The 72,089-nt window shown below is 48.0% G+C and overlaps 1 protein-coding gene across 1 annotated transcript; it reads left to right on the top strand.

The window, feature by feature from the left end:
- Positions 1–21,592: 21,592 nt before the first annotated feature.
- On the top strand, positions 21,593–33,339 carry LOC138638479 (transcription cofactor HES-6-like). Its single transcript, XM_069727813.1, has 4 exons — positions 21,593–21,761; positions 30,452–30,538; positions 31,403–31,484; positions 31,605–33,339. Exons 1-4 carry the CDS (start codon positions 21,741–21,743, stop codon positions 31,976–31,978), a joined length of 564 nt encoding a protein of 187 aa, XP_069583914.1. The 5' UTR covers positions 21,593–21,740; the 3' UTR covers positions 31,979–33,339.
- The last annotated feature ends 38,750 nt before the right edge of the window (positions 33,340–72,089 follow it).

Genomic DNA, 72,089 nt, shown 5'->3' with positions numbered 1-72,089 from the left:
TGAACCATCTTAGAGAACCGGTCACAAACAACCCAGATAACAGACATCTTCTGGGAGACCGGAAGATCAGAAATAAAATCCATTGAAATATGCGTCCAGGGCCTCTCAGGGACTGGCAATGGCAAAAGCAACCCACTAGCACGGGAACAACAAGGCTTGGCCCGCGCACAAGTCCCACAGGACTGCACAAAAAAACGCACATCACGCGACAAAGAAGGCCACCAAAAGGACCTACCAACCAAGTCTCTGGTACCAAAAATGCCAGGATGACCAGCCAACACGGAACAGTGAACCTCAGAAATCACTCTACTAGTCCATCTGTCAGGAACAAACAGTTTCCCCACAGGACAGCAGTCAGGTTTGTCAGCCTGAAATTCCTGAAGAACCCGTCGTAAATCAGGGGAAATGGCAGAAAGGACCACCCCTTCTTTCAGAATAACGACCGGTTCTAAGACCTCAGGAGAATCAGGCAAAAAACTCCTAGAGAGGGCATCAGCCTTAATATTCTTAGAACCCGGAAGGTACGAGACCACGAAATCAAAACGGGAAAAAAACAAGGACCATCGAGCCTGTCTAGGATTCAGCCATTTCGCAGACTCGAGGTAAATCAGATTCTTATGATCGGTCAAGACCACAATATGGTGCTTAGCTCCCTCAAGCAAATGTCGCCACTCCTCAAACGCCCACTTCATAGCCAACAACTCCCGATTGCCGACATCATAATTGCGTTCAGCAGGCGAAAACTTACGGGAAAAGAAGGCACACGGTTTCATTAAGGAACCAACAGGATCCCTCTGAGACAAAACGGCCCCTGCCCCAATCTCAGAAGCGTCAACCTCAACCTGAAACGAAAGAGAAACATCCGGTTGGCGCAACACCGGAGCAGAAGTAAATCGACGTTTAAGCTCCTGAAAGGCAGAGACAGCCGCAGAGGACCAATTCGCCACATCAGCGCCTTTCTTCGTCAAATCGGTCAAGGATTTAACCACGCTGGAACAATTAGCAATGAAACGGCGATAAAAAGTAGCAAAACCCAAAAATTTCTGAAGGCTCTTCACGGATGTGGGCTGAATCCAATCATGAATGGCCTGAACCTTAACCGGATCCATCTCTATAGACGAGGGAGAAAAAATAAAGCCCAAAAAAGAAACCTTCTGCACCCCAAAGAGACACTTAGACCCTTTCACAAACAAAGCATTGTCACGAAGGATCTGAAATACCATCCTGACCTGTTGCACATGAGACTCCCAATCATCGGAAAAAATCAAAATATCGTCCAAATATACAATCAAGAATTTATCAAGATAAGTCCGGAAGATATCATCCATGAAGGACTGAAAAATAGATGGAGCATTAGAGAGTCCGAATGGCATCACAAGGTATTCAAAATGGCCTTCAGGCGTGTTAAACGCAGTTTTCCATTCATCACCCTGCTTAATACGAACAAGATTATATGCCCCCCGAAGGTCAATCTTCGTAAACCAACTAGCTCCCTTAATCCTAGCAAACAAATCGGAAAGCAAAGGTAAAGGGTATTGAAACTTGACCGTGATCTTATTCAAGAGATGATAATCAATACAGGGTCTCAAGGAACCATCTTTTTTAGCAACAAAAAAGAACCCCGCTCCCAACGGTGAAGAAGATGGTCGAATATGCCCTTTCTCCAAAGACTCCTTAATATAGCTCCGCATGGTGGTATGTTCAGGCACAGACAGGTTGAAAAGTCGACCATTAGGAAACTTACAGCCTGGGATTAAGTCAATAGCACAATCGCAGTCCCTGTGCGGTGGAAGGAAACTGGACTTGGGCTCATCGAATACATCCTGAAAATCAGACAAAAACTCTGGAATTTCAGAAGAGGAAGAAGAGGAGATTGACATCAAAGGAACATCATTATGAACCCCCTGACAACCCCAACTAGTCACAGACATGGACTTCCAATCCAACACAGGATTATGTACCTGCAACCACGTAAAACCCAGCACGATAGTTGGGTCGCCCCAGACACAGGGCCACAGGTTACTTGGTACCGGTCCTTTCTGTCTCAATTCTGGGGTTGTCACGGTGGCTGGACCCGGTCCGTGACCCTGCTAAGGGGCGTCCAATAAAGGGTGATGGTGCGTAGTGCGAGGAATAACGAGGACACAGGGTTCAGTTTCTTTACCTTTTACTGAAGGTTTCTGGATCCTCAATCCAGGGCGCTGTCAACGGGGCTGTCTGAGACCGGCCGGTCCGAAGGCACATCCAGAGTTCCCTTTGCAGGTGGAAATCAGTGTCTAACCACTAGTGCCTGTGTGTTGTAGTGCTTCCCTGCTGAGCATTCAGGATAGTCCTCACAACTTCTGTTCTCGTTCTTTCTAGATCTTTCTCTTCTCCGTCCCCCAGGTATGTTATGGCTAGGACGCACCTTTATGACAGGTAGGCCTGGAGTTATTCTGGAACCCTAGTGTCGCCCCTCTCCCACGATTGCCTCCTATGTCCTTCTTAGGTGTTGTATGGTAGACAGCCAACCTGTAATTAACTGTCCTGCCGCTGTTTGAAGTAATGCGTGGAGACTGTTACTTCTTCGGTGCTCCAGCCACCGGCTATGCGCCTCAGTAAGATGTTGCCGTTCTCGGGGCACGACTCCTACTGGATCTCCTTTGTGCTGATCTCGTTTCTCACTGTTCCACAATATCCTTCGCTTCGTGTCTCTTTCTTAGGATACCGCCGCAAGGTAGTGCAGGCGCGGTTCCGTAACAATCTGTCCTTTCGCTAGGTACCTGCCAGATTTCCCAGTTCTGACAGGTCCTCCCTGGAGCTCTCCCAGGCCTCGTTCTGCCTAACTTCCTGTCCGACCCCTAGTTTTACCAATGTTAAAAGTGGCCCAATAAATAAGCCTTTTGCTCCCCCTAGTGGCCGGAGTGTGAAGTGTAATGTGTGCTGGTGATACCTGGTCAGTAGAATCCCTTCAGTGCCATCAGACGTACCATCACTCCCCTTAGTAGCAGAGCGATGTTACTGCAACGACCAGATCTCAGGGGCGCTGCAGTCTCCCCCGGTTAAATCCAGTACTCCCGGACTGGGAAAAGAAGAACAACAATACAGGGTCTGTTCCGCAGGATTGGCGCATAGCAAATGTGGTGCCAATATTCAAAAAGGGCTCTAAAAGTGAACCTGGAAATTATAGGCCAGTAAGTCTAACCTCTATTGTTGGTAAAATATTTGAAGGGTTTCTGAGGGATGTTATTCTGGATTATCTCAATGGGAATAACTGTTTAACTCCATATCAGCATGGGTTTATGAGAAATCGCTCCTGTCAAACCAATCTAATCAGTTTTTATGAAGAGGTAAGCTATAGGCTGGACCACGGTGAGTCATTGGATGTGGTATATCTCGATTTTTCCAAAGCGTTTGATACCGTGCCGCACAAGAGGTTGGTACACAAAATGAGAATGCTTGGTCTGGGGGAAAATGTGTGTAAATGGGTTAGTAACTGGCTTAGTGATAGAAAGCAGAGGGTGGTTATAAATGGTATAGTCTCTAACTGGGTCGCTGTGACCAGTGGGGTACCGCAGGGGTCAGTATTGGGACCTGTTCTCTTCAACATATTCATTAATGATCTGGTAGAAGGTTTACACAGTAAAATATCGATATTTGCAGATGATACAAAACTATGTAAAGCAGTTAATACAAGAGAAGATAGTATTCTGCTACAGATGGATCTGGATAAGTTGGAAACTTGGGCTGAAAGGTGGCAGATGAGGTTTAACAATGATAAATGTAAGGTTATACACATGGGAAGAAGGAATCAATATCACCATTACACACTGAATGGGAAACCACTGGGTAAATCTGACAGGGAGAAGGACTTGGGGATCCTAGTTAATGATAAACTTACCTGGAGCAGCCAGTGCCAGGCAGCAGCTGCCAAGGCAAACAGGATCATGGGGTGCATTAAAAGAGGTCTGGATACACATGATGAGAGCATTATACTGCCTCTGTACAAATCCCTAGTTAGACTGCACATGGAGTACTGTATCTAGTTTTGGGCACCGGTGCTCAGGAAGGATATAATGGAACTAGAGAGAGTACAAAGGAGGGCAACAAAATTAATAAAGGGGATGGGAGAACTACAATACCCAGATAGATTAGCGAAATTAGGATTATTTAGTCTAGAAAAAAGACGACTGAGGGGCGATATAATAACCATGTATAAGTATATAAGGGGACAATACAAATATCTCGCTGAGGATCTGTTTATACCAAGGAAGGTGACGGGCATAAGGGGGCATTCTTTGCGTCTGGAGGAGAGAAGGTTTTTCCACCAACATAGAAGAGGATTCTTTACTGTTAGGGCAGTGAGAATCTGGAATTGCTTGCCTGAGGAGGTGGTGATGGCGAACTCAGTCGAGGGGTTCAAGAGAGGCCTGGATGTCTTCCTGGAGCAGAACAATATTGTATCATACAATTAGGTTCTGTAGAAGGACGTAGATCTGGGGATTTATTATGATGGAATATAGGCTGAACTGGATGGACAAATGTCTTTTTTCGGCCTTACTAACTATGTTACTATGTTACTATGTTACATGTTAATAGAAAACACACAAAAATTCTTATATATATACTATGAACAAATAAATATAACAGTGCTTTCCGTTATGGAAGGTAAGGACGCTTGAACGTTGCAAAAGATTGGTCATGCACAGTCCATGACTCCCAGTTCTGTAGGTGCAACCATAGAATAGCAGGGACCCCGGGTAAACAAAGGGGCCCCTGTGAAAGTTTTGGAGTGATTCACTGTCCATCACACCATTGTCCATTTTTAACCTATAACACAGATATTTACACAAACATTTTCAACCAAATAACAACTATCGTTAATATCGCCAAGGTCTATAACGAAGTGGAGTCTGATTCTTGGTGCTACGCGTGGACCTCCGCAGCGCAGGGGTTGCTACTGGCCTGACAGGACCCGCTACGCTTGCTATCGCTAGTGTAGTGCACTGTCTTCTAGCTACACTTCTGGTGAGTCTGGGCAGCACTGGCATACTGGCGTTCTCAGTGCTACCACTATTAGTGGTGGGCATGGCAGATTCACCAATGACAGAGGGAGGACCCGCTGGTTCGACCGTTGGCATTGCATCTTCTGGTGGGGTCGGCTGCGCTGGCAGGTCCAGCTGCCCTGGCACCACATTTAGTTCTGGCGGTTTCGGTTGACGGAACGTTAGGACCGGTACCACAATGGCCTGATTTATTTGAGTCCAGGACTGGGGAAAATCGCCAAGAACAGTGTGTATCATCTTCTCTTCTTCCACGGGCGGAGAAGTCCTGGGATCTATTTCCCCATCTTTCAGCTTATCAGGGCACATTTTCAGGTGGTCTCGGGATATGGACGATGAGGTCTCTCCTCCGTCTTTACTGATGAGACCTTTGTATTGTCGAAGTCGGAGGGGAGAATGGTATACGGTTCCGCTTCCCATTGATCATCAAGCTTGTGTAGTCTCCTCTTTCTTTTGAGTACTTGCTCACCAGGTGCCAATGGAGCCGCGGGAGCATGCTGGTTGTAATCCCTCTCTTGCTTCTGTCTGGCCTGAGCGAGACTCTTTTCCACACATTCCTGTACTTTGCGGTACTTCTGCTGCCTCTCGGTATCCCAATCCGCATCTGGTGATATATCTTCGGGGGTCAGAACCCCCATGTCCAGATCGACGGGTAACTTGCTAGACCTTCCTCGCATCAGGTACGCTGGGGTGCAGTTGGTGGAATTCACCGGGATGTGGTTGTACATGTCCACCAAGTCTGGTAACTTTGTAGGCCACAAGTTCCGCTCCTCTACAGGTAAGGTTTTCAGTAAGTCGATCACCACTTGGTTCATCTTCTCACACATCCCGTTGGTCTGTGGATGGTACGGCGTGGTTCTGATCTTCTTACACCCGTACAAATTGCAGAACTCCTGGAACACCTCCGCCTCAAATGCCGGCCCTTGATCGGTCAACACCTTCTCTGGGTACCCATGGGGTCGACAGAAGTACTGCTGGAAGGTTTTGGCAGCCGTCCTAGCTGTCAGATCTTTGACTGGTACGACTACCAGGAATCTGGAATAGTGGTCCACAATGGTGAGAGCGTAGATATACCCTGACCGGCTAGGTGTTAGCTTTACGTGATCCAGCGCGACCAACTCGAGCGGCCGTTTGGTGATGATGGGCTGCAAGGGAGCCCGTTGGCTGTCACGATCCTTCCGGCGTAGGCTACAGGGGCCACATTCTCGACACCACTTCTCTCATGCCGACCCAGTAAAACCTCCCACGTAGTAGCCTCTCCAGCTTCCTCCATCCGAAGTGTCCTTCCCCGTCGTGGTACGCTCCCAGGACCATGGGCACATCTTGTCTGGGGACCACAATCTGCCACACTAATTCATGGGTGCGAGGGTCGATGTTCCTTCGGCACAGCTTGCCATCGTGAAGAAACAGTTTGCCCCTCTCCTTCCACAACTGTAATGTCTCCGATGGATCATCCGGGCCAGGATGCAAACCTGCCTGCGTCAGGAGCTCCTTCACCCGACGGACCGCAGGGTCATCATCCTGGTTCTCTGTCCACCCGTAGTGGGGCAGGGGATTCAACGGGGCACCCTGTTTGTTTCTGCGCCTGTTCTCCACCTGATGGGAACACTGAGTTGCCTTGGGACGATGGAAGGCGGGCAGCTCCACTTCTTCAAATGCTTCTGGGTCTTCCTCCGTTTCGGGTAGGTGAGGCATTCGGGACAATGCATCGGCATTCGCATTCTTGTGCCCTGCCCTGTACTTGATGGTAAAATCGTAATTAGACAACCGGGCCATCCACCGCTGCTCCAAGGCGCCGAGTTTCGCTGTGTCCAAGTGTGTAAGTGGATTATTATCCGTGAAGAGGGTGAATTTCGCTGAGGCCAGATAGTGCTTGAACCTCTCCGTCACGGCCCAAACGACTGCGAGGAACTCCAGCTTGAAGGAACTGTAGTTGTCTGGGTTCCTTTCAGTGGGGCAAAGCTTCCTGCTGGCATAAGCGATTACTCGTTCCTTTCCCTTCGGGACCTGAGACAGCACCGCTCCCAGTCCCACGTTGCTGGTGTCCGTGTACAATACAAATGGTTGGTCGTATTCCGGGTAGGCTAGTACTTCCTCTCCCGTTAATGCCGATTTTAAGCAAGTGAACGATCCTTCCAGTCCGTCGTTCCAATCCAACGGGGTATTCTTACCCCTGGGTTTCTTGGGCTGGCCCACCAACAGGTCTTGCAACGGCGCGGCCTTCTTGGTGAAGTCCTTGATAAACCTCCGGTAGTAACCCACCAACCCGAGGAACTGCCGGACCTCATGAATGTTACTGGGCTGCGGCCAGTCCTTGATCACCGTGACCTTGTCGGGTTCTGGGGCCACTCCTTCGGCACTCACCACATGGCCCAGGTACTGTACTTTGGGTTTGAGCAGATGGCACTTGGACGGTTTCACCTTTAAGCCAAAGCTGGACAGCGCTTCAAAGGCCTCGGCCAGGTGCTTCAGATGGTCTTCATAGGTCTTAGAGAAGACAATGACATCGTCCAGATACAGCAGTACGGTCTCAAAGTTCTTGTGTCCCAAACAGCACTCCATCATCCTCTGGAACGTCCCCGGGGCGTTACACAATCCGAAGGGCATGTAGTTGAACTCGCAGAGACCCATCGGCGTCGTGAAGGCTGTCTTTTCTTTGTCCGCCTCTGCCACGGGAACCTGCCAATACCCACTGGTGAGATCTAAAGTAGAGAAGTAATTAGCAGACTTTAACGCAGCCAAGGACTCCTCTATCCTAGGCAGGGGGTATGTGTCCTTATGTGTAATGCGGTTTAATTGCCTATAATCCACACACATCCTCATGGTGCCATCTTTCTTTCTAACGAGGACTAATGGAGCTGCCCAGGGGCTACAGCTGTCTCTCACTACCCCAGCCTCCTTCATCTCTCGCAACATGTCTTTGGCACACTGATAATGAGCTGGGGGTACAGGACGGTATCTTTCTTTTACGGGCGGGTGATCTGCTGTGGGGATGTGATGTTGAATCCCTTTTACCCGCCCGAAATCAAGGGGGTGTTTGCTGAATACCCGCTCATACTCGTGAACCACCCTGTAATCCCCCTGTATCTGGTGAGATGGAGTAGCATCAGTGCCCACATGTAATTCTTGGCACCAATCTTTTGATTGCTCTGCAGAGCCGTTGTCCTCCGCCGACTTGGATGGAGCCAAGGGCCCGGGTGCCTGTATCACACTATTATTAACAGTAAACAGCTTGGCAAGTGTGACATATTTAGTTAGGTGGACTTCCTCCTCCCCGCAGTTAAGAACACGTACCGGCACCCTCCCCTTGCGGACGTCAACCACCCCTCTGGCTGTCAGGAGGGAAGGCCTATTCTCCGAATACACAGGTTTTACCAGAGCCTGATAGTCTTTACACCCGAGACCTATGGCTGCCCGACACCATATTAACATTTCACTCCTGGGGGGTATTGCAATGGGGTTCGAATCACTCACTGTGACCCAACCAATTTCACCACCAGTCAGCTCCACTTGCTGTCTCTGCATTAGGGCTCTGATCTCTTTCTGCAAGGCACGTTGTTCACTGTGACCAGCTGTCTCTGCTACTTGCTGCAACAAAACAATAACTTCTGCAAGACAATTTTCTATGACATTAGTACCGATGGTCATCATGGGGTTACGTTCACGCCGGTCAATATCAACAATGACAATTCCTTGGGCATCCAATTCTACCCGCCCCACCTTAATAGTGACCTCTTTATATCCCACTTGCGGCAGTGGCTAATCATTGCTAGCTATTATGGTGAAATCATCATCAGGGGCATGGGTGATGTCAGTGTCCTCTGTTGTGAATTCTGTGATCAAGCTCCCTCCTGTGGTCACGAGTGGTACTGCGGCTTCTGAGTTTCCTTCCTCAGGTGATGAGGTTAAGTCGTTAGGTTCTGCTCTATTTAACTCCACCTAGTGCTTTGATCCTGGCCTCCAGTCAATGTTCTAGTATTGGTCTTGTTTCCTCCTGGATCGTTCCTGTGGCCTGTCTGCTCAGCATAAGCTAAGTTCTGCTTGTGTTCTTTTGTTGCTATATTTTCTGTCCAGCTTGCTTTTTTGGTTCTGCTTGCTTGCTGGAAGCTCTGAGACGCAGAGGGAGCACCTCCGTACCGTTAGTCGGTGCGGAGGGTCTTTTTGCCCCTCTGCGTGGTTGTTTGTAGGTTTTTGTGTTGACCGCAAAGCTATCTTTCCTATCCTCGGTCTATTCAGTAAGTCGGGCCTCACTTTGCTAAATCTATTTCATCTTTGTGTTTGTATTTTCATCTTAACTCACAGTCATTATATGTGGGGGGCTGCCTTTTCCTTTGGGGAATTTCTCTGAGGCAAGGTAGGCTTATTTTTCTATCTTCAGGACTAGTTAGTTTCTCAGGCTGTGCCGAGTTGCATAGGGAGCGTTAGGCGCAATCCACGGCTACCTCTAGTGTGGTTTGATAGGTTTAGGGATTGCGGTCAGCAGAGTTTCCACGTCTCAGAGCTCGTCCCATGTTTTGTGGTTTTTGTCAGGTCACTTGTGTGCTCTGAACTTCAAGGTCCATTGTGGTTCTGAATTACCTATTCATAACAGTACTGGAGACCCAAAGTACTATGCTTCTCAATAGAGGGAAAAAAGAAGTTCTGAGACCATTTTTTTTTCTTTGCACTGTGTTTTGCCTTTTTTTTCCCCTAGACATTTGGGTGGTTCAGGACACAGGTGTGGTGATGGACATTAAAGGTTTGTCTTCATGTGTGGATCTTCTCACTGCAAGAGTACAAAATATTCAAGACTTTGTGGCTCAGAATTCTATGTTAGAACCAAGAATTCCTATTCCTGATTTGTTTTCTGGAGATAGAGCTAAATTTCTGAGTTTCAAAAATAATTGCAAACTGTTTCTGGCGTTGAAACCTCGCTCCTCTGGTGACCCAGTTCAACAAGTTAAGATTATTATTTCTTTATTACGTGGCGACCCTCAAGACTGGGCATTTTCCCTTGCGCCAGGAGATCCTGCATTATGTATTATTGATGCGTTTTTTCTGGCGCTCGGATTACTGTACGATGAACCTAATTCAGTGGATCAGGCAGAGAAAAATTTGCTGGCTCTGTGTCAGGGTCAGGATGAGATAGAGATTTATTGTCAGAAGTTTAGAAAGTGGTCTGTGCTCACTCAATGGAATGAATGTGCTTTGGCAGCAATCTTCAGAAAGGGTCTCTCTGAAGCCCTTAAGGATTTCATGGTGGGATTTCCTATGCCTGCTGGTCTGAATGAGTCTAAGTCTTTGGCCATTCAGATCGGTCGACGCTTGCGTGAGCGTAAATCTGTGCACCATTTGGCGGTATTATCTGAGCATAAACCTGAGCCTATGCAGTGCGATAGGACTTTGACCAGAGCTGAAAGGCAGGAACACAGACGTCAGAATGGGCTGTGTTTCTACTGTGGTGATTCCACTCATGCTATCTCCGATTGTCCTAAGCGCACTAAGCGGTTCGCTAAGTCTGCCACCGTTGGTACGGTACAGTCGAAATTTCTTTTGTCCATTACTTTGATCTGCTCTTTGTCTTCCTATTCTGTCATGGCATTTGTGGATTCAGGCCCTGCCCTGAATTTGATGGACTTGGAGTTTGCTAGGCGCTGTGGGTTTGTCTTGGAGCCCTTGCAGTGTCTTATTCCATTGAGAGGAATTGATGCTACGCCTTTGGCCAAGAATAAGCCTCAGTATTGGACCCAGCTGACCATGTGCATGGCTCCTGCGCACCAGGAGGATATTCGCTTTCTGGTGTTGCAAAATCTGCATGATGTGGTCGTGTTGGGGTTGCCATGGCTACAAGTCCATAACCCAGTATTAGATTGGAAATCAATGTCTGTGTCCAGCTGGGGTTGTCAGGGGGTACATGGTGATGTTCCATTTCTGTCTATCTCATCATCCACGCCTTCTGAGGTCCCAGAGTTCTTGTTTGATTACCGGGATGTATTCGATGAGCCCAAGTCCAATGCCCTACCTCCGCATAGGGATTGTGATTGTGCTATCGAGTTGATTCCTGGTAGTAAGTTTCCTAAGGGTCGACTGTTTAATTTATCTGTACCTGAGCACGCCGCTATGAGGAGTTACGTAAAAGAATCCTTGGAGAAGGGTCATATTCGGCCGTCGTCGTCGCCATTGGGAGCAGGGTTCTTTTTTGTGGCCAAGAAGGATGGTTCGCTGAGACCTTGTATTGATTACCGCCTTCTAAATAAAATCACGGTCAAATTTCAGTACCCCTTGCCACTGCTATCTGATTTGTTTGCTCGGATTAAGGGGGCTAGTTGGTTCACCAAGATAGATCTTCGTGGTGCATATAATCTTGTGCGTATTAAACGGGGCGATGAATGGAAAACTGCGTTTAATACGCCCGAGGGCCATTTTGAGTACCTAGTTATGCCATTCGGACTTGCCAATGCTCCATCAGTATTTCAGTCCTTTATGCATGACATCTTCCGAGAGTACCTGGATAAATTCCTGATTATATACTTGGATGATATTTTGGTCTTCTCGGATGATTGGGAGTCTCATGTGAAGCAGGTCAGAATGGTGTTCCAGGTCCTGTGTGCTAATTCTTTGTTTGTGAAGGGATCAAAGTGTCTCTTTGGTGTTCAGAAGGTTTCATTTTTGGGGTTCATTTTTTCCCCTTCTACCATCGAGATGGACCCTGTTAAGGTCCAGGCCATTTATGATTGGACTCAGCCAACATCTCTGAAGAGTCTGCAAAAGTTCCTTGGCTTTGCTAATTTTTATCGTCGCTTCATCTGTAATTTTTCTAGTATTGCTAAACCATTGACCGATTTGACCAAGAAGGGTGCTGATGTGGTCAATTGGTCTTCTGCTGCTGTGGAAGCTTTTCAAGAGTTAAAGCGTCGTTTTTCTTCTGCCCCTGTGTTGTGTCAACCAGATGTTTCGCTTCCGTTCCAGGTTGAGGTTGATGCTTCTGAAATTGGAGCGGGGGCTGTTTTGTCGCAAAGAGGTGCTGATTGCTCGGTGATGAAGCCATGCGCCTTCTTTTCCAGGAAGTTTTCGCCTGCTGAGCGAAATTATGATGTTGGCAATCGAGAGTTGCTGGCCATGAAGTGGGCATTCGAGGAGTGGCGTCATTGGCTTGAAGGAGCTAAGCATCGCGTGGTGGTCTTGACTGATCACAAGAACTTGACTTATCTCGAGTCTGCCAAACGGTTGAATCCTAGACAGGCTCGTTGGTCGCTGTTTTTCTCCCATTTTGACTTTGTGGTTTCGTACCTTCCGGGCTCTAAAAATGTGAAGGCGGATGCCCTGTCTAGGAGTTTTGTGCCCGACTCTCCGGGTTTGCCTGAGCCGGCGGGTATTCTCAAAGAGGGAGTAATTGTGTCTGCCATCTCCCCTGATTTGCGGCGGGTGCTGCAAAAATTTCAGGCTAATAGACCTGATCGTTGCCCAGCAGAGAAACTGCTTGTCCCTGATAGGTGGACGAATAAAGTTATCTCTGAGGTTCATTGTTCGGTGTTGGCTGGTCATCCTGGAATCTTTGGTACCAGAGATTTGGTGGCTAGATCCTTTTGGTGGCCGTCTCTGTCGCGGGATGTGCGTTCTTTTGTGCAGTCCTGTGGGATTTGTGCTCGGGCTAAGCCCTGCTGTTCTCGTGCCAGTGGGTTGCTTTTGCCCTTGCCGATCCCGAAGAGGCCTTGGACACATATCTCTATGGATTTTATTTCGGATCTCCCCGTCTCTCAAAAAATGTCGGTCATTTGGGTAGTTTGTGATCGCTTCTCTAAGATGATCCATTTGGTACCCTTGTCTAAATTACCTTCCTCCTCTGATTTGGTGCCATTGTTCTTCCAGCATGTGGTTCGTTTACATGGCATTCCAGAGAACATCGTTTCTGACAGAGGTTCCCAGTTTGTTTCGAGGCTTTGGCGATCTTTTTGTGCTAGGATGGGCATTGATTTGTCTTTTTCCTCGGCTTTCCATCCTCAGACAAATGGCCAGACTGAACGAACCAATCAGACCTTGGAAACATATCTGAGATGTTTTGTTTCTGCTGATCAGGATGATTGGGTGTCCTTTTTGCCGTTGGCTGAGTTCGCTCTTAATAATCGGGCCAGCTCGGCTACCTTGGTTTCACCGTTTTTCTGCAATTCTGGGTTCCATCCTCGTTTCTCTTCAGGGCAGGTTGAGTCTTCGGACTGTCCTGGTATGGATACTGTGGTGGACAGGTTGCAGCGGATTTGGACTGATGTAGTGGACAATTTGACCTTGTCCCAGGAGAAGGCTCAACGTTTCGCTAATCGCAGACGCTGTGTGGGTCCCCGACTTCGTGTTGGGGATTTGGTTTGGTTGTCATCTCGTTATATTCCTATGAAGGTTTTCTCTCCTAAGTTTAAGCCTCGTTTCATTGGCCCGTATAGGATTTCTGAGGTTCTTAATCCTGTGTCTTTTCGTTTGACCCTTCCAGATTCTTTTTCCATCCATAACGTATTCCATAGGTCATTGTTGCAGAGATACGTGGCGCCTGTGGTTCCATCTGTTGATCCTCCTGCCCCGGTTTTGGTGGAGGGGGAGTTGGAGTATATAGTGGAGAAGATTTTGGATTCTCGTGTTTCGAGACGGAAACTCCAGTATCTGGTTAAGTGGAAGGGTTATGGTCAGGAAGATAATTCCTGGGTCTTTGCCCCTGATGTCCATGCTGCCGATCTTGTTCGTGCCTTTCATATGGCTCATCCTAGTCGGCCTGGGGGCTCTGGTGAGGGTTCGGTGACCCCTCCTCAAGGGGGGGTACTGTTGTGAATTCTGTGATCAAGCTCCCTCCTGTGGTCACGAGTGGTACTGCGGCTTCTGAGTTTCCTTCCTCAGGTGATGAGGTTAAGTCGTTAGGTGCTGCTCTATTTAACTCCACCTAGTGCTTTGATCCTGGCCTCCAGTCAATGTTCTAGTATTGGTCTTGTTTCCTCCTGGATCGTTCCTGTGGCCTGTCTGCTCAGCATAAGCTAAGTTCTGCTTGTGTTCTTTTGTTGCTATATTTTCTGTCCAGCTTGATTTTTTGGTTCTGCTTGCTTGCTGGAGGCTCTGAGACGCAGAGGGAGCACCTCCGTACCGTTAGTCGGTGCGGAGGGTCTTTTTGCCCCTCTGCGTGGTTGTTTGTAGGTTTTTGTGTTGACCGCAAAGCTATCTTTCCTATCCTCGGTCTATTCAGTAAGTCGGGCCTCACTTTGCTAAATCTATTTCATCTCTGTGTTTGTATTTTCATCTTAACTCACAGTCATTATATGTGGGGGGCTGCCTTTTCCTTTGGGGAATTTCTCTGAGGCAAGGTAGGCTTATTTTTCTATCTTCAGGATTAGTTAGTTTCTCAGGCTGTGCCGAGTTGCATAGGGAGCGTTAGACGCAATCCACGGCTACCTCTAGTGTGGTTTGATAGGTTTAGGGATTGCGGTCAGCAGAGTTTCCACGTCTCAGAGCTCGTCCTATGTTTTGTGGTTTTTGTCAGGTCACTTGTGTGCTCTGAACTTCAAGGTCCATTGTGGTTCTGAATTACCTATTCATAACAGTCCTCCCAATAACGCCTATAAAGAATGTAGGGCATAGTTCTCACCTGGGAACCGGTGTCCAGCAAAGCGTTCATGGGGATACCGTCGATCACGATGGGGAGAACAGGACGCCCCCGACGTTTTTGGCTCTCCAATTTTGCGGGTCTGGGCGTTCTACTCCTGGGGGTTGGCCCTTGGCCCCAGGGGTCGCTCGTTTAACTGACAGTACCTTGCAAGATGGCCCACCTGATGGCAGCGGCGGCAGATAGGTCGTCCATCCTGATGAAAACGATCGTCGTCTCTGCCTCTGGTCGATGGAACCCTCCTTGGTCGTTGCCAGGGGACATCCTCCGGTCTGGAAGCCAGCTGGAACTTCTCCTTGGGGGCCTCCTGTAGGGACTGGACGGTCCGGGCTAGGGCAGCAACGCTCCTGGTCAGTTCCTGTACCTGGAGGCGCAGTCCTGCAGGGGAGTCGTCGTCCAGGATCTGGGCATCGGCCTCGGCAGAGACAGGTGCGTCCGGCGTCACCTCCTGGTGGTATGTGAGGGCTTGCCGCCTGGGAAGTGTGGCCCGGCTGGGCTGCCGCTCCGGTAGTGCCTGGATAGCTTTGTCTTTGAATTGCGCGAAAGTCAGATCTGGATTTTGCATGGCCAGAAAGTGTAGCTGGGCCCTCTGGTTACTGCTCAGGAGCCCCTCGATGAACCGCTCTTTCAGGAGTTTATCTTCATCTTGCATACTGTTTGGGTCACTTTGCTTGATGGCCCGCAGCGCCTCCTGCAGATTAAGGGCATAGTCCCGTAAGCTATCCTGCGGCCGCTGCTTGCGCCCATAGAACGTCAATTTAATTTCCGTAGCGGTGCGGGTGTCAAGGGTGGCTTTAAGCTTGGCAAATAATTGTTGCGCAGTTTTCTTGTCCGCAGCGGGCCAGGACTTTACTTCCCTAAATGCCGCTCCAAAGAGTTATTATCATATGAACCTTCTGAGGCACCGTCAAGGGATAAAACTCGAGCAGGCTACAAATCCCTTCTTTAAAGTCTTAACGTATGAGCTTCTCCAAAGTATCGCGGGAGCCAGGCGGCCCCTGGTAGGTACGGCATAGAGAAGGGCATTATGGCTGCTGTAGCGTCGGCACTATCCGGCTGGTTGTGGGAGCGGTAAGCCCCGCGGCCTCTAGCGGTGATACCGGGTTTGTGGCTGCGCTTACCGCGGAATCTGGAAGTACTCCCGAGTCTGCAGCTGTGGCCGCCGCCTCCGCTCCTCCGGGGTCCGACATGGCCGTTCCTCCCCCTTGCTAATCTGTCGGGGTTCTCCTTCCGGGGTCGGCGCCTCACCGCGTCTTCCGCTCCGCGTGCTTTTCCAGCCGGCTCCACCCATGAAGCAATGGCTCCTCCCTTCGCGCTCCACACGGCGCTGCAATGGCGGATTTTTGGCGGCAAATAGCGGTACACAGTCTTTGCAATAAGTCACAGTTCAATCACAGTTCCAAGGCACACATGACCTGATTCTTCAGGCTTAAGTACAATCCTGTTCGTGACGCCAAGTTGGATCGCCCCCAGACACAGGGCCACAGGTTACTTGGTACCGGTCCTTTCTGTCTCAGTTCTGGGGTTGTCACAGTGGCTGGACCCGGTCCGTGACCCTGCTAAGGGGCGTCCAATAAAGGGTGATGGTGCGTAGTGCGAGGAATAACGAGGACACAGGGTTCAGTTTCTTTACCTTTTACTGAAGGTTTCAGGATCCTCAATCCAGGGCACTGTCAACGGGGCTGTCTGAGACCGGCCGGTCCGAAGGCACATCCAGAGTTCCCTTTGCAGGTGGAAATCAGTGTCTACCCACTAGCGCCTGTGTGTTGTAGTGCTTCCCTGCTGAGCATTCAGGATAGTCCTCACAACTTCTGTTCTCGTTCTTTCTAGATCTTTCTCTTCTCCATCCCCCAGGTATGTTATGGCTAGGACGCACCTTTATGACAGGTAGGCCTGGAGTTATTCTGGAACCCTAGTGTTGCCCCTCTCCCACGATTGCCTCCTATGTCCTTCTTAGGTGTTGTATGGTAGACAGCCAACCTGTAATTAACTGTCCTGCCACTGTTTGAAGTAATGCGTGGAGACTGTTACTTCTTCGGTGCTCCGGCCACCGGCTATGCGCCTCAGTAAGATGTTGCCGTTCTCAGGGCACGACTCCTACTGGATCTCTTTTGTGCTGATCTCGTTTCTCACTGTTCCACAATATCCTTCGCTTCGTGTCTCTTTCTTAGGATACCGCCGCAAGGTAGTGCAGGCGCGGTTCCGTAACAATCTGTCCTTTCGCTAGGTACCTGCCAGATTTCCCAGTTCTGACAGGTCCTCCCTGGAGCTCTCCCAGGCCTTGTTCTGCGTAACTTCCTGTCCGACCCCTAGTTTTACCGATGTGAGAAGTGGCCCAATAAATAAGCCTTTTGCTCCCCCTAGTGGCCGGAGTGTGAAGTGTAATGTGTGCTGGTGATACCTGGTCAGTAGAATCCCTTCAGTGCCATCAGACGTACCATCACTCCCCTTAGTAGCAGAGCGATGTTACTGCAACGACCAGATCTCTGGGGCGCTGCAATAGCATCATGCAAATTATGCAACACCAGAAATCGACAATCTTCCTGATGGGCTGGTGCCATGCGCATGGTCACCTGTGTCCAAAACTGGGGCTTATTTTTAGCTAAGGGTGTAGCATCAATGCTCCTTAAAGGAATAGGGTTCCGCAAAGGCTGCAAGGGAAAACCACAACGCCTGGCACACTCAAAGTCCATTAAGTTCAAGGAGGCGCCTGAATCCACAAACGCCATGACAGAAAATGATGACAATGAGCAGATCAAGGACACAGATAACAGAAATTTAGGTTGTACAGTACTGATGGTAAATGAACTAGCGATCCTCTTTGTCCGCTTAGGGCAAACTGAAATGACATGAGAAGCGTCGCCACAATAATGACACAACCTATTCTGACGTCTGAATCCTTGTCGTTCCGTTCTAGACAGAATCCTATCACACTGCATTGGCTCAGGAATCTGCTCTGAGGACAACGCCACAGCGTGCACAGTTCTGCGCTCCCGCAAGCGCCGGTCAATCTGAATGGCCAGAGACATAGAATCACTCAGACCGGAAGGCGTGGGAAACGCCACCATAACATCTTTAACGGATTCAGAAAGACCCTTTCTGAAAATTGCCTCCAAAGCATCATTATTCCATTTAGTCAACACCGACCATTTTCTGAATTTCTGACAATACAATTCTGCCGCCTCTTGACCCTGAGACAGGGCCAACAAGGTCTTCTCAGCTTTATCCACAGAATTAGGTTAATCATATAACAATCCCAAAGCCTGAAAAAAGGAGTCTACATCAAGCAAAGCCGGATTCCCAGATTCCAGGGAAAACGCCCAATCCTGCGGGTCGCCACGCAGCAGGGAGATGACGATTTTAACCCGCTGAATGGAATCACCGGAGGATCGAGGTCTCAAAGCAAAAATCAGTTTACAGTTGTTTTTAAAACTCAAAAATGTGGACCTGTCACCAAAAAACAAATCAGGAGTAGGAATCTTCGGTTCTAAAACAGGAGTCTGAACAATATAATCAGAAATACCCTGTACCCTAGCAGCAAGGTGGTCTACACGAGAAGCTAATTCCTGAACATTCATGCTAGCACAAGGCTCCTCAGCCACCCAAAGATAAATAGGGAAGAGAAGATAAAAAAATGGTTCAACACCTTTCTTCCCTTCTTTTGAGATGCATTTAACTCATTATGGGCCAGTTGTACTGTTATGATCCGATGACCTTGGAGCAGCATGAAAACTTTCACTGGAGTAGGTGGTAACTATACTGACCGCAAATCCTGATCTTAACACCGCAACTAGAAGTAGCCGTGGGGTGTACTTAACAAACCCTAGACACCTCGTCACAGCCGGAGGACTAAATACCCCTATAGATGGAAATAGGAATTCTACTTTGCCTCAGAGCAGAACCCCAAAGGATAGGCAGCCCCCCACAAATATTGGCTGTGAGTAGGAGAGGAAAGACACACACAGGCAGAAAACAGGATTTAGCACAAGAGGCCACTCTAGCTAAAATAGGAAAGGATAGGACAGAGTACTGTGCGGTCAGTATTAAAACCCTTCCAAAAATATCCACAGCAGATTATACAAAAAATTCCTCCATCTAACTAAAGACGTGGAACGTATATCTGCAACTCCAGAGAATCCTACACTCAGAGCAGAACTACAATCAAAAAACAAGCACACAGCTTGTGTGCCATAGAAAAAGAAACAGACATTTATCTTTGCTGAATTGGCAGCTAAGCAGGAGAAGCCAGACAGCGGTCCAACACTTCCCAAGAAACATTGACAATTGGCAAGGACTAATGAGTCCTGCAAACCTAAATACCGCAATGCGTCGGCCCGACATACCGACGCACGTTGTGAAAATTGTGCACAATGTGGGCAGCGGATGCAGCTTTTCAACGCATCCGCTGCCCAATGTATGTCCTGGGGAGGAGGGGGCGGAGTTACAGCCACGCATGCGCGGTCGGAAATGGCGGACGCAACGTACAAAAGAAACGTTACATTGAACAATTTTTTGTGCCGACGGTCCGCCAAAACACAACTGATCCAGTGCACGTCGCAATCCGTCGGCAATACAAGTCTATGGGCAAAAAACGCATCCTGCGGGCACATTTGCACGATCCGTTTTTTGTCCAAAACGACGGATTGCGACGGATCCCAAACGACGCAAGTGTGAAAGTAGCCTTAGGGCTAGGGTTAGGGTTGGGGCTAAAGTTAGGGCTAGGGTTGGGGCTAAATTTAGGGTTAGAGTTAGGGCTAGGGTAGGGGCTAAAGTTAGGGCTAGGGTTGGGGCTAAATTTAGGGTTAGAGTTAGGGCTAGGGTAGGGGCTAAAGTTAGGGCTAGGGTTGCGGCTAAAGTTAGGGTTAGAGTTGGGATTAGGGTTAGGATTAGGGTTGGCATTAGGGTTACGCTTGGGATTAGGGATAGGTTTGGGATTAGGGTTAAGGTTAGTGTTGGGATTAAGGGTGTATTGGGATTAGGGTTAGGTTTGAGGTTAGGGTTGAGATTAGGAATAGGGGTGTGTTGGATTTAGGGTTTTGATTAGGGTTATGGTTAGGGTTGACATTAGGGTTGTTTTGGGGTAAGGGTTGTGATTATCGTTAGGGTTGTGATTAGGATTATGGATTGGGTTGGGATTAGGGTTATTATTATTATTATTTATTATTATAGCGTTATTTATTCCATGGCGCTTTACATGTGAGGAGGGGTATACATAATAGGGTTAGGGATGTTTTGGGGTTAGGGTTGGAGTTAGAATTGGGGGTTTCCACTGTTTAGGTACATCAGGGGGTCTCCAAACACGACAACCAATTTTGCGCTCAAAAAGTCAAATGGTGCTCCCTCCCTTCTGAGTTCTGCCGTGCGCCCAAACAGTGGGTTACCCCCACATATGGGGCATCAGCGTACTCAGGATAAATTGGACAACAACTTTTGGGGTCCAATTTCTCCTGTTACCCTTCTAAAAATAAAAACTTGGGGGCTACAAAATCTTTTTTGTGGAAAAAAAAATATTTTTTATTTTCATGACTCTGCACTATAAACTTCTGTGAAGCACTTGGGCATTCAAAGTTCTCACCACACATCTATATAAGTTCCTTGGGGGTCTAGTTTCCAAAATGGGGTCACTTGTGGAGGTTTTCTACTGTTTAGGCACATCAGGGGCTCTCCAAACGCGACATGGCGTCCGATCTCAATTCCAGCCAATTCTACATTGAAAAAGTAAAACGGCACTCCTTCTCTTCCAAGCGCTGCAGTGCGCCCAAACAGTGGTTTACCCCCACATATGGGGTATTGGCGTGTTCAGGAGAAATTGCATAACAAAATTTATGGTTACATTTCTGTTTTTACACATGTGAAAATAAAAAAAAAATGGTTCTGAATTAAAATGTTTGCAAAAAAAAGTTAAATGTTCATTTTTTCCTTCCACATTGTTTCAGTTCCTGTGAAGCACGTAAAGGGTTAATAAACTTCTTGAATGTGGTTTTGAGAACCTTGAGGGGTGCAGTTTTTAGAATGGTGTCACACTTCATTATTTTCTATCATATAGACCCCTCAAAATGACTTCAAATGTGATGTGGTCCCTAAAAAAAATGGTGTTGTAAAAATGAGAAATTGCTGGTCAACTTTTAACCCTTAGAACTCCCTAACAAAAAAAAATTTTGTTTCCAAAATTGTGTTGATGTAAAGTAGACATGTGGGAAATGTTATTTATTAACTATTGTTCATGACATATCTCTCTGATTTAAGGGCATAAAAAAAACAAAGTTTGAAAATTGCAAAATTTTAAAAATTTTCGCCATATTTCCATTTTTTTTCATAAATAATCGCAAGTAATATCGAAGAAATGTTACCACTAACATGAAGTACAATATGTCACGAAAAAACAATCTCAGAATCAGCGGGATCCGTTGAAGCGTTCCAGAGTTATAACCTCATAAAGTGACAGTGGTCAGAATTGCAAAAATTGGCCCGGTCATTAAGTACCAAATTGGCTCTGTCACTAAGGGGTTAAAGATAGAAAACCCATATACGCAACTTTTTTTTGCTTATTTTATAAACACAGAAAAGTAAAAAAAAAAAAATCACTGACCCCAAAAAGGAAACAAAACGAAATGCAACAAAGTGGGATAAAATTGCACAAAATTTAGTGTTTTAATACTAATAAAAAAAACTGTGAAAAAGGCGACGTCATTTATTGTACGCCTCAAAATAATTCTGCCAGAAGCAAACAAAAGCAGCTATGATACGAGCCTGCCCCGTCCTGTCACACGAGCCCTCACTCTGAGCACCGAACTAAATCCCTGCGGGCGGCGACACCAAGCCAAATATTGCCGCCCCGTCTCCACGACATTCTCCTTGCGCTACACAGCAGCTGCCGCTTGGGACAATAGCGCGGCCGGTGATTGGGCCGTGCACCACGTGACGTCAGCGGCGCCCTCTCATTCACATGCAAATAAGGCAGGGTATATGGCGAGGGCGAGCAGCCGCATTGTGACGTCACAAAGAGAACCATAGAGCGTTGTGTACAGTCACATGGATCCGGGGGAGAGGCAGGTGTGAGCCTCATAGCTGTGCACAGCAGCATGGACCGGGGGGACAGGCAGGTGAGCGGCCGGAGCCGGGTGTACACAGCGGGTAGGCCTGGGGTGGAGGGGAGGCTGAGGCGCTGCTGCTGCTACTACTGGGCTCTGTCATCCGTGGGCATAGTGTGTGTATGTATGTATGTATCTATATATATATATATTGTGTGTGTGTGTCTGTCTATCTATATCTCAAAATTGGAACAGCATCTAATATTACCACAATTGTCGTGCAGCTCTTCTCAAACCAATGGTCCAATGCCTTCCAATAGAGTGTGTGTGTGTGTGTGTGTGTGTGTGTGTGTGTGTGTGTCACACACGTATCTTCATAATCACACAAAACGTATTTATAAGCACATAATCACAGTGTGTGTATGTGTACACACACACACACACACACACACACACACACACACACACACACACACACACACACACACACACACACACACTCTGATTATGTACTTATAAATACGTTTTGTGTGATTATGAAGATACGTGTGACATATATACATACACACACACACACACACACACACACACACACACACACACACACACACACACACACACACACACACACACTTTGTGCGTTCTTATAAACACTAATCTGTGACTCTGTGCGTATGTCCATATATAATTAGAACAAATATCTACATTGCCTTTCTGCCATATCCGGGCCTTGCTCGTGTGTGATATCCCGCAGTCTATGGCTGACGTCTCTCCTTCCGCCCGGTGTGCAGACATGTTGGCGTTCCGTGCTGTCATACACTATATGGAGCGTGCTCTTGGTGTGTGTTGTACCTGTGACCGGGCCGGTGGGATTGTTTTTTTTCTGTGTATTTTGGAGGGGTCTTGTCTTTCTGCACATGATTGTGTAGGATGCAGGCAGTGTTGTGATGCAGGACTCGGATCCATCCATCGGCCAGGTCTATGACTCTCTCCTAACCTCCGTTATCTGGGCTGGAGCGATGTCTTGTGTGTCAGGCCGGTTGTAAGCGGATTCTCCAGCCTCCCCTCCCGTCCATCACTTACACGGTACTGACCTGGCCGACGGATCGGAGTCCTGTGGATCGATTCTCCCCATCTTTGTTCGCATGCAGTAGATTATTTTTCCAAATTTCTGAATTTGTCCCATTCATCCAAATTGGAGACTCCATGCACATTTTGCAGATTAAGGCCCCTTTCACACATCAGTTTTTTCCATCAGTCGCAATCCGTCAAATTTTGAAGGAAAAAAAAAAACCCTGGATCCGTTGCAGATTGTGAGACTAGCTGATCTGGCTAATTGGATCCTTAAAGCATGCTCAATTTAATAAATCGGAATCCGTTTCCGGATTCCTTCATTTGACAGATACTGCGCTATAGGCTTCCATTTTGGCAAACGACGGACGGCGACGGATCTGCCGTTGTCCATTTTTTCGATTAACACAAAAAAAGTGACGCTGTAAAAACAATTTTCAACGGATCCAGCGAACGACGGATGAAACGTGAGGCCATCCATTGCAATACATCACTAATAGTCTATGAGAACAAAATGGATCTGGCGGCATCAGTCGCCGGATCTGGTTTTTTTCAAACTTCGACGGATTGCGAAAGACTGATGTGTGAAAGGGACCTAAGGCTGTGTGTTTTCTGCAGGTGTCCGCACCAAGTACATTAACAGTTTTCTGACTGTCACCTTTTTGCTGCGTTTTTCCCTTTTATTGGATGCAGATTTCAAGCAGTGTCTTTTTTTATTTTTTTTATTTTTATCAGTGTTTGGTCAGTATGTGAGTTTTTAATAAATCATTATTTGTATACAAAAATACTAATTTGAAAAGCTTCTACCGGTTGCAATATTAAAAATTCTGATCCACCTGAAAAAGATGTGTGAACATAACAATCACACACACAAACCAGTGTGCAGCAATATACGCCTGGTTTTGTCTATATCAGAAGCTATCTAGTCTATATGTACCAAACAGGTTGGTTTGTAGTTCTGTTCTCCATTGCATAGCCTATGATGGGCTTTTGGTGCATACATGTATTGCATTAAGTCGGGACTAACTGTTGTAGATACACTGTAGGTCAGCGAACAACTGTATCTTTATTTATTTCTCCACTTTTTCGTAGTATTTTTGTCTTCAGCTGTCTCCTGCCTTGGTATCCTTACCCATATATACACGTTTTCCTTTTATGTGCCAAATGCTGTATATATCCATCTAGCGCAGTGTCAGGTATTTTATATTGTCTGGTTTTTACCTCTCTACAACACAGGGTTTTTTTTTGTTTTTGTTTTTTGTAGTCACTTTGCTGCTTTTAGTAACACCTCCTTGGAGTTTGGACAAGCGTGGTTGTGTGAAGATAACCTAAGACGTGACGCTACACTGAAATCCGGGTCTCTGACCCTATATCATGTTGCTTTAAGATGAGCTAGCAAAAACCTTCAAAAACACAATTTCCATGCAGATATAGGGCTCAATTCATTAACTTCCTTTTTTTTTTTTTTTAAATGTTTTTATGTTTTCACTTTTCTATTGCTTTTCACTTTTTGTGTACCAAATTCTTCAAAATGGTTCATGAGTTTTGCACAATAAACAAAATGTTTTTTTTTTATACTTGATACACTTCCATTCAAATGCTGCAAAATTCGCTCCACAAATTTCAGACATGCATAAGTCGACGGATTAGACTGGGGTGGAAAGAGATGATTTGCACAGCTCCGCCTACTGCAAAGGATTCTGGGTAAACCTGCTATTCTTTGTATTATGCTGCTTGCAAATACTTTCCGTTTCAGGAAAGCATCCACTATGTATTTCCTTTTAAGTAGAGGGCTTTTCGGTCTCTTTCGTCCCGCTACATTTAGCCCAACTTGGGTCTCTCCCTAAGGTGGCTAGCATGTATGTATAGACATGCATAAGATCACTCCACATCATGACTTGGGTGCGTTTACTCAAAAAAAAATTTGCCTCTTTAGATGGTTGTAACTGTTGAATCCATCAAAATATCTGTAAACTCCAAACCCTGCCCACAGTGATTACTATAAAAAAAAAAAAACAAATAAAAAAAAAAAAAACAGGCTTACCCATATAAAATGGACTTTGAAAAGGCCAAATTGAAAGATTAATTCACAAATTTAAGAACCGTAGGAAAAACTAAACATTAAGAGGTGCAAATGCAATATATATATATATATATATATATATATATATATATATATATATATATATATATATATATATATATATATATATATATATATATTTATATATATTTTTTCTCTTAGCCATGAATTTGTTTTTTTTAATTAATCTGATGCATACCCGTCTACAAATCCTCCTCCACAGATGCGTTGCAGGCTGCTTCGGTGGTTTCCGCCAACTTTACAATCTGTGTCTACCATGTTTGGAAGTCCCATCACTGCTTTTTTAACTGTAGGAAAACGTTTTTGTTTTTTCTGCACAAACCCACTGCGGGCACACATGCTGATGAGCAGGCTGCCAGTCAAGGTGCTGGGGAGCTGGTAACCGTGCACTCTCCTTCCTGTGCTGCCCTGATGACTAGAAGCAAGCGGCTGCAGGGAGAATGTAATAACTTGCTTTTTTTCCCTGTAGCTGCCAAATATGGCTAACGCTATTTACCTGCAGATTACCACTACATCTGCAGACAAATAGCCTTTTTTTAATTTTGTAGATGACCCATTCCCATTAGACCTCATTCAAATGCCAGTGACATTTATTGTATGTACACAGGTCAAAATCGCTGAACAATGGCCCGAGTCTCTGCAGTGTTTGGTCAGTGTTGGCTTTTACCATTAGTGATTTTTCACTTACCAGAAATAAATGACAAAGCTTCTCCTGTCATTACAATGTTAAAGAAGCCCTCCCATCTATTTTGTGTATTACTATACTGACCTACCGCTTCTCTCCGGTGTCAGCGCCATTCTTCTTCTCACCCAAGTGACATCACTGCAGTTGCGACTAGCCGGCTCACTCTATCCTCTGTGCATGAGTGCAATGAGAGCCTATGGGGTCTCGCTCTATAAGCCACCTTTACAGGGTCACACCGCAGAATGGAGCTTGATACCAGAGAGAGCAGTAGGTGAGCATATAAACATAACTTGCACTATATTAACAGTAAATATACAGATTTAACAATAAAATACATGGGAGGTCTTCTTTTATATCAAACTGTGCACCAAGTGCATCAATGCCACCCAAGATCTTCACAGACCATAGACTTGTATGGCAATTTCTATTCATGACTCAGATGAAAATGAGATGTCTCCTGTGATTTTTCTTTCTTTTCTTTTTTTTTTTTTTTTTTTTTTTACATAGTTCAGTAAAAAAGACAAAAAAAAACGCACTGAAGTGAAGAGATCATACATTATAAAAGGGTACATACATTATAAAAGGGTACATTCATTAACACCACAGACAGAATAAGCATTTGATACACTGCTGATTTTGCAAGTTTTCCCTCCTACAAAGAATGAAGGTCTGTAAATTTTTATCACAGGTAAATTTCGACTGAGAGACAGAATCTAAAAATAAAACCTCACATTGTATGACTTTTACTTACCGTTTATACGCGAGTATAAGCAGAGTTTTTCAGCACTTTTGTTTTGTGCTGGAAAAGCCCTCCTCAGCTTATACTCAAGTGAGGTTCCCAGAAGACGGAGGGGGAGCGGCATCGGCGGGTCACAGAGGGCTGGGGCCGACCTCTGCGGCTAAAGAGAAATGAATATTCACTGTGCTGGCAGTGAATATTAATTTCTCTTTAATAGCGGGCACAGTGGTTGCACCCGCTGGCTTGCTGCAGTGGCCAGGCGATCACGTGTGCCCGCTACTTAAGGGAATGAATATTCACTGCCCTCCACACCCCACAGTTGCTCTCACCGGAGCAAGACGCTGCGAGGGAGTGCAGGGACATAGATAGGATGGTTTACTCTTTTTATTTATTCATATATTTTTTTTTTTTTTTGTAATGTTTTCCTGATTGGGGGGGAGGGGAGCATGCAGACCAGGGTGGGGATGAGGGGGCCTGTGCAGACCAGGCTTAAACTCTAGTCAATAAGTTTTCCAAGGGTTTTTTTTTTTTTTTTGTGGTAAAAATAGGTAACTCTGCTTATACTCAAATATATATACGGTAATTTTTTTTTTTTTTTCCAAATGAAATGGGTATGATAGTGAAGCAGAACTTAATGTTTGGTACAGAAACCGTTGTTTGCAATCAGAGGTCAGACGTTTGTTGTAGTTCTTGACCAAGTTTGTACACAATGCGGCAGGGATTTTGGCCCCCTCCTCCATACAGATCTTCTCCAGATGTTTTAGGTTTCGAGGCTGTCACGGAGAAACATGGAGTTTAAGCTCCCTCCAAATATTTCCATTGGGTCCAGGTCTGGAGACTGGTTAAGTGACTCCAGGACCTTGACATGCTTCTTACGGAGCCACTCTTTAGTTGCCCTGGCTGTGTGTTTCAGGTCATTGTCATGCTGGAGAACCAATCTTCAGTGCTCTTACCGAGGGTAGGGGTTTCTTGGCCAAAATCTTGCAATGCATAACCCATCCTCCCTTCAGTATGGTGCAGGCGTCCTGTCCCCTTTGCAAAACATCACCTCAAAGAATGATCTCTTCCCCCTCCCCCCCCCCCCCCCCCCCCACCAAAAGCTTCACGTTTGGGACATTGTTCTTGGGGTTGTACTCCTCCAAACACGGCAAGTGTAGTTGATAACAAATAGTTCTATTTTGGTCTCATCTGACGACAGGATCTTCTCCCATGCTTCCTCTGGATCATCCAGATGGTCATTGATGAACTTCAAAAGGGCCAGTAGTGAGCAGGGAGATCTTGTGCCCTGCAGGATTTTGATAAATGACGGTGTAGTGTGTTGCTAATGGTAATGTTTGAGGGTGTGGTCCTAGCTCTCTTCAGGTCATTGCTCTGCTCCTGCCGTGTAGTTTTGAGCTGATTCCTCGCCTTTCTCACAGTCATCCTTGCACCTTGAGGCGAGATCTTGCATGGAGCCCCAGACCGAGGAAGATTGACTGTCATCTTGTGTGTGTTCCATTTTTTAATTATTGTGCCAACAGTTGTTGGCTGCTTGCCTATTGTTCTGTTGATCATGAGATGACATTGCTGGTTATTGTTGTATGGCTTGTAGTTCTATGTGTCTCAGTGAGACTTTCATGACTTGCACCATATTTAGTATGCACTAGATGGTGGCCCGATTCTAACGCATCGGGTATTCTAGAATATGTTTGTAGTTTATTTATGAAGATTTTAGAATAATATATTAAATACACAGGATTTGGCCGGCCGCGACCAATTAGCGAAGCGTGGTTCAAATCCCGCGCCAATTCACAGCCGGACTGCGCCTGTTGCTGATTGTTCGCGGCCGGCCACGTAGTATATAGCACGGCCACGCAGTATATAGCAATGTGGGCATCATATCCCTGTTTAAAAAAAAATAGTTAAATACTCGCCTTCCGTCGGCCCCCAGATCCAAGCAAAGCGTTTACCGATGCTCCTCGTGCGCTCTGGTCTCGAGTGCATTGCGGTCTCGCGAGATGACGTTGCAGTCTCGTGAGACCGCTATGTCTTCATCTCGCAAGACCGCAATGCATGGACCGGCCACCAGAGCGTCGCGAGGAGCGGGAAAGGCCTGGGCTGGATCCGGAAGGTGAGCATATAATTTATTATTTTTAGTTTATAGGGTAGCGGCGCTCGTGAGGTGGACGGGGATAGCTGCGCGTAATACTCCTTACCACACAAAGGAGAAGAGGGAACTATAAACAATAAAAAAATATTTTTACCTGTGCTAAACTTTGAAGTACATTAGTCAACTTTCACGGTAGATGGTTGCCTGTTTGGTGGGAGGGTTGTTCAAAATTCTCTTATAAACGTATGTGACAAATCAGGGATTGATCGTAGGAAAGGACTGGAATGGGAAACAGTAAAAAAATAAAATCACAATTGCTGAATAACTTGTGTCACTTAATTACTACGTCTAAAAATAGGATAATACCATATAAAAGTGATTAGTATGCTGAGATTATCAGTAAAATGTGTAGTAAATCACTTATATAGTGTTTAAAAACTAACACCCCGCAAGTGCATTGCCTAGGATTAGGAGTTTGTGCTTCTCCGGATAAATGAACTAAATGCACAATAGGTGAAGTCCAATACCTGTAGTACCAATGCTTACAGGGAAAAAGATGAGGTTATATTTAAGAATGTCCATAAATCTTTGGCGATAGTAGTAAAGCAGGTAAGACAGGTTTACTTAGCTGAATAGACGCTGTCCTTGAAGGAAACCGCAGCATTTCCGAAACGCGTTGGTTTGTGGCTCCCACAGCGCTCCGTAGCACCACTAGAGGCACCACGTGATTGACAATCACGTGACCCGAACGTCACCGCAGGTCCTGCACAGCATCGTATAAGGATTACCAAGTACAGGCCGCGTGGGCGTCCATCACCGGCCGGGATGGCGCTTGCACAAGCCGCCTGAAAGTCGACAAGGACCGCGTCTATTCAGCTAAGTAAACCTGTCTTACCTGCTTTACTACTATCGCCAAGGATTTATGGACATTCTTAAATATAACCTCATCTTTTTCCCTGTAAGCATTGGTACTACAGGTATTGGACTTCACCTATTGTGCATTTAGTTTATTTATCCGGAGAAGCACAAACTCCTAATCCTAGGCAATGCACTTGCTGGGTGTTAGTTTTTAAACACTAAGTGATTTACTACACATTTTACTGATAATCTCGGCATACTAATCACTTTTATATGGTATTATCCTATTTTTAGACGTAGTAATTAAGTGACACGAGTTATTCAGCAATTGTGACTTTATTTTTTTACCGTTTCCCATTACAGTCCTTTCCTACGATCAATCCCTGATTTGTCACATACGTTTATAAGAGAATTTTGAACAACCCTCCCACCAAACAGGCAACCATCTACCGTGAAAGTTGACTAATGTACTTTAGCCGCAAGGTATAACACAGGGCCCTATGTGTGGTGTGCGATGATTCCGGATGTGTGCAATGAACACATCCGGTATCATCGTGTCCCCAGAAGGGGGGCGGAGCGATTTTGCCGCTCCGTCCAAACCGCCGGCCATCCTGAACGTGGACACGTACCCTGATAGATCTGTTTACACCACCTAACAAAAATTAAGAGACCACTGCAAAATGTTCACTTTGTCTGATTTTTGTCTTTATAGGTATGGTATATGTTTGAGTAAAATGTAAATTGGAGATATGTTGTCAGAAGTTTAGACTAAATGAACAAACATATTTTTTTTTTTTTTTTTTTTTTTCCTGAAATGGAGAAATGGTCAATTTATCAAACACGAACCACTTGGTTGAATTTGGCTCATTTTTATGACTGTGTAGTCTAAGTTTGCAATGTCAAAAAAAAAAATTAAGACTGTTTTGAAAAATGACTCCATATACGGTATTTAATATGCCCCACAAAAATGTAAGAGGAACATAAAATATTCTTGCATTTGGAGTTGTAGAGAAGACTTATTGCTCAGGATTACTCATTGACTCTATGATTATTTAGGACAATTTTTGTACTGCATTGCTAAAAGTTATTACATTAAGTTACTGATTTATTTTATTTTTTTGTATTCGAGGTAAACTAATCATTGTAGTTCCTTCTGTGTTTCTTTACTTCATGATCCTGGCTTTATTTTCACCACTATTTTCTATTTTCCTTGCAGACAAGGAAACCTCTTGTGGAGAAAAGAAGGCGAGCCAGGATTAATGAAAGTCTGCAGGAGCTTCGCGGCATCCTCGCCGACAATGAGGTGAACTATTAATGACTGAACAGGTGTTGCGTTAAAATAAGAAAATTAGAATTATACAAAGTATAAGGCTAGGTTCACATTGCGTTAATGCTAGCGGACTCTCTTACATGGCGAAATTGTCACAATTAACGCCATGCAACGGATCCGTTAGCGCACCCATTGACGGCAATGTGCTAACGGATCTCTAGCGCATGCCATTTGGCTAGGTTCACATTGCGTTAGGGCAGTCCGTTTAGCGCATAGCGCTACGGACTGCGCTAACGCAATGTCCCAAAAGGGATCGCGTTTGGAGATCCCGCTAGCGCAGATACCCAATCTGCGCTAGCGAGGAACGGACCTCGGATGCTGCAAGCAGCGTCCGCGGTCCGTCCGAAACTAACGGGACATCGCTAGCGTGTGCCGAAAATGGCATGCGTAGAGATCCGTTAGCACACTGCCGTCAATGGGTGTGCTAACAGATCCGTTGCATGGCGTTAATTGCGACAGTTTTGCCATGTAACTGAGTCCGCTAGCGTTAACGCAATGTGAACCTAGCCCTTTCGGCACGCGCTAGCGATGTCCCGTTAGTTTCGGATGGACCGCGGACGCTGCTTGCAGCGTCCGAGGTCCGTTCCCGATCTGCGCTAGCGAGGTATCTGCGCTAGCGGGATCGCCAAACGCGATCCCTTCTGGGACATTGCGTTAGCGCGGTCCGTAGCGCTATGCACTAAACGGACTGCCCTAACGCAATGTGAACCTAGCCTAAGAGTCAACAAAAAAAATCTTGCTGCAAATAAATTGCTGTCTACAGTCCTTGCGCTCTTGAGTTGGAGAGGCTCTCGTGGGTTTTACTGATGCCTTACTTTTGTATCTTGTCTTATTTAGTTTCAATCCAAGATGGAGAATGCAGAAGTTCTTGAGCTCACCGTGAAGCGCGTCCAGCGAATACTTCAGTCGAGATCAGCAGGTGGGTAATTATACAGCCAGACCTTAAGTTCACAGCTAACAGTGTTTTTGCTGTATGAAGTGTTGAGGTCCCTTTGCCCAATGTGTTTTGCATCATCCCAGTGTTAATTTTGTTTTCCAGAATCGGACCGGTTACAGCGCGAGGCTAGTGAACGATTCGCAGCAGGTTACATCCAGTGCATGCATGAAGTGCACACATTTGTGTCCAGCTGTCCAGGCATTGATTCTGGCTTGGCTGCTGACTTGCTCAACCATTTACTGGAGTCTATGCCTTTGAATGAGGGAAGCCTTCAGGATCTTGTTCTGGATGTGCTCCTGGATTCCCCGACTTCTGATCCTTCATGTGCTCTTAGCTTGTTGGGATCGTCCTCTGATGACAGCTGCTCTGACGTGGATGAAGCAGAGACTGGGAAAAGTGGAATGGAAACTGTGCAGGACAATGATCGGACCCCAGAGATCCAACCTCCAACCCCTTCCATGTGGAGACCATGGTGATGTGATCCACAATATTGGGACTTGTCGTGACCAGAACACTCAGGTCATTGATACCAGTCCCATAAGACAGCATACTGCATCTATATATTTGGATGTTTCGCTCTCTAGATCTTTTGCAATACGATTGGACACGGGTGTGACTGCATTGGTCCAGCGACATGAGCGTCTGTGACTTGCCTAAACGATTCCTCATGGGCAGAGCTCCTCCTCAGTTGAGGGGGCTGGTGAGATCACAGGATTAGCAATGCAGCATATGCCTTTATAAAGACTTTCTGTAAACCATCTTGATGTATGTCATGCAACTGTTATATTGTGCAGCACATTCATTGTCCTTGTACAGATACTATTCATTATACTGCGCAGCATCATCTTGTGAAATTCCGATCCCTGGTCTGTCTCCGACTGCAGGAGAGACCGTCCATCCTCTGAGTGTTCAGGCCAGACATCCTTAGAGGACCTACCTCTTGCCGTAAATATATAATTGGTGTAAATGCTGCTGTACGGCTGAATTTGTTGATTTGTTACTGTGCCTCTGTCGGCGTTCCTGAGATATGGCCTCTGTTTGTAAATATAGTCTTATTGCCAAGTGGGTGTGTACTCGAATCTTCACCATGCTGGTCTTTTTGAAGAACATGTGTACTTGGTTAACAAAGATAGATTTCTATACAGGAGGGCCATTTCTCAGAGAGGCACTAGAAAAACATCACCAAATTTGGGAGAACAGTAGCATTTACACCAGGTAAGAAAATTTATTTATGGCAAACAACGGGACCTCTTTAAATAATTCCAAGCCCCCAACCAGTTTTTGGGTGCAAGACTCTCGAGGTATGAGGATGTATGTTCTGGAGAAGCTACATAGGGGTGATTTAGGTAGTGTTCCCTCTGCTGCGTAGGCATGGTGGTAGTGCATTTATCGAATCCCTAGGAGGGATGTCTAGTGTTTAGGAAACTTGAGGTTCTACCTTCAGTGAAGGAGACTAGAGGAATATATGGATACCGATTTTGAAGGGTGCTATAGGAAACTTTTTTTTTTTTTTTTTTTTTTTTAACTTTGCAGGAGTATGTGTATATTAGGATGTTCTTGTTTAATCTTTGCCTTTCTTTGTATATAGATGCCTTTCTAATGCTTTAGGGAAGCAGGTGCCTGAATCTGTGCGATGCACTTGAACCAAGTCGCAAGTCCATGGTCTCCATTGTGTGTATCCATCTGGCAAGCACTTATTGTGGTTTTCCTTTAAATGTCTCATCCCACAACTTTATTTTTATTTTTTTTTTTTATACTAAAAGTACTAGTGTTGTGTGAGTAGTGATACCGTGCATTAATTATTCATGAATAAATTAATGAGCTTTTGATGGAATAACTTTTGGAATTTGACTTTTCGATGTCCTGTATCACATCTGTTGCTAATTTGGAATTTCTCAATCACTTATGGCATCGTTCAATTCAATATCTGTATAGGTCAAAAGATATGATTTCTAGATTTATTCATAAACCTGCAAATACAGCCATTAATCCATTCAGCTTACTCCATAGGTAATATCATATAATAAGATATTATGTGCCGGATACTGGCAGAGGCCACACAGCATTGTGAAACGATACGGTTGGCCACCTAGTAGACAATGGGATTAAAGGGATTATCCAACAATAATTCATGTCTTAATACAAAAATAATAAAAATAATAATCTGCATACTAGCCTTGGAGTGCCCCTGAAAGCCTAGCAGGGGCCGCAACAAAGGTCCATACCCAAATCGGAGGTCACTGCGAGACTGCAGCCTGTAATTGGCACTCTTCTAATCATCTGACTGCTACAACCTCTGAACAGACAGAAACCTCTTACGCCCTGCGATTAATCAAATGTTGCTGGAAAGTGACTATTCCTCTGCATATTACATTTATATATAATTTATTTTCCTGTTAGACCTCCTCTTTTATCTAGGTCCTCTTTTAAAGGGAATCTGTGACCAATTTTTGAGCCTATGAACAAATGTTACCACCTTTAACTGCATCTCACAAATGTCTTATCAGCTCCCAACTCCCCCATATATATTCAATAAATACCATTTGATATGTTCCTGCGCGGTTTGTAAATAAGGGTGGTCCGGTCCAATGGGCGGCGTCTGTCCCTCCTATTTGCTCCTAATCGCACCCTCCTGCTTTTGATGTGGGCGCTGAGCAGAGCATAAAACGGCACTGTGCCAACGCCTGGCTTTAATTCATGTGAATGACGTTGCTATGTGACAGTTTTAGGCAGCAGGTTGTTCTGGGCACTGCGATACCAAATTTTATTTTATTTTTTTTAACTCTTTTATGGGCCTTTCACTTACATGTGCCTGATCGCTTTCAGTTTTGCTCTGACACAAGCCCCTTAGACCATTCTCTGTGCAGGGTCTAAGGGCATTGCCGTAGCCCGGTGACTCGGATGTCGTCATGACATCAGGTCACCATGGCAACGATCAGGCCCCCAAATGTTCCATTTGGTATTACCCCTTTCCCCGGTTTTAAACATCTGCCCCACACTGTCTGCTTTCCCTCTGCTGGCACTAATAACTTTATATTTATCTATCAGTCACAGAATAGAGATATATGTATATATATCTATTCTATTCTGTAGGGTAACGCTGTGATTTTGAGCGCGGCAGATGAGTTGCCAGCTTGTCAAAGAACGTCAGTGTGTTTTAAAGGGAACCGGTCACCCCCAAAATCGATAGAGAGCGAAGTCCACCGGCATCAGGGGCTTATTTACAACATTCTGGAATGCTGTAGATAAGCCCTCGATGTAACCTGAAAGATGATAGAGATTAGATTATACTCACCTGGGGGCAGAGGCGTAGCTAGTGGTTCAGCTCAGGGGGGGGCGAGACATCTGAGTGGGCCCCTAACCCCTGATTACAACTACGGTGTGGCACTGTAATTGTGTGTGTAAGAACCTCAGCCAATGATCCTCCTGTAACTAAAAAAAATCTCCACAAAGATCAGCACTAATATTACCGCCATATTGTGACCATACAGTGGTAGATATCAGTCCAACAGAACATAGATCACTGCACAGTTACAGATGGTGACTTACCACTGACGTTCTTTCTGATGGGAGTCGTCACTTTTCCATCTGGCCCAGACTGACATGACAACTTCTTCCAGCAAAGACTCGGCTGCAGAGAAGACAACAAAGACACATTTCACTTCTCATATTCCAGCCCCATCACCATCTATTCCCAACCTGCACAAACTCCTCATCCTGCTGATACCCCAATACTGAGCCGCTGCTGCCGTATGTGTCCTTATTACTGCACCTGATACCCCAATACTGAGTCACTGCTGCCGTATGTGTCCTTATTACTGCCCCTGATACCCCAATACTGAGCCACTGCTGCCGTATGTGTCCCTATTACTGCACCTGATACCCCAATACTGAGCCGCTGCTGCCGTATGTGTTCCTATTACTGCCCCTGATACCCCAATACTGAGCCACTGCTGCCGTATGTGTCCCTATTACTGCACCTGATACCCCAATACTGAGCCGCTGCTGCCGTATGTGTTCCTATTACTGCCCCTGATACCCCAATACTGAGCCGCTGCTGCCATGTGTCCCTATTACTGCACCTGATACCCCAATACTGAGCCACTGCTGCCGTATGTGTCCCTATTACTGCACCTGATACCCCAACACTGAGCCACTGCTGCCGTATGTGTCCCTATTACTGCACCTGATACCCCAACACTGAGCCACTGCTGCCGTATGTGTCCCTATTACTGCACCTGATACCCCAACACTGAGCCACTGCTGCCGTATGTGTCCCTATTACTGCACCTGATACCCCAACACTGAGCCACTGCTGCCGTATGTGTCCCTATTACTGCACCTGATGCTCCAATACTGAGACGCTGCTGCCGTATGTGTCCCTATTACTGCACCTGATGCTCCAATACTGAGCCACTGCTGCCGTATGTGTCCCTAATACTGCATCTGTTGTGTGGTACAAAAGCATTGTTCCTCATACTGCTTCACATAGTAATGCCACCATTGTGCCCTTACATAGACATTTTACTATGTGCCTTCACAGTAGCCCCAAACTCTTTACAGCCCCCACAGTGGTCCCAACACTGTATAGTGACCCCCACAGTAGCTCCCACACTGTATATACACACCTACACTGTATGATGGCCCGACAGCAGCCTCCAAACTGCATAACGGCCCTTGCATTATCTCTCACACTGTATAATGACCCGCAGTAGCTCCCATGCTGTATAATGGAACTTGCAATAGCTCCCACTCTTTAGAATCTGGTCACTGTCTGTCCCTGTGTGTGGGCTGCTACTTGTACAGCCCTGATATACTTAACAAAGAGCTAAATAGAAGAAAATAGAAACAGCCAGTTGGTGTGTGTATAGAGGCCTGTGTATGGGTATAGGTCCCTGAATATATCCAGGTAACCCTAAAAAAATACTTTTGTCTGGACAAGACTCCAAAGATGGAAAAGGAAAAGAGGCAACCAGAAGAAAGAGGGGAAGGTAGAATATTACCAATCTAAAGAAGAAAGTACACCCCCTGGCTCGTCTGCTCCTCTTTTTCCCTTCTCCCCCTTTGGGGTCTTGTTGTCTAGACTGAGTATATGTTCAGGGGCCCGCAACCATATGTGATTTTCTATACACACTTACTTGTGATGCTTTTTTCTTCTGTCTGGCTATTTATCATACTGTATAAACTCACCCATAACTTTTTTTTTTTTAATAAAAGGTTTTATAGTGGGAGTTTTGTGTTTACAACCTTGGATTTACTGATATGAGATCATACAGACACTGGACTGAGATCCTGATCCCGGCTATAGGACTGCATTACTTTATATTTACAGATATCTCCTTTAGCAGGGATTAGGATCCTACCAGTACAATGTCTGTATGATCTCGTATAAGTAAGGCTACCTTCACACTAGCGTCGGTACGGGCCCGTCGCAGTGCGTCGGGCCGACATACCAACGCATGATGTGAAGTAAAAGCACAACGGGGGCAGCGGATGCCGTTTTACAATGCATCCACTGCCGCAAGCAACGTTTTTTTGTCCCGATGGACTGCAAAAACACGTTGCATCCGTTGCACGACGGATGCAACGTGTGGCAATCCGTCGCAATGCGTCGCTAATGAAAGTCTATGGAGAAAAAACGCATCCTGCAGGCAACTTTGCAGGATGCGCTTTTTCTTCAAAACGACGCATTGTGACGTACGTCGAACGACGCTAGTGTGAAAGTAGCCTAAATGAAAGGTATATATATACTGACGAGACTGGTCAGTAATGTGCACTGATAGACGTGACCCCGGCTGCAGGACCCCACAGATGAGGATATGTTTCTTTCCTATGTATAAAAAGGAGATATGTGTGTGTGTATATAGGAAAGAGACCTATATCCTCATCTGTGGGGTCCTGCAGCTGGGGTCACATGGATCAGAGCACATTACTGACCAGTCTTATCTATCTGAGGAACCATTAGATTTATATCAGCTGCTCTGAAGGTTTTTTTACAGATCGGGTGATGCTTGGGCGATTTGCACTCAAAGTGACCATAAATCTACGGTGTCTCAGAGAGTGCAGATACAGTATGTGGCTGGGTCTGATCTGGAGAGAAGCAGTGTCCTGTCACCTCCTCCCTGCACAGTGCAGACACCTCCGGCTGTACAGGCAGAAGTGTGAGCTGTTACTTACAGCACTGTCCCCTGTCCTGCTCCTCTCTGGAGGGAAGACCCAGCGCCATGGTCCTGACTGCTCTGCCGCAGTCACACGTTCACTGAGCGTGCAATGTGAGCGTGTGTGCTGGACACAGGTACAGTGTCAGCACTGGGGGGAGGGGGCATAGCTTCACCGCCTTTCTCCAGCCCCTGCCCGAGGTAGAGCAGGGAGATCTGCTCTACCACAGAGCTAATTAGTGTAGCTCCGGGTGGGCCCCTGTGAGCTGTGGGCTCGGGGCGGCCGCACCCTCTGCCCCCCTGGTAGCTACGCTACTGCCTGGGGGGGTGGTCCGGGGCCTCCCATCTTCTTACGATGACATCCTCTTCTTGTCTTCCTGCCACGGCTCCGGCGCAGGCGTACTTTGTCTGCCCTGTTGAGGGCAGAGCAAAGTACTGCAGTGCGCAGGCGCTGAGCCTCTGACCTTTCCAGGCGCCTACGCTCTGCAGTACTTTGCTCTGCCCTCAACAGGGCAGGCAAAGTATGCCAGAGCCGCAGCGTGAAGAGGACGTAGTCTTATGAAGATAGGAGGTGCTGGACCCGGACCGCGATGCCCATCGGACCAGACTGCCCCTGGGTGAGTATGGTCTAACCTCGTTTTCTCATCTTTCAGGATACATTGGGGGCTTATCTACAGCATTACAAAATGCTGTAAATAAGCCCCTGATGCCGGTGGGCTTAGCTCACCTTCGATTTTGGGGGTAACAGGTTCCCTTTAAAAAAAAAAAAAAAAAAAATGCCACTTGCTACCCCCCCCCCCCCCACCCCCTTCCCCCCTCACACCCATTGACTTGCATTGGCGCATCTTGTCCAAGATACAAGGTCATTCGCAGTGTGCTGCTGTTTATTTTTATTCCCCTCCCCTCAGACCAATTTCGGCTGAGAACAAAATCACAGATGACCAGGGACTCGTAGATTAACATTGGTCAGAGTGCAATCTGGTTTTCTGTATTTAACTGCACTCTTCCATTTTCCTCGCAGATTAACCTGAGCCCTTACTAAGGATCTCATCGTTAACATAATTAAGACTTGCATCAGATCATAACCAGTGGAGACTGGCATTTTTGGATGCAGAAATAATTAAGAACTATCAGGGTCAACTTACCACCAGGATATTTAGAAAACCAACAGCTACAAATGCCCTTCTTTGGTGGGACAACTATCATCCTGTCCCTCTGAAGAAGGGCATACCAAAGAGCCAGTATTTAAAGGGACTCTGTCACCTGAATTTGGCGGGACTGGTTTTGGGTCATATGGGCGGAGTTTTCGGGTGTTTGATTCACCCTTTCCTTACCCGCTGGCTGCATGCTGGCTGCAATATTGGATTGAAGTTCATTCTCTGTCCTCCATAGTACACGCCTGCGCAAAGCAATCTTGCCTTGTGCAGGTGTGTACTATGGAGGACAGAGAATGAACTTCAATCCAATATTGCAGCCAGCATGCAGCCAGCGGGTAAGGAAAGGGTGAATCAAACACCCGAAAACTCTGCCCATATGACCCAAAACCAGTCCCGCCAAATTCAGGTGACAGGTTCCCTTTAAGAGGAAGAAGAAACTGCTCAGAAGTTGAGATTTTTAGAACACAAGCCTTTGATTTGAGGGAGAGATTTTGACAGAGGAGCTACCCTGATGACCTTCAATGTGGCCTACAAACAGGCTCGGTCGAGAGACAATCGCTCCTTCAACCAAAGAACACCTGATGTTAAGGATGCTATCATTCATAGGCACATATGACAGTCAAGCCAATCAAATCTTTAGAATCTTTAAACACTGGGGCATCATTAGAGGTGATGGTGATGATCTAGTGGATGTTATTACAGGACACGCACCCCATTGTAACTTTAAGAAAACGTTCATTAAAAGATTGCATAGTCACTATAATAGACTTAAACGAGAGGGTACCTGATTAGACAGGAGGACTTGTGGAATTTTCAGTTGTGGAGGTGGAGAGATAGCATTAGGGAAAGGCGTGTTTTCAAGGTGCCCCGTGATGTGGCATGGATTTTTTTTTTGTGCCCTATAAACTGCAGGCAATTATAGGTATTGACTAATTGATGACATACCCTGCAGTTCTTGTTTTCTCTCCTTTTGATCCCTATATTTGGTTGCATACTTTTTGGTCAAACAACTATCTATCCCTGGATTAGACGAATGACTTATACGACATATTAGGGTATGTTTCCACGTTCCGTAAGTCCAAAGCGCTGCTGGCTTTTGTTCGCGCGGCGATTCCGCATGTGTTCATTAAACACATGTGGAATCACAGCATCCTGTACATTGGACGGTGCTATTTATCTTGCAGAGACTGAGCATGTCCGCAAGATAGACATGCTGTGGTCTATAAAGACGTGCCGCATGTGCATATACGCAGATCTGCCACCTGCGTCTTTGAATGCATAGTGGAGATGGGATTTCATAATATCACCTCCACTATGCTGTAACATCTGGCCGCTGCGGCTGTACGCAGCGTCCAATCCGCAACAAATATGCCACGTGGAAACATATCCTTAGGTTCAGCCAAAAGTAAGCGGGGGCACCACTTGTGTATATTTTAGGGTGCAACCTCTGCAGCCAGGTAGAGCTTTCATTATAGAGAGAGCACGGTGGCGCAGTGGTTAGCACTGCAGCCTTGCAGCGCTGGAGTCCTGGGTTCTAGTCCCACCCAGGACAACATCTGCAGAGAGTTTGTATGTTCTCTCTGTGTTTGCGTGGGTTTCCTCCGGGCACTCCGGTTTCCTCCCACATTCCAAAGACATACTGATAGGGAATTTAGATTGTGAGCCCCATCGGGGACAGTGAAGATAATGTGTGCAAACTGTAAAGCGCTGCGGAATATGTTAGCGCTATATAAAAATAAAGATTATTATTATTAATCATTTATCATCTTTTTTTCTTTTTAGGCACAGACTTTTATCTGCTTTGATAGCCATAAGCCGCAGCCATTACTTTTGAGGGGCAACCTGTGTATTTTCGTATGCTCTATTTTTGATGTCTTTGCCCCATAAATCCCGTATAATGTGTGATTTATATCCATTTGGGTAATTTATTCAGCCCTTGCTCTATTTTTGGCTACTATTCTGGTTAGTTGACTCTTGTGTTTTGAGGTCCCAATGGGGTCTTATTCTGGATTGATAGAATTTGATTCTATCATATTGGATCTGGATAGACCGGACCAGATGGGGTCAGTCGATGTTAAGCAGGGCCACAATTTGTGTTTATCAATAGGGTACCAACCTCCGCTGCAAGGTAACTGTATCAGGACATTATAGGGAGAGATGGCATCACAATATACACCCAACTGTGCCTTTGGTGTGGGTCAACTGTTTTTTGTGGATACCTACCTACCTCTAAATTGAGGCTATTTTGTCTTTCAAATATACAGTACATAATTCCTTAAAATAAGTTAATTTTTAAAGGGTATTCTTGTTAAACTCACCATTTATGTTTGTAATTAGTGTTGAGCATTCCGATACCGCAAGTATCGGGTATCGGCCGATATTTGCGGTATCGGAATTCCGATACTTCCCGCGTATCGGATACCGGAATCGGAAGTTCCCAGAATTCAAACTGAACGCAGCAGCCAATGAGGAATGATTGGAAGTGTGGGCACATCCTGTTTAGCATGGTGGGCATGTAAGTACTGGCAAGGCTTGGATTGGCTGCTGAAATGATGTCACTCTGCACTATAAAAAACGCTGCCGCCATTTTGCGCTCACTCTGCTGTGATTTCAGTTAGGGACAGGACGCTGTGTTCTAACTGAGGGCCAGTCGAGCTAGCTAATTGCTTTATTTTCCTTTCCAAAGGCTAATTTAGCAAAACGCTGTGTGTTCTTCACTGTTCACCTTGCTCTTGCCTTGCAGCGCTGTTTTAACAGCGTTCTGCAAGGTCTCTGTGTGTGTGTGTGTGTGCAGCTCACTCTGTAGTCTGTGTGCAGCCATATACCCGGTTGTATTCAGCTCAGGGGGGGTTCACACTGCCTCACACAGTTGTCCTTTTTTGCTCTTAGTGCAGCCTGCTGCACATTTTTTCTCAAATTTCCTATTAGTGTTTTTCCACCAGTCTCCAGCTCTATTGTGGAAAAACACTACATAGGATAACCTAGAGGGGGGTTTTTGGGCCTTGCAGCGCCGTTTACGGCTGTCTGCACGGTCTCCGTGTGAGCCCAGCTCGCCCTGTAGTCTGTGTGCAGCCATAGTCGGTTGGATTCAGCTCAGGGTTCGTTACTGGCTCATACCTTGAGAAAAATTTTACTTTTTTTCAAATAGTGCAGCCTGTTTAAAATTTGAAAAAAAAAAATTCCTATTAGTGTCTTTCCACTCGTATCCAGCTAAATAGTGGAAAAACACTATATAGGATAACCTAGAGGAGGGTTTTTTGGCCTTGCAGCGCTGTTTACGGCTGTCTGCACGGTCTCTGTGTGAGCGCAGCTCGCCCTGTAGTCTGTGTGCAGCCATAGCCGGTTGGATTCAGCTCAGGGTGCGTTACTGCCTCATACCTTGAAAAACAATTTCCTTTTTTTCAAATAGTGCAGCCAGTTTAAAATTTGAAAAAAAAAATTCCTATTAGTGTCTTTCCACTCGTATCCAGCTAAATAGTGGAAAAACACTATATAGGATAACCTAGAGGAGGTTTTTTTGGCCTTGCAGCGCCGTTTACGGCTGTCTGCACGGTCTCCGTGTGAGCCCAGCTCGCCCTGTAGTCTGTGTGCAGCCATAGCCGGTTGGATTCAGCTCAGGGTTCATTACTGCCTCATACCTTGAGAAAAATGTTACTTTTTTTCAAATAGTGCAGCCTGTTTAAAATTTGAAATAAAAAATTCCTATTAGTGTCTTTCCACTCGTATCCAGCTAAATAGTGGAAAAACACTATATAGGATAACCTAGAGGAGGGTTTGTTGGCCTTGCAGCGCCGTTTACGGCTGTCTGCACGGTCTCTGTGTGAGCGCAGCTCGCCCTGTAGTCTGTGTGCAGCCATAGCCGGTTGGATTCAGCTCAGGGTGCGTTACTGCCTCATACCTTGAAAAACAATTTCCTTTTTTTCAAATAGTGCAGCCAGTTTAAATTTTGAAAAAAAAAATTCCTATTAGTGTCTTTCCACTCGTATCCAGCTAAATAGTGGAAAAACACTATATAGGATAACCGAGAGGAGGGTTTTTTGGCCTTGCAGCGCCGTTTACGGCTGTCTACACGGTCTCCATGTGATTTAAACTAGCTCTGTAGCCCGATCTGCACCCAAAAAAAAAGTTAAGTTCACCAAACACAACTTAACACTTGTGTAGGCCACATTTGAAAAATAATAAAGTTTAGTCCACAATTTACAACATTAGTGTTTCTTACACCTGTTAGGAGGAGCATTTCAGGAATAAGCACACTAAGGCCTTAGTACTTTTCTGCTTATCTTTATCTGTCAACCAAGATGAAGAGGGCAGGGAGTAAGGCACGTGGGCGTGGGCGCGGAGCAGGGAGAGGACGTGGTGATTTTGTGCCTGCTGCGGGCGCCGGTGACTCGTCGTCACTCAGTTTCAGCAGGGAACAGTCCTTCATGCGCAGCTTTGTCGGAGAGCGCCGTGCACCGCTGCTACGTGAAGACCAAATTAAAGCCGTTGTCGGGTGGATGGCACCTAACGCCTCGGCATCGACTTCAGTTAGTGCCACATCCTCTCAGGCACAGAGCACTGGAGAGCAGCCATCTGTCTCTTCACCACCTGCCAAATTGGCCAGGCAGTCAGAGAGCCCAGGACAGGAGCCGTCTCTACTTCTGTTCTCTGAATCTCTTGGCTTGGAAACAGGGGTCCAGCCAAGCAGCATTGGAGAAATGGAAGAAGAGGCAGTGTGCAGTGATGCCCAAAAGCTTTATCTCTCTGACTCTGAAGAGGCAGGTGGGCCAGTGCCTCCGGTGACCACAGCGCAGTACGCATCTGATGATGAAACTCAGGTGCCGCTTTCTGATGCGTACTGTGCTGCCGAGACTACCCAGGAGGAGCAGTTGGTGGCAGAGGGTAGTGGAGATGATGAGGTCCTTGACCCATCGTGGCGTGAGGAACAGGAAGGTGGTGGGAGCAGCTCTGAGGAAGAGCTTCCCCTTACGGGCCAAAGAGGGAGAGGGAGGGGGAAGACTGCGGAGCCTGTAGCCTCCACTTTGGCACCCGTTAGGAGCCTGTCTCTTTCCAAAGCCAAAAAGGGCACTCCCAAGACGTGCAGTGCCTGGTCCTTTTTTGACACAGTTGCAGATGACATTTGTTTTGTCAAATGCAAGCTGTGTCATCAGAAAGTAAAAAGAGGTAAAAGTGTCAGCAACCTCAATACCACAAATATGTGGAAACGTGCGGAACAGGCACGCGGTGGAGTTACAGAAACACAGTGAAGACGTAGGCCAACCAACAGCGGCAGCTACCACCTCTTCATCTCGTGTTGCCTCTTCCTCCACTGTTGTCCAGAGACCTAGTGTAATTCCACCCACAGCACCACCTTCCCAGTCATCCTCACACTCCCAGTCTACTCTACAGCCATCGGTAGTCCAGGCATGGGAGAAAAGGCGGGCATTCTTGGCCAACCACCCCCGAGCACAGGCTCTGAATGCAGGCATTGCCAAACTGTTGTCCCTGGAAATGCTCTCGTTCAGGCTGGTGGAGACTGACAGCTTCCGTGACTTGATGGCATTGGCAGTCCCACAGTACAAGGTGCCCAGCCGCTTTTACTTCAGCAGGCAGGCTGTCCCTGCCCTGCACAGGCATGTTGAGGCAAACATAAAACATGCGCTACTGAACGCCGTCAGTAGCAAGGTCCACCTCACCACCGATGCGTGGACCAGTTAGCATGGACAGGGGCGATATGTTTCCCTCACTGCCCATTGGGTTAATGTTGTTGAGCCAGGTACAGATCGTGCGAGTGGTGCAGGACGTGTCCTGCCCACTCCAAGGATTGCAGGAATCCAGTCTGTACGCATCGACTCCTCCTCTTACACCAGTTCCTCTGATTCCTCTCTGCAGGATCCGTCACAGTCCACCTCCACATGGACCCGTGAACGTTTACCTATGACCGACATGAGCACAGCCGTGGCCAAACGTCAGCAGGCCGTCTTGAAACTAGTTTCATTGGGGCATCGAAGCCACACAGCGCAGGAGCTCTGGAATGCCATCAAGCAGGAGAGCGATGTGTGGTTACTGCCAGCGAATCTCCAGCCAGGCATGGTAGTGTGTGACAATGGCCGAAATCTGGTGGCAGCTTTGGCCCTTGGCAACCTCACTTACATCCCATGTCTGGCACATGTGCTCAATTTGGTTGTGCAGAGTTTTCTGAGGGACTATCCGGATCTTGATGCCCTGCTGCACAAGGTCTGCCTAGAGTGTGCTCACTTGCGGCGTTCCAGCTTGGCCAGATCCCGCATTGCTGCTCTGCAGCGCCGATTCCGCCTTCCGGAACACCGCATCATATGTGACCTACCTACCCGGTGGAATTCCACGTTACATATGTTGGAGCGGTTGTGTGAGCAGCAGCAAGCAGTTATGGAGTACCAGCTGCATCAGGCGCAAAGAAGTCGCAGTCAGCGCCGATCAGACTTCACAACCACAGAGTGGGCCACTATGAAGGACGTCTGCCAGGTTTTGCGTCCTTTTGATTATTCCACGCGGATGGCAAGTGCAGATGATGCACTAGTCAGCATGACTGTCCCCCTTATCTGCCTGCTTCAGCAAACTTTGCAAGGGTTAAGGGATGATGTGGTGGAAGAGGTGGAGGATGAGGAGTCACCTTTTCCATCAGCTTCTGGAGAGTCAGCGCCACGTGGTTCCTCACAAAGGGGTACGCAGGGGCCAATTTGTGAGGAGGATGAGGAGGAGTCAATGGAGGAGGAAGAGCTCCGTCCAGAGGAGGGAGCGACACAATTGTCCAGTGGTCAGTGTGTACAGCGAGGGTGGGGTGATGACGAGCGGGCAGAGATCATGTCTCAAGCAGGGGACAGCGTTTCTGGGCCAGTTGGCACTCTGCAGCACATGGTGGATTTCATGCTGCAGTGCCTGAGAAACGACCGCCGCATCGACCACATTCTCAACATGCCTGATTATTGGGTGTTCACCCTCCTCGATCCTCGCTACCGGGACAACGTCCAAAACCTCATCCCTGCGTTGACCCGGGAGCGTAAATTGCGGGAGTACCACGACACACTGGTGAATTCCATCATCTTCTCCTGTCCAACTGAGAGGAGTGCTGCTAGTGCTTTACAAAGCAGCTCAGTGCGTCGAGGCAGTGGGGGAGGCTCTGCCCAAAGAGGGAGCAGAAGCAGTGCCTCTGCCCAAGGCAAGCCCAGTATGGCACAACTCTGGCACACTTTTGTGTGCCCGCCCCAAATGTCTACACCATCACCGGCGGCTCCAGTCAGCAGGAGGCAACGGTTCCGTCAGATGGTGACAGACTACATGGCTTGCCCTCTTACTGTACTCCCAGACGGCTCTTCCCCATTCAAGTTTTGGGTCTCTAAGCTGGATACATGGCCAGAGCTAAGCCAGTATGCATTGGAGGTGCTGGCTTGCCCTGCGGCTAGTGTCTTATCGGAACGTGTCTTTAGTGCCGCAGGTGGTGTACTAACAGACCGTCGCATGCGACTATCCTCCGATAACGTTGACCGGCTTACTTTCCTGAAAATGAACCAGGCCTGGATCTCGCAGGAATTTGCCACTCCTCTGCCTGATTAAGTAATTGGGTGTCATCCAGGTCTCCTGCTGTGTTCATCTTTCTACCACCTGAACTGCTATTCCTGGGCTCCAACACCGCCAGTTGCGGCTCAGAAGTGCAGGCTGCACAGTAAAAACATACGACCCAGTGTTATTGGGTTTCAGTAACGTCAGCTGATCCCCAGCTGTGTAGCCGGCAATGTGTCCTGCGACCGCCACGCTGGCACAACAACCTAAATGTAAGGGAACTTGGTCCCCCCCCCCCCGTCGTTTGTTACTGAAAGAGCCATCTTGTGCAGCAGTAATGCTGCACAAGGAAAAGGTAGCTCTTTTTTTTTAGCTCTTTGCACACGCAGAACTTAACACTTATAAAATGTGTTCACTGATACCGTTATACCGTCCCGGAGCTGGGACTTTCCTTCGTAATGTGACGCAGCACAGCCGTCATTCCTACCCCCTTGGTGCCATGCGCTGCCTCCTCAGCGTTGTTTTAAGCTGTCACGGAGCCTGCGCTGTTCTGTTATCCCTTGGGCATGCCCTATTTGCGCTGCCTGTCTTCTGACATAATTTGGTGTCAGGCTGGCTGCGCCTGTGCGGCCGCGCTGCCCGAGATCCCGCCTCGCAGTGTCTTCTGATTGAGTCACACTGCGGGCCTGGGATCCATGGGCATGCGCAGTGCATATCTTCCCCTCGGGCTCTCGCTCATTTCCCTCCGCCTTCTTTAGACTGTGCGCCGTCAGCTGATCCCTAGCATGCCACGGCCGTGACACCGCACAGTCTGAAGAAGAGGGAAGGAGGGGAGTGAGAGTCGAGGTTATGCACTGTGCATGCCCATGGTTCCAAGGCCCGCAGTGGGATTACGTTAGACGAGACTGCGAGGTGGGATCTGGAGCAGCGTGGACGCACAGGCACTGACAGCCTGACACCAAATTATGTCAGAAGACAGGCAGCGCTAATTGGGCATGGCCAAGGGCTAACAGAACAGCGCAGGCTCCGTGACAGCTTAAAACAACGCTGAGGAGGCAGCGCACGGCATCAAGGGGATAGGAATGACAGCTGTGCTGTGTCCCATTACGAAGGAAATTCGCACCTCCGGAACGGTTTAACGGTATAAAGGGACACATTTTTAGTGTTTACTTCGGTGTTTGCAAGGAGCATAATTAAAAGAGCAACCTTTTCCTTTTGCATCCTTAGTGCTGCACAAGATGGCTCTTTCAGCTACAAACGTCTTGGGGGGGGAAGGTTAAAGGTTTCCTTTCAACTTGCTCCAATCAGGCTTCGGCCTACACTCTGTTCCTCTGCTCCTCCTGCTGTCCCTGGGCTCTAACACCGCCAGTTGGTGCCTGGAAGTGCTGTGTGCACAGTCAACAGTCGCTCCTCTGTTATTGGGGTTCAGTAACGTCAGCTGATCCCCAGCTGTGTGTGCGGCAATACCTCCAATCTGCTCCTCCTGCTGTCCCTGGGCTCTAACACCGCCAGTTGGTGCCTGGAAGTGCTGTGTGCACAGTCAACAGTCGCTCCTCTGTTATTGGGGTTCAGTAACGTCAGCTGATCCCCAGCTGTGTGTGCGGCAATACCTCCAATCTGCTCCTCCTGCTGTCCCTGGGCTCTAACACCGCCAGTTGGTGCCTGGAAGTGCTGTGTGCACAGTCAACAGTCGCTCCTCTGTTATTGGGGTTCAGTAACGTCAGCTGATCCCCAGCTGTGTGTGCGGCAATACCTCCAATCTGCTCCTCCTGCTGTCCCTGGGCTCTAACACCGCCAGTTGGTGCCTGGAAGTGCTGTGTGCACAGTCAACAGTCGCTCCTCTGTTATTGGGGTTCAGTAACGTCAGCTGATCCCCAGCTGTGTATCCGGCAACGTGTCATGCGACCGCCACGCTGGCACAACTAAAATGTAAGGGGACCTGTCCCCCCCCCTAGGCGTTTGTTACTGAAAGAGCCACCATGTGCAGCACTAATACTGCACAAGGGAAAGGTCGCTCTTGAAATTATGCTCCTTGCAAACGCTGAACTACACACTCATGTAATGTGTCCCCTCACACCGTCCAACCGTCCCGGAGGTGGGACTTTCCTTTGTAATGTGACGCAGCACAGCCGTCATTGCTACCCCCTTGGCACCGTGCGCTGCCTCCTTAGCGTTGTTTGATTCCGTCATGGACCCTGCGCTGTTATGTTATCCCTTGGCCATGCACAGTTTGCGCTGCCCGTCCTCTGACATCATTTGTTGTCGTCCTGGCTGCGCCTGTGCGTCCACGCTGCCCGAAATCACACCTCGCAGTGTCGTCTAATGTGATCCCACAGTGGGCCTGGTATCCATGGCCATGCGCAGTGCATATACTAGCCTCTCACTCCCCTTCTTCACGCTTCTTCAGACTAGGCGGCGTCAGCTGATCCCTAATAGCATGCCACGGCCATGACGCCGCACAGTCTGAAGAAGCAGGAAGGAGGTGAGTGAGAGGCGATGATATGCACTGCGCATGCCCATGGATCCCTGGCCCGCAGTGGGACTACATTAGATGACACTGCAAGGTTGGATCTCGGGCAGCTTGGACGCACAGGCACTGCCAGCCTGACACCTACATGATGTCAGAAGACGGGCACCGCTAACTGTGCATGGCCAAGGGATAACATTACAGCGCGGGCTCCGTGACAGAACCACACAACGTTGAGGAGGTGGCGCCCGGCACCAAGGGGGTTGGAATGACGGCTGTGCTGTGTCACATTACAAAGGAAAGTCCCACTTCCGGGATGGTTTGACGGTGTGAGGGGACACATTATATGAGTGTGTACTTCAGCGTTTGCAAGGAGCATAATTTTCGGAGCCACCATTTTCCATGTGCAGTATTACTGCTGTACAAGATGGCTCTTTCAGCAACAAATGCCTGGGGGGGGGGGGGGGGGTTAAAGGTTCCCTTTCAACTTGCTCCACTGCAGGCTTCGGCCTACACTCTGCTCCTCTTTGATTCCCTGGGTTTCAACACTGTCAGTTGCCACCTGGAAGTGTTGTCTACACAGAAAAAACACTAGGTGATGTGTCAGTGGGGTTCAGCACCGCCAGCTGTTCCCCTGCTGTGTAGTCGGCAACGTGTCCAGCACAAGCCACGCTGGCACAACAGAACAAAAGCTGCCACCAGTGCAGGCTTCGGCCTACACTCTGCTCCTCTTCTCCTCCTGCTGACCCTGGGCTCAAACACCGCTAGTTTTTGCCCGGAAGTGCTAGCTGCACAGAGAAAAACACCAGCCAATGTGTTAGTGGGGTTCAGCAACGCCAGCTGTTCCCCTGCTGTGTAGCCGGCAACGTGACCTGCAAACGCCACGCAGGCACATGAACTGAAATTAAAGGGAACCTGGCCCCACCCCCCCAGGTGTTTCTATGTATAACAGCCACCTAGTACAGCAGTACTGCTGCATTTGTACAAGGTGGCTGACTTTTTCTCCTTGCCCACGTGGAACTCAACACATACAAAATGTGTCTCATTGAGACCATTCCACTGTTCCTGAGGTGTGACTTTCCTTTTTAATGATACGCAGCACCCCCCTTGGTAGCGTTTCCCGTCTTTTGTCATCATGGTTAGCTGGCTGCGCCTGTGCATCCGCCCTGCTAGAAACAACGCCCCTCGTTGTCATATTTATTTTGTCAGCGAGGGTGTGGTTTATGGGCACGAGCAGTGCATATGTTCGCCTGTCTTAACTCATCTCCTTCCGCCTTCTTCAGACTGTGCGGCCTCCTGGCCGTGGTAGGCGATAAGGGATCAGCTGAGGCCGCCCAGTCTGGAGCAGGTGTAAGGACATGTGTAAGCGGCAAACCTATTTACTGCACAAGGCCACGAATCCCAGCCACGCAGTGTGATTTTTTGAAAACACACTGTGGGTCTGGGATTCATGTCCATCGCTAACCGTAACGGCCGACATTAAATGAGGTCAGAAGACAGGAAGCGCTCACAGCGCATGGCCAAGGGATCCCAATAGCGCAGACTCCTGAACAGCAAATAACAACGCTCAGGAATCTGCGCACAGCAGCTAGGTGTAAATTTTGACACCTGTGCTGCATCTCCTTAAAAAGACTAGTAGTCACGCCTCCACTACTGTTTGACAGTATAATGGGCTAAATAGTGTACGTGTTTTATTCAGCGTGTGCAAGGAGCAAAATTAAATAGAGCAACCTTTGACTTGTGCATCATTAATGCTGTTCAAGGTGTGGCTCTTGTACCTTGCAACACCTGAGGGGGGGGTTAAAGGTAACCTTTGAAATTGGTTAAACTAGGCTTCGGCCTACACTCTGCTCCTCTCCTCCTCCTGCTGACCCTGGGCTCAAACAACGCCAGTTTCTGCCCGGACATGCTAGCTGCACAGAGAAAAACACCAGCCAATGTGTTAGTGAGGTTCAGCACCGCCAGCTGTTCCCCTGCTGTGTAGTCGGCATCGTGTCCAGCACAAGCCACGCTGGCACAACTGACCAAAAGCTGCCACCAGTGCAGGCTTCGGCCTACACTTTGCTCCTCTCCTCCTCCTGCTGACCCTGGGCTCAAACAACGCCAGTTTCTGCCCGGACATGCTGGCTGCACAGAGAAAAACACCAGCCAATGTGTTAGTGGGGTTCAGCACCGCCAGCTGTTCCCCTGCTGTGTAGCTGGCAACGTGTCCTGCAAACGCCACGCAGGCACATGAACTGAAATTGAAGGGAGCCTGCCCCCCACCCCCCCAGGTGTTTCTATGTATAACAGCCACCTTGTACAGCAGTACTGCTGCATTTGTACAAGGTGGCTGACTTTTTCTCCTTGCACACGTGGAACTCAACAAGTACAAAATGTGTCTCATTACAGACCATTACAATGTCCCTGAGGTGTGACTTTCCTTTTTAATGACACGCAGCACCCCCATTGTTAGCGCTGCCCGTCTCCTGACATCATTGGTTGGCTGGCTGTGCCTGTGCGTCCCCCCTGCCCGACACAACGCCCCCCGTTGTCTCATATATTTTGACTGCGAGGGTGTGATTGATGGGCACGAGCAGTGCATATGTTCCCCTGTCTTCACTCCCCTCCTTCCGCCTTCTTCTGACTGTGCGGCCTCATGGCCGCGGCATGCGATAAGGGATCAGCTGAGGCCGCCCAGTCTGAAGCAGGTGTAAGGACATGTGTGAGCGGCGAACATATTTACTGCACAAGGCCACGAATCCCAGCACCGCAGTGTGACTTTAGGAAAAGCCACTGTGGGTCTGGGATTTATGGCCATCGTTAACCGCAACGGCCAACATGAAATGAGGTCATGAGACGGCCTGCACTAACAGGGTATTGCCAAGGGATAACACAAGAGCGCAGTTTCCTGTACTGCAAATAACAACGGTAAGGAATCTGCGCACAGCACCTAGGTGTAAATTTGTACACCTGTGCTGCGTCTCCTTAAAAAGACTAGTAGTCACGCCTCCACTACTGTTTGACAGTATAATGGGCTAAATAGTGTACGTGTTTAATTCAGCGTGTGCAAGGAGCAAAATTAAATAGAGCAACCTTTGACTTGTGCATCATTAATGCTGTTCAAGGTGTGGCTCTTGTACCTTGCAACACCTGAGGGGGGGGGGTTAAAGGTAACCTTTGAAATTGGTTCAACTAGGCTTCGGCCTACACTCTGCTCCTCTACTCCTCCTGCTGACCCTGGGCTCAAACACCGCTAGTTTCTGCCCGGAACTGCTAGCTGCACAGACAAAAACACCAGTCAATGTGTTCGTGGGGTTCAGCACCGCCAGCTGTTCCCCTGCTGTGTAGTTGGCATCGTGTCCAGCACAAGCCACGCTGGCACAACCGACCAAAAGCTGCCACCAGTGCAGGCTTCGGCCTACACTCTGCTCCTCTCCTCCTCCTGCTGACCCCGGGCTCAAACACCGCCAGTTTCTGCCCGGACATGCTAGGTGCACAGAGAAAAACACCAGTCAATGTGTTAGTGGGGTTCAGCACCGCCAGCTGTTCCCCTGCTGTGTAGTCGGCATCGTGTCCAGCACAAGCCACGCTGGCACAACTGACCAAAAGCTGCCACCAGTGCAGGCTTCGGCCTACACTTTGCTCCTCTCCTCCTCCTGCTGACCCTGGGCTCAAACAACGCCAGTTTCTGCCCGGACATGCTGGCTGCACAGAGAAAAACACCAGCCAATGTGTTAGTGGGGTTCAGCACCGCCAGCTGTTCCCCTGCTGTGTAGCTGGCAACGTGTCCTCCAAACGCCACGCAGGCACATGAACTGAAATTGAAGGGAGCCTGCCCCCCACCCCCCCAGGTGTTTCTATGTATAACAGCCACCTTGTACAGCAGTACTGCTGCATTTGTACAAGGTGGCTGACTTTTTCTCCTTGCACACGTGGAACTCAACAAGTACAAAATGTGTCTCATTACAGACCATTACAATGTCCCTGAGGTGTGACTTTCCTTTTTAATGACACGCAGCACCCCCATTGTTAGCGCTGCCCGTCTCCTGACATCATTGGTTGGCTGGCTGTGCCTGTGCGTCCCCCCTGCCCGACACAACGCCCCCCGTTGTCTCATATATTTTGACTGCGAGGGTGTGATTGATGGGCACGAGCAGTGCATATGTTCCCCTGTCTTCACTCCCCTCCTTCCGCCTTCTTCTGACTGTGCGGCCTCATGGCCGCGGCATGCGATAAGGGATCAGCTGAGGCCGCCCAGTCTGAAGCAGGTGTAAGGACATGTGTGAGCGGCGAACATATTTACTGCACAAGGCCACGAATCCCAGCACCACAGTGTGACTTTAGGAAAAGCCACTGTGGGTCTGGGATTTATGGCCATCGTTAACCGCAACGGCCAACATGAAATGAGGTCATGAGACGGCCTGCACTAACAGGGTATTGCCAAGGGATAACACAAGAGCGCAGTTTCCTGTACTGCAAATAACAACGGTAAGGAATCTGCGCACAGCACCTAGGTGTAAATTTGTACACCTGTGCTGCGTCTACTTAAAAAGACTAGTAGACTAGTCACGCCTCCACTACTGTTTGACAGTATAATGGGCTAAATAGTGTACGTGTTTAATTCAGCGTGTGCAAGGAGCAAAATTAAATAGAGCAACCTTTGACTTGTGCATCATTAATGCTGTTCAAGGTGTGGCTCTTGTACCTTGCAACACCTGAGGGGGGGGTTAAAGGTAACCTTTGAAATTGGTTCAACTAGGCTTCGGCCTACACTCTGCTCCTCTACTCCTCCTGCTGACCCTGGGCTCAAACACCGCTAGTTTTTGCCCGGAACTGCTAGCTGCATAGAGAAAAACACCAGTCAATGTGTTAGTGGGGTTCAGCAACGCCAGCTGTTCCCCTGCTGTGTAGTCGGCAACGTGTCCAGCACAAGCCACGCTGGCACAACAGAACAAAAGCTGCCACCAGTGCAGGCTTCGGCCTACACTTTGCTCCTCTCCTCCTCCTGCTGACCCTGGGCTCAAACAACGCCAGTTTCTGCCCGGACATGCTAGCTGCACAGAGAAAAACACCAGCCAATGTGTTAGTGGGGTTCAGCACCGCCAGCTGTTCCCCTGCTGTGTAGTCGGCATCGTGTCCAGCACAAGCCACGCTGGCACAACTGACCAAAAGCTGCCACCAGTGCAGGCTTCGGCCTACACTTTGCTCCTCTCCTCCTCCTGCTGACCCTGGGCTCAAACAACGCCAGTTTCTGCCCGGACATGCTAGCTGCACAGAGAAAAACACCAGCCAATGTGTTAGTGGGGTTCAGCACCGCCAGCTGTTCCCCTGCTGTGTAGCTGGCAACGTGTCCTGCAAACGCCACGCAGGCACATGAACTAAAATTGAAGGGAGCCTGCCCCCCACCCCCAGGTGTTTCTATGTATAACAGCCACCTTGTACAGCAGTACTGCTGCATTTGTACAAGGTGGCTGACTTTTTGTCCTTGCCCACGTGGAACTCAAAACGTACAAAATGTGTCTCATTGAGATCATTCCACTGTCCCTGAGGTGTGACTTTCCTTTCTAATGATACGCAGCACCCCCCTTGGTAGCGCTTCCCGTCTTCTGACATCATTGGTTGGCTGGCTGTGCCTGTGCGTCCGCCATGCCCGACACAACGCCCCTCGTTGTCTTACTTATTTTGACTGCGAGGGTGTGATTGATGGGCACAAGCAGTGCATATCTTCGCCTGTCTTAACTCATCTCCTTCCGCCTTCTTCAGACTGTGCAGCCTCATGGCCGCGGCATGCGAGAAGGGATCAGCAGAGGCCGCCCAGTCTTAAGCAGGTGTAAGGACGTGTGTGAGCGGCCAAAATATTTACTGCTCAAGGCCACGAATCACAGCACCGCAGTGTGACTTTATGAAAAGGCACTGTGGGTCTGGGATTTATGGCCATCGTTAACCGCACCGGCCAACATGAAATGAGGTCATAAGACGGGCAGCTCTAACAGGGCATTGCCAAGGGATAACACAAGAGCGCAGACTCCTGTACAGCAAATAACAACGCTCAGGAAGCTGCGCCAAGCACCAAGGCGTTATTTGGGACACCTGTGCTGCGTCTCCTTAAAAAGCCAAGTCACGCATCCACTACAGTTTGACTGTAGAATGGGCTAAATTGTGTACGTCTTTCATTCAGCGTGTGCAAGTAGACAAATTAATAGAGCAACCTTTCACTTGTGCAGCATTAATACTGCACAAGGTGTGTCTCTTGTACTTTGTAACACCTGAGGGGGGGTTAAAGGTTTCCTTTGAAATTGGTTCAACTAGGCTTCGGCCTACACTCTGCTCCTGTCCTCCTCCTCCTCCTGCTTCAACACGGGCTCTAACATCGCTAGTTTTTGACCGCAAGTGCTAGCTGCACAGAGAAAAACACACGCCATTGTGTTAGTGGGGTTCAGCAACGCCAGCTGTTCCCCCACTGTGTAGCCGGCAAAGTGTCCTGCAAACGCAACGCAGACACAAAGCTGCCTCCAGTGCAGGCTTCGGCCTACACTCTGCTCCCCCTGCTTACCCTTAGCTCCAACACCGCTAGTTGGGGCTCTAGGAAGACAATCTTTAATAGGCAACGCATCTGGGTTCCAGCACCGCCAGCTGGTTCTCGGCAGTGTTCTTGTCACAGGTACTCCCTCGTGCCAAGCCTGGTTTCAGCACCGTCAGCTGTTTCCGGGTTGTGTCAAGCTCACTGAGACGCCTATGCTTGCCCCGTCGTGGTGCGGTCGGGTTAGCCAACTCCAGGGTGCCTCCAGTTTAGGAGCTTCCTATGTGGGCTGCGTGAACTGGTAGTCAAGGCTGGTTCTGTAGTGCCAGTAGGCCCAGCTCCCCCTGTAGGACTGTTGGGGTTCGGTAACTGCGGCTGCCTCACGGCCTAGCTGTTCTCTCCTCTCCTGTGGGCCTTGGGGTCCACCACCTGGTTCCAGCACCGTCAGCTGGTTCCGGGCCGAGCCTTTGGCTTAGGTGCCTCCTCCTGGGTATCCGAGTTCCGCCAACGTCAGGCGGTCCTTGGTAGTGCTTTTAAGCGCGGGCACCTACAGCTTAGTAACCGTGTTCCAGCACCGCCAGCTGGTCCTCGGTCGTGCCATTGGCTCTTGCACACTGGGGCAACGCATCTGGGTTCCAGCACCGCCAGCTGGTTCTCGGCAGTGTTTTTGTCACAGGTACTCCCTCGTGCCAAACCTGGTTTCAGCACCGTCAGCTGTTTCCGGGGTGTGTCAAACTCGCTGAGACGCCTATGTTTGCCCCGTCGTGTTGCAGTCGGGTTAGCCAACTCCAGGGTGCCTCCAGTTTAGGAGCTTCCTATGTGGGCTGCGTGAACTGGTAGTCAAGGCTGGTTCTGTAGTGCCAGTAGGCCCAGCTCCCCCTGTAGGACTGTTGGGGTTCGGTAACTGCGGCTGCCTCGCGGCCTAGCTGTTCTCTCCTCTCCTGTGGGCCTTGGGGTCCACCACCTGGTTCCAGCACCGTCAGCTGGTTCCAGGCCGAGCCTTTGGCTTAGGTGCCTCCTCCTGGGTATCCGAGTTCCGCCAACGTCAGGCGGTCCTTGGTAGTGCTTTTAAGCGCGGGCACTTACAGTTTAGTAACCGGGTTCCAGCACCGCCAGCTGGTCCTCGGTCGTGCCATTGGCTCTTGCACACTGGGGCAACGCATCTGGGTTCCAGCACCGCCAGCTGGTTCTCGGCAGTGTTCTTGTCACAGGTACTCCCTCGTGCCAAGCCTGGTTTCAGCACCGTCAGCTGTTTCCGGGTTGTGTCAAGCTCACTGAGACGCCTATGCTTGCCCCGTCGTGGTGCGGTCGGGTTAGCCAACTCCAGGGTGCCTCCAGTTTAGGAGCTTCCTATGTGGGCTGCGTGAACTGGTAGTCAAGGCTGGTTCTGTAGTGCCAGTAGGCCCAGCTCCCCCTGTAGGACTGTTGGGGTTCGGTAACTGCGGCTGCCTCGCGGCCTAGCTGTTCTCTCCTCTCCTGTGGGCCTTGGGGTCCACCACCTGGTTCCAGCACCGTCAGCTGGTTCCAGGCCGAGCCTTTGGCTTAGGTGCCTCCTCCTGGGTATCCGAGTTCCGCCAACGTCAGGCGGTCCTTGGTAGTGCTTTTAAGTGCGGGCACCTACAGCTTAGTAACCGGGTTCCAGCACCGCCAGCTGGTCCTCGGTCGTGCCATTGGCTCTTGCACACTGGGGCAACGCATCTGGGTTCCAGCACCGCCAGCTGGTTCTCGGCAGTGTTCTTGTCACAGGTACTCCCTCGTGCCAAGCCTGGTTTCAGCACCGTCAGCTGTTTCCGGGTTGTGTCAAGCTCACTGAGACGCCTATGCTTGCCCCGTCGTGGTGCGGTCGGGTTAGCCAACTCCAGGGTGCCTCCAGTTTAGGAGCTTCCTATGTGGGCTGCGTGAACTGGTAGTCAAGGCTGGTTCTGTAGTGCCAGTAGGCCCAGCTCCCCCTGTAGGACTGTTGGGGTTCGGTAACTGCGGCTGCCTCGCGGCCTAGCTGTTCTCTCCTCTCCTGTGGGCCTTGGGGTCCACCACCTGGTTCCAGCACCGTCAGCTGGTTCCAGGCCGAGCCTTTGGCTTAGGTGCCTCCTCCTGGGTATCCGAGTTCCGCCAACGTCAGGCGGTCCTTGGTAGTGCTTTTAAGCGCGGGCACCTACAGCTTAGTAACCGGGTTCCAGCACCGCCAGCTGGTCCTCGGTCGTGCCATTGGCTCTTGCACACTGGGGCAACGCATCTGGGTTCCAGCACCGCCAGCTGGTTCTCGGCAGTGTTCTTGTCACAGGTACTCCCTCGTGCCAAGCCTGGTTTCAGCACCGTCAGCTGTTTCCGGGTTGTGTCAAGCTCACTGAGACGCCTATGCTTGCCCCGTCGTGGTGCGGTCGGGTTAGCCAACTCCAGGGTGCCTCCAGTTTAGGAGCTTCCTATGTGGGCTGCGTGAACTGGTAGTCAAGGCTGGTTCTGTAGTGCCAGTAGGCCCAGCTCCCCCTGTAGGACTGTTGGGGTTCGGTAACTGCGGCTGCCTCGCGGCCTAGCTGTTCTCTCCTCTCCTGTGGGCCTTGGGGTCCACCACCTGGTTCCAGCACCGTCAGCTGGTTCCGGGCCGAGCCTTTGGCTTAGGTGCCTCCTCCTGGGTATCCGAGTTCCGCCAACGTCAGGCGGTCCTTGGTAGTGCTTTTAAGCGCGGGCACCTACAGCTTAGTAACCGTGTTCCAGCACCGTCAGCTGGTCCTCGGTCGTGCCATTGGCTCTTGCACACTGGGGCAACGCATCTGGGTTCCAGCACCGCCAGCTGGTTCTCGGCAGTGTTCTTGACACAGGTACTCCCTCGTGCCAAGCCTGGTTTCAGCACCGCCAGCTGTTTCCGGGTTGTGTCACGCTCACTGAGACGCCTATGCTTGCCCCGTCGTGGTGCGGTCGGGTTAGCCAACTCCAGGGTGCCTCCAGTTTAGGAGCTTCCTATGTGGGCTGCGTGAACTGGCAGTCAAGGCTGGTTCTGTAGTGCCAGTAGGCCCAGCTCCCCCTGTAGGACTGTTGGGGTTCGGTAACTGCGGCTGCCTCGCGGCCTAGCTGTTCTCTCCTCTCCTGTGGACCTTCAGGTCCACCACCTGGTTCCAGCACCGTCAGCTGGTTCCAGGCCGAGCCTTTGGCTTAGGTGCCTCCTCCTGGGTATCCGAGTTCCGCCAACGTCAGGCGGTCCTTGGTAGTGCTTTTAAGCGCGGGCACCTACAGCTTAGTAACCGGGTTCCAGCACCGCCAGCTGGTCCTCGGTCGTGCCATTGGCTCTTGCACACTGGGGCAACGCATCTGGGTTCCAGCACCGCCAGCTGGTTCTCGGCAGTGTTCTTGACACAGGTACTCCCTCGTGCCAAGCCTGGTTTCAGCACCGCCAGCTGTTTCCGGGTTGTGTCAAGCTCACTGAGACGCCTATGCTTGCCCCGTCGTGGTGCGGTCGGGTTAGCCAACTCCAGGGTGCCTCCAGTTTAGGAGCTTCCTATGTGGGCTGCGTGAACTGGCAGTCAAGGCTGGTTCTGTAGTGCCAGTAGGCCCAGCTCCCCCTGTAGGACTGTTGGGGTTCGGTAACTGCGGCTGCCTCGCGGCCTAGCTGTTCTCTCCTCTCCTGTGGACCTTCAGGTCCACCACCTGGTTCCAGCACCGTCAGCTGGTTCTCGGCAGTGTCTTTTGCTCTTGTACCTTCTGCTCCCCATCCTGGTTCCAGTACCGTCAGCTGGTTCCGGGCAGAGCCTTTGGCTTAGGTGCCTCCTTCTGGGTATCCAAGTTCCACCAACGTCAGGTGGTCCTTGGTAGTGCTTTCGGGCACGGGTACCTCCTGCTTAGTAACCGGGTTCCAGTAACGTCAGCTGGTCCTCGGTAGTTCCATTGGCTCTTGGACCTTCGGCTACCCATCCGGGTTCCAGTACCGTCAGCTGGTTCTCGGCAGTGTCTTTTGCTCTTGTACCTTCTGCTCCCCATCCTGGTTCCAGTACCGTCAGCTGGATCCGGGCAGAGCCTTTGGCTTAGGTGCCTCCTTCTGGGTATCCGAGTTCCGCCAACGTCAGGCGGTCCTTGGTAGTGCTTTTTAGCACGGGTACCTCCTGCTTAGTAACCGGGTTCCAGTAACGTCAGCTGGTCCTCGGTAGTTCCATAGGCTCTTGAACCTTCGGGTAGCCATCCGAGTTCCAGTTCCATCAGCTGGTTCTTGGCATTTTCTCAGCCTTCTTGTACCTTCTGCTACATTTCCAAGTTGAAGACCCTAAAGTCGACGACCCGGAAGACCACCCCGATGACGACGACGACGACGGCGGAGACGACGACGACGGCGGAGATGACGACACTGGAGACGACGACCCTGGAGACGACGACATGGAAGACCGAGAAGCAGAAGAACAAGAGGCTGCAGAACAAAGAGCAGAAGAACATTAAGCATAAGACTTAATATCAGAGCAAAAGATATTATCTAAATTATATGCAGAAGAAGACTAAGCAGTGTATGGGGGTGAGTCCGTTCCTCCTCGTGGTGCCCCTGGATAAAGCCTGATGCTGCAGGCCAAACTGAACACGGACAAATGTAACTTTTGTGACTGGCAGAACGGAAGGTGTAATCTTCCAACTTTTATAGATAACAACTACGGGAATGCCTGTCACAAATGAGAATATGATGAAGAAGTAGAATAGGAAGAATAATAACAGTGGAATAAAAAGAATATGTAGAATAGGAAGAATAATAATAGTTGAATAAAGTGAATATGAAGAATGTAATAAAAAAAAAAATAGGTAGAAGATGAAGAAGAAGATGAATAAGGTGAAGAAGAAGTTGATGTCAAAGATGCTGATGATGATGAAGATGAAAGTGTGGGAAAAGTAAAAAAAAAAAAGAAAAAAAAAGAAGGGGAAGGGCGTGGAATAGTGAAATATCAATATCTGACAAAATAAAAAAAAATTTACATACTCAATATCTTTTTCACTCCGAACGTCTTAAAAAAAAAAAAAAACATGCTATTCTATTTGATTGGGCTAATCCTCATTGCCTTTAATGTCTCCGCCACCTCCCACAATACATCCTACATTATTCTTAGTTGTTTTCCTTCATGTAGAATGAACCTACAAGGCAAGAAAGGGTTTATTTTAATTCCGATATTTTGGTCCCATTGACTTGCATTGGGATCGGGTATCGGTATCGGCGATATCCAATATTTTTTGAATATCGGCCGATCCTATCCGATACCGATACTTTCCGATATCGGAAGGTATCGCTCAACACTATTTGTAATGCTTCTCAACGACTGCAATATCCTGATGACTCCATGTTTGTCACTGAATGCCTAAGCAGATGCTCATGAGGTTGAGTCTATAAGCAGACAGGAAATATCAGAGCCGAAAACGTTCAACAAACTATTGGACACCACTTTTAAAGCCTTGCATGTTTTTATTTTGCTGTTCTTCAGCTGACAATTTTCCTCATCCCCTTTGCGGTTGTCTGATCTGGGGACCAATCCATGTTCCCTTCATGATTTTCTCTAGTGATCTTAGGAAATAGCTGACACAAACGCATCACCATTACTAGTAAGAGCCTTTACAAACTTTGCATGATTGAGTTTAATATGTAGGGTGGAAGGGAAAAGCAGCTGATACACTATATTCTGCCCTGTCACCATTTAATGAAAAAAAACGTACAACAGAGCCAACAAGTACAAACAAATTTTTATTAAATATCAAGAAAATACAGACTAAGCATATTAAAAAGTGGGAAACCACAAAATGGTGTCAAATTGCTAAGAACCTCCACACACGGAGCTTAGAGTCAGTCGAATCGTGAGTGGATGTATAAAAACATTAGACAGCTACATGTGGCAGGTATATAAGACTAAGGGATCAAATACCTATGGTTATTAACCAAAGGCCTTGCAAGACCAAGCATTGCTTGCCACTAAAACAAACCCACACCTAATGTAAGACGCCTGACCTGGTGCAAGTGATGATGCAAAAGGCCAGTCCTCCTTGTAATCATCTAATCTGTGATGACTTTCCCCATTCACCGAGATAACAGAATTTTGTCTTTTTGCTGCTGTCCCACAAGGATAGCGATAACTTAAAAATCACAACACATTCTTCTATGATCTAAGTCGGTTTTCCTTGGCGGCGTAGGTTGATTTAGTTTGGGTTACATATGCCAATGGAAGAGGGGGGCAGCACATTTCCATTATGCAAAAGCACCACAACGAAACTGAGCTTTGAAGACTCTATAAACAAACACCATTCATTGTGATGCCTAAAACTGCCATAACAACATTGTTGTAGAAAGTGAGAGCTCCGTTTTTTTTTTTTTTTTTTAAGGATCAAATTAGCTGGATGTTAGATGTCGAGTTCCCACCTCTGCACAGGTAGAATCTCAAACCATCTCCACTGCGGTCTCCCATTCTTTTCTGGCCACAGTGGAACCTGCTCAGCGGAGACATCAGGCCCAGCATCTTTCTCAGGCTGATACTGGGCGACTGGTTACTACTGTTCTTCCAGGCTCTGCCTTTGTAGCCAGCACTGATCAGCGGCGAGCAGATCTTTCTGGGACTAAGTCCTGCTTTTCTCATACTGGGCTTGCCCACCGGACGACCTCCCATTGGAGGTGGGGGGGTCACATGTGCAAGTCCTGAAGCGGTTCCTATTGGACCACTAGGAAGGTCCTTAACTGCTAAAGGTATAAAAGATTTGCATGGCCTCACGGCATGGCATGCGCTAGTACCAGGGCCGGCGTCAGCACCCGGGCAAGTGTCGGGGCCCTGGCGAGACAGGGGGGCCCACTCACGCTGTCATAGATACAGCTGGCATGGCACAAGCATCTCACTCAGGCAGGCATGCAGGCACATAGGGGTTAAGAGAACGTAGCCAGCCGTGACTGTTTGTGGGCGGAGAGAGCACGTTCTCCTGCTCTGCTCTCCGCCTCTGGCTGGCTACAGTGAGTGCATGTGTGCCCCGCTCCGCAGCTGTCCTGTGTACCCCCACCCTGCCTGTGTGCCTGCCAGGCTCCGCAGCCATCCTGTGTACCCCCACCCTGCCTGTGTGCCTGCCAGGCTCCGCAGCCATCCTGTGTACCCCCACCCTGCCTGTGTGCCCCGCTCTGCAGCCGTCCTATGTACCGGCCCCACTCTGCCTGTGTGCCTCGCTCCGCAGCCGTCCTGTGTACCCCCACCCTGCCTGTTCTGCCCCGCAGCAGTCCTATGTACCCCCACCCTGCCTGTGTGTCCTGCAGCCATCCTGTGTACCCCCACCCTGCCTGTGTGCCTGCCAGGCTCTGCAGCCGTCCTGTGTACCCCCACTCTGCCTGTGTGCCCCGCTCCGCAGCCGTCCTGTGTACCCCCACCCTGCCTGTGTGCCTGCCAGGCTCCGCAGCCGTCCTGTGTACCCCCACTCTGCCTGTGTGCCCCGCTCCACAGCCGTCCTGTGTACCCCCACCCTGCCTGTGTGCCTGCCAGGCTCTGCAGCCGTCCTGTGTACCCCCACTCAGCCTGTGTGCCCCGCTCCGCAGCCATCCTGTGTACCCCCACCCTGCCTGTGTGCCCCGCTCTGCAGCTGTCCTGTGTACCCCCACCCTGCCTGTGTGCCCCGCTCTGCAGCCGCCCTGTGTACCCCCACCCTGCCTGTGTGCCCTGCTCTGCATCCGTCCTGTGTACCCTCACCCTGCCTGTGTACCTTGCTCTGCAGCCGTCCTGTGTACCCCAGTGCCCCCATAAGAGTAGCACATAACTGAACCTCATGAGACATAAGACACATTCATGTACACACGGCAATACAGAGTGAGCGGCTCCTGCGTGCTGAACTTATCAGGCAGATTCCGGAGGAGCTCCTACCGCCGCCTGAGTGACTCTGAGTGCAATGGTATCCCTGTATTCTGGGGTTCTGGGTGAGCTGGGCGGCTGCAGGTTGCAGCTGAGATGCTGAAGTACTGTATATACACTGTACAGTACCACTCCTCCTGTATATATACACTGCACAGCACCTTTCCTCCTGTATATATACACTGCACAGCACCTTTCCTCCTGTATATATACACTGCACAGCACCTCTCCTGTATATATACACTGCACAGCACCTCAACCCCTGTATATATACACTGCACAGCACCTCTCCTCCTGTCCTGTATATATACACTGTGCAGTACCACTCCTCCTGTTATATACACTGCACAGCACCTCTCCCCCTGTATATATACACTGCACAGTACCACTCCTCCTGTTATATACATTGCACAGTACCACTCCTGTATATGTATATATATATATATATATATATATTGCACAATACTGCTCCTCCTGTCCTGTATATATACACTGCATAGTACTGCTCCTCCTGTCCTGTGTATACACTGCACAGTACCACTCCTCCTTTCCTGTATATACACTGCACAGTACCACTCCTCCTGTCCTGTATATACACTGCACAGTACCACTCCTCTTGTCCTGTATATACACTGCACAGTACCACTCCTCCTGTATATATACACTGCACAGTACCACTCCTCCTGTATATATATATTGCACAGTGCCACTCCTCCTGTATATATACTGCACAGTACCACTCCTCCTGTATATATACACTGCACAACACCTCTCCCCCTGTATATACACTGCACAGTACCACTCCTCATGTTATATACATTGCACAGTACCACTCCTGTATATATACATTGCACAATACTGCTCCTCCTGTCCTGTATATATACACTGCACAGTACCACTCCTCCCGTCCTGTATATATACACTGCACAGTACCACTCCTTCCGTCCTGTATATATACACTGCACACTACCACTCCTCCTGTCCTGTATATATACACTGCACAGTACCACTCCTCCTGTCCTGTATATATACACTGCACAGTACCACTCCTCCTGTCCTGTATATACACTGCACAGTACCGCTCCTCCTGTATATATACACTGCACAGCACCTCTCCTGTATATATACACTGCACAGCACCTCAACCCCTGTATATATACACTGCACAGCACCTCTCCTCCTGTATATACACTGCACAGTACCACTCCTCATGTTATATACATTGCACAGTACCACTCCTGTATATATACATTGCACAATACTGCTCCTCCTGTCCTGTATATATACACTGCACAGTACAACTCCTCCCGTCCTGTATATATACACTGCACAGTACCACTCCTTCCATCCTGTATATATACACTGCACACTACCACTCCTCCTGTCCTGTATATATACACTGCACAGTACCACTCCTCCTGTCCTGTATATACACTGCACAGTACCGCTCCTCCTGTCCTGTATATACACTGCACAGTACCACTCCTCCTGTATATATACACTGCACAGTACCACTCCTCCTGTATATATACACTGCACAGTACCACTCCTCCTGTCCTGTATATACACTGCACAGTACCACTCCTCCTGTCCTGTATATACACTGCACAGTACCACTCCTCCTGTATATATACACTGCACAGTACCACTCGTCCTGTATATATACACTGCACAGTACCACTCATCTTGTCCTGTATATATACACTGCAGAATTTACAATAGCTGTCAGTCATGTAAGAAGTGAAATCTGGCATTGTACTATACATTTCTCTGCCGTATCTGGGCATCATGAATCGGGGTATGTGTTAAAGGGGGGGGGGCACTGAGACTCTTTCGCCCAGGGCCCTCAAAAACCTGGAGCTGGCCCTGGCTAGTACCATCCTATGTAATGAGCTCAGCGCTAGTGTGGTCATGTTTGCATGTGGTCAGAGTTTGGCTGAAATAAGCCCCTAAAATACCGGCACCTCCGGTGAGGAGTTTTGTGTATGTGGATTCAGGGCTGGCGTATAGCCACTAGAATTCCGGCTCCACCGGAGAGGAGCTGTGTGTGTGCTATGTTGACTGCATGACCACTATCGGCTATATTAGGTAGCTGTGTTCCCCTGTGAAGTTAACAGGGCACATCGTTCTCTTTTCTTGCGAATCTGTGTAGTTACACAGTTTGTTTATACCGCCATATAGTACTGCCTTTACTAGCAGCAGGTTCTCTCCTGCCCGGTGGACCCCGGGTTGTGAACGCACCTACTACTTCTAATATATATATTCGGTGCGTTCCGCTAAGGCTACTTTCACACTAGCGTCGGAATCTCCCCGTCGCAATGCGTCGGGCAGAGATTCCGACGCTAGCGTTTAACGCACTGCACAACGGAGGCAGCGGATGCATTTCTCCGGCGCATCCACTGCCCCATTGTGAGGTGCGGGGAGGTGGGGGCGGAGTTCCGGCCGCGCATGCGCGGTCGGAAAAAGCGGTCCATCGGGAGCAAAAGACGTTACATGTAGCGTTTTTTTGCTGCCGACGGTCCGCCAAAGCACGACACATCCGTCGCACGACGGATGCAACATGTGGCAATCCGTCGCAATGCGTCGTCAATACAAGTCTATGGGGAAAAACGCATCCTGCAAGCACTTTTGCAGGATGCGTTTTTTCTGCAAAACGACGCATTGTGACGGATTGCAGTTAACGCTAGTGTGAAAGTAGCCTAACCCTAACACTGGATCAGCTATTCGTATCAGGCAAAAAAAACGGATCCGTCGCATCAGTTTTTCACAATCTGCGACGGATCCGTTTTTTTTTTCAGAATTTGATAGATTGTGACTGATGGCAAAAAACTGATGTGTGAAAGCAGCCTTAGTATGATTTAAGAGAAAAAAAATGAGTGAGGGTGTAGATCAAGAATAAAAACTTTAGGGAGATTTATCAAAGATTTGAAAATTCATACATTTTAGGCAACTTTTGACATTTTTATGCCAGTTTGAAGGAAATTAGGCACAGGTGGTGCGGGTCTTGCAAGAGTGCCTGATTTTTTTTTTTTTTTTTTACACTAGAGATGCTACGAGCAGCATTTATAGCTAGGCGCATGTCATGGAGAAAATGCACCAAATTTATTAAGTGGCATGCACCTCTTGATGAAATTGGCGCATCATACTCTAGCGAGCCCTTCAATAATGCTGGTGATCGCAACACCAGTCTTAACGAATCAGCCCCATAACTTTATAGCTTGCATGTCAAACAGAATATCAAGACGAATGAAAAGGATCAGTGTCACTCATTCTTTGTTGGGTGGCAGCATAAAACATCAGGAGATATCTACGATTGTAATGGCATATAGGGTTAGGGCTTGTTCAAAAATAAAAAATTCTAAAAAAAAATAAAATTATTACTGTTAAGTTAGGTCTACTAGTGTTAGTTTAGATTAAGTTTACTAGTGTTAGATTAGGTTATAGGCTTACTAGTGTTAGACTAGGTTAGCTAGAATGTTTACCACGGAGCAGGTGTTCACCCTTCTTTGATCCGGCAGTGAAACCAAATTGCTTCTGAAGCAGAACAGTTTTCAGACAGTTTTCAGACAGTGAAGACTCCTCTTCCTCCACGTAATCCCACAGCCCGATGGTAGTGGAGTCAATCATCACTGCTGAGACCGAACTATGTACGAGCTGTGTCTTCGTCACCAGTGAAAAAGGTTCATTGATTTGAAGACCTTGTCCAATCTGAAAATAGCTTCTGCATGTAAATTGAAGAGAATGGTGACAGGATGCAGCCTGGTCTGATGCCTTGCTCTACTTTGAGCCATGCCGTTTCGCCATGCTTCATTTGTACTGTTGTTTCTTGGTCAATGTGAAGATTCCTCATGAGGCTTATCAGATGGTTTGGCACACCCATATCGATCATGATATTCCAGAGTTTCTGGTGATCAACCAAGTTGAAGGCTTTGCTGTAGTTGATGAAACAAAAATAGATCTAGTTGTATTCTTTGGCCTTTTCCATTATCCATCTAATTTTCACTATCACATCACTTGTTTCTCTGCCGTTTCCGAATCCGGTTTGTTCCTCTTGCAAATTTTTATTAAAGTATGGCTGTAACCATCTTTGTAGGATCTAAAGTAGCATTTTGCTGACATGAGCTATGAGCATAATGGTCCGATAGTTTTCACAGTTGGTAGCATCTCCTTTATTCAGAATAGGAATAAACACCGATTTTGTGTGGTCCTTTGGCTGTTGAACATTTGGCCAATATCTGTTGACACAGGCATGCGATGATATCATCTACTGTTTCAGAAGACTTTATTAGCTCTATTGGTATATTGTCACATCCAGGTACTTTGTTGTTTAACATTTTTTAACGCAGCAATGACTTTGTCTTTCACTATGTTCCGTTCTCTATCATCTCTAGTCTCAATTTTTTCACATCACCAAGTTGTTCTTGCATTGTGCTCTGTGTATTCTTTCCATATTTCCTTGATCTGTTCTGGCTGTTAGTTTGTTCCTGTTTTTGTCTTTCAATGTGCCCACTCTTGGTTGAAACTTTCATTGCATCTCTTTGATCTTTAGGTATACCTTCCTGGTCTTGACCCTCAGATGTTGGCTTTCTATCTCTGTACATATCTTTTGGTAATAAAGTTCTTTGTCTGCATGAAAGCTCTCTTTAGTCTTTCACTGTTGTTGTTTGCATCCTGCTTGATACCTTTTGCTTTTGTCATTCGTCTTTTTTCAATGATCTTTAGGGTCTCCTCTGTTAACCATGGCTATGGGGGTCTCTTCTGCCTCTTGTTTATTGTCTTACTGGCTTGTTCAGTAATAATAATCTTGACATGTGTCCATAATTACTCAGACTTCCTTTCGTGTCCAGTGATGTAAATCGGTTGTGCAGACTGTTCCAAACAACTTCAGGCATGTTGGTCAAATTGAAGTTAACATCTTTAATGTTAAAAGTTCTGTAGCGCCTGCTGGTGTCTCGGCATGGTTCCCCTCCACCCATCATGCCGGGATGCTGGTTTACTCACCGCCAAGGCCCCTGTGTGGTCCTTGTGTGCTCCTTCCCTGTGCCTAGTGCGCGCTCTTCTGTTCTTAGAGGGGCAGCACGTGCACATGATAAAATGCCCCCAGCTAACAGCTAGAAGGCAGTTATGTAGTTAATGTGTGCACATGCAAGGTGTCTCCCAGCCAATAACTGTGAAGCATCTTGTATAAAAGGCAATAGGGAGGTGCCTGAGCAACCCCTATAGTTAGTGTTAGGTGAATTGGTGTGTTGCCAGGTCCCTGTCCCTAGTCTATTAGAACTATTCCCGTATCCTGTATTCCCATAGTATATTATAGTTATTTCCCATATCCTGTGTCCAGTTAGTCCTGTATAGGTTGTCCTTGTATCCTGAAATCGTATCTCCGATATCTGTACCCCGTGTCCAAAGTGGCCGTCGTGCCCTGTCTAAGAATCTGAAACAGTTTAGACTCTTGGGGTCAGCAGCTACTGCCAGACACCACCCTGGAATGACACCTAGCAGGTATCTGCCGCACAAGCCTGACTTCACTACTAGAAGCTCCAGTGAACATCAACATTGTTGCTTAGTCACGCTTCTCAGAGTAGGTCCGGTCCGTGGCAACGTGGGTCAACGAACCACATCACCACCTCCACCAAGTTCATGATCTGTTCCACAGTCAGTTCTTTGTTTTCACAGTAGTGATCAATGACCTCCATGTTTGGTGAACACACATGTAATCAATCTGATTCTTATAGGCCCCATTTGGTGATGTCCATGTGTTAGTGTCTCTGTGAATTTGGAAGAAGTTTCATGATGGACAGTTGATTTGTCATACAAAAGCCAATGAATCTTCATCTAGCCTCGTTTCTTAACCAAGTCTAAAGTTCCCAACAATGGCTCCATGTTTGCTGTGGCCCACTTTGGTATTCAAGTCTCCCATGTTAATGAATAAGTCATGAGCCTCACAGCAACTAAGGGTTTGCATTTTTTTTAATTCTTAACTATATTCTTATAACACAAATTATGAGCACTGGTGGTGATATGAGCATTGTATGTTCTGTATATACCGGTACCTACCAAGTACAGAATTTCTGGAAGCGGAGTACATGACAATCAGCTCTCCTAAACTTTTCAGTTTTAGGCGATGTGGAATTACCTTTTAAAGAACATTTTGGATTGCTTGAAAAACAATTCTGCAACTTTATGCCATTTCTTGGTTGGCTTACTTTAGACCATGCATGTTTTGTGCCAAATTTTTGGAGGAAAGTGACACACTTTACCTAGGCACAAAAAGTGTCTCAAATGCAAAAAAACGGGCATGAAGCAAGTAACATTACTTATGCAAGATTTCTGCCGCATTTATATTAGTAAAACTACCTAATTTATTAGGGATAATTTTCTGTGCATTACCAAGGATAATTTCCATAGTTTTCTTTCTCTGATGAACTTACAATATCTACTTCTTGGAAGCCTATAATGTCATCTGCCACATCTTCTTTATCTCTGCTGGTAGTTTTCAATGAGAGGAGGCAGTCTGGAGGCCCCCCATACATACTATTGCCAGGTGACCATAAACCTGGGCTGCTTTAAGAGCCACACACACATTTAGGTATGCACTGAAATGCTATACTGTAATATGCAATTTGTTTAAAAGGAACCTATCATGCTATAAACACTATTAACCTGCAGATATGGGGTCAATTTGCAGTTAATAATGTTCTAAAACTGCAGCCGCCACACTGAGAGCCCAACTACTGGGAGAAAATGAACTTTATTCCCACCGGCTTTCAGTCATAGAGGTGCAGCCCAATACGGCTTCAGTCACCACTCAGTATATTGTAACCGCGCCCTGGCACTGACTGACATCTGTTTCTGCACTCAGACACTGCTAGCAGGCTATCTGTCAGTGCCGTGGCGCAGATAAGGCTGGGGCTATGTACTGATTGGTGACTGAAGCTGGCCTCTATGACTGAAAGCTGGAGAATTGTTGGGAGAAATAAAGCGCTGCAATTGCACTGCTTTAGAACGCAATTATCTTGCAAATCAACCCCATATCTGCAGGTTAATAGCATTTTTAACATGACCGCTTCCCTTTAACCATTAAGAAAGACTACTTCCTGCAATTCACCATTAGTGTTAGTTCACACATGACATATTTGAAGCATTTTTTTTCCTGCACCAACAACCAATGTGGAAGCAAGAAAAATCCTACATAAAATATGCATGTTTTTACCTGTGTATTTGCAGCATCTTTCACCCATTAACTATAGTGGGTGAAAAATTCTTAAAGAATTAACATGTTGGGTCTTAGCAAAAAGGCAGCACGGTTCAAAATACGTACAGAAATAACGCAGTGTGTACAGGAGATTTCAGAAATCTCATTGATTATGCTGGTACTGTAAAACACTGTGTATTTCATGCGTTTAAGGCTAAGTACATGCAGAAGGTTTGCGCCCGACAGTGGCCATAAGGACAGAATGGTATATGCTTCTTTGCAGTGGTGAACTGTATAAGACAACACATTCTGTTGCGTTTTCCTACACAGTAAAAATAACGCTGTGCAGATGGAAACCAGCCTAATGGAGGCCGTAATAGCGCACTTTTAGCCTCCGTCTGGTGAACAGTAGCCTATGGGAATGTTACAGTTTATATTCTCCTGACATATAATGTAAGTAAAGTGCAAAGACACAGTGTGCTCTTAGCCTTAGACTGGAGCATGAAGCTGCGGACCCACAGGTGACTCTTGGTTGCCAAGTTCCCTTTGATGTGCAAATTAAGACCTGTTCTGTGGTAGTTGTGAAGTTCACATCAAAAGCCCAGAATGAGTGCCCATACTGACAGCAGTAAAATGTCCTTTCAGCAGGAAGCTGGTTGTTACCAGAGGAAACAGCTGGAAAGCATCACTGGCATGTGCTGTGCCGTATATCTATATGTCTGTACTACATGGCAGGAATGTGCAAGAGTCTTTAGAGAAAAATTATATCAAAATCATAATTTTTAATATCTTCTGTGTAAAGGATGTTTTGAATGACACCATTATAGATTCAAGATTCAAAGAAGCTTTATTGGCAGGACCAAATACGCATCAGTTTTGCCAAAGCAAGTGTATAAAGGCAATAGGGATAGGGACTGTGGGGATGTTGGGTAGGAGCTGTAGGGAAGGTGGATGGGGGCAGATCCATTGTGGGGGCTATAGTCCATGGCATAGGGGAGGTGGATGGGGCAGATCCATTGTGGGGGCTATAGTCCATGGCATAGGGGAGGTGGATGGGGCAGATCCATTGTGGGGGCTATAGTCCATGGCATAGGGGAGGTGGATGGAGGCAGATCCAGGGTGGGGGCTATAGTCCATGGCATAGGGGAGGTGGATGGGGGCAGATCCAGGGTGGGGGCTATAGTCCATGGCATAGGGGAGGTGGATGGGGGCAGATCCAGGGTGGGGGCTATAGTCCATGGCATAGGGGAGGTGGATGGGGCAGATCCATTGTGAGGGCTATAGTCCATGGCATAGGGGAGGTGAATGGGGGCAGGTCCATTGTGGTGGCTATAGTCCATGGCATAGGGGAGGTGGATGGGGGCAGATCCAGGGTGGGGGCTATAGTCCATGGCATAAGGGAGGTGGATGGGGCAGATCCATTGTGGGGGCTATAGTACATGGCATCATAGTTCTCTTTCTCGCAGTCTATGACATTCGCTCACATACCGCACTGCTATCTCCACCGCTCTCTCTTCTTCTCCCAGCAGGATATATGTTTTCTCTTCCTCCTTCATGGTGATGAAGTCCGGGAAGAGATGTGAGAGTCTCCTGAAGTGAGTGTCCCTCACTGCTGAGTATTTGGAGCAGTGTAGCAAGAAGTGGGTTTCGTCCTCTATGGACTCCTGATCACAGTGTTGGCACAGTCTTTCCTCCCTGGGCTTGTAGCTCTGCCTGTGTCGGCCACATTCGATGGCCAGACTGTGGGCACTGAGTCTATACCGGCTC

This window comes from Ranitomeya imitator, chromosome 5 (genome assembly GCF_032444005.1).
Source record: "Ranitomeya imitator isolate aRanImi1 chromosome 5, aRanImi1.pri, whole genome shotgun sequence".
Taxonomy (NCBI): domain Eukaryota; kingdom Metazoa; phylum Chordata; class Amphibia; order Anura; family Dendrobatidae; genus Ranitomeya; species Ranitomeya imitator.
The sequence above is the reverse complement of the archived record's forward strand: the minus strand, read 5'-3'. Positions and strand labels throughout refer to the sequence as shown.

What these genes read in the sequence shown, in the direction of transcription:
- LOC138638479 (XM_069727813.1), top strand. Translation starts at nt 21,741, where the DNA reads ATGGACCGGGGGGACAGGCAG. An exon ending in GCATCCTCGCCGACAATGAG is followed by an intron (nt 30,539 to 31,402) that starts GTGAACTATTAA and finishes TGTCTTATTTAG; the next exon opens with TTTCAATCCAAGATGGAGAA. An exon ending in ACTTCAGTCGAGATCAGCAG is followed by an intron (nt 31,485 to 31,604) that starts GTGGGTAATTAT and finishes TTTGTTTTCCAG; the next exon opens with AATCGGACCGGTTACAGCGC.